The sequence below is a fragment of the Triticum urartu genome, chromosome 2A, assembly GCF_056163025.1.
Source record: "Triticum urartu cultivar PI428250 chromosome 2A, HENAU_Tu73, whole genome shotgun sequence".
Taxonomy (NCBI): domain Eukaryota; kingdom Viridiplantae; phylum Streptophyta; class Magnoliopsida; order Poales; family Poaceae; genus Triticum; species Triticum urartu.
Window position 1 is genome coordinate 89,414,913 of NC_141874.1, and position 72,089 is coordinate 89,487,001.

Consider the following 72,089-nt stretch of genomic DNA (forward strand, 5'->3'; position numbering starts at 1 on the left):
TATTCTTCGCTCTTCTCATCATCTTTTTCATCCAATGAGCTCACAGTTTCATCATTTTCTTCTTCCATAGACTCCTGCAAAATATTAGTCTCTTCTTGGACAACGGAGAAGTCCTCAATATATGGTTTAACATAGGCATTAGAAGCATAATTATCATAAAAATATTTAAGTATGGAAAAAATTTCAGATTTGCAAAGAGTAGCATCATACTTTTCAATCAAAGAAGCAATTTCATAAGCACCCTTAAAAGCAAAAAATTCTTCAATTTGTTGAACATCATAGTAATTATAAACACCCTTAGCATATGAAGATACGATTCCATTATCACTAAACTCACATTGGTAGGGAAGGTGTTTCTTAGGGTTTTCAGAACAACAACATCATATATTTCACATAAATTCCAAGCATAGCAATGCAAACAATGAATTTGATTCAATAAAAGTTCTCCTTTTTGAGATAAGCGGTGTCGCACATAACAAGCATGTTCATCTAAAGATTTGCCCTCAACTAAGCTAGTTGAGGTTTCAGCATGAGCACATAGGGATCGAAGATGATCCAAGTAAAAGCTTCAGGAGTGTGATAGATTTTGAGTGGTTCTTCAACCATTGGTGTAGTAGGTACAACTCATTTTTTTGGTATTTTGCGTTTCCTACCCATAACTAAAGATAGAAAACAAGAGCACAAAATAAAAACTACTTAGTTATAAAGCAAACAAGCACACACGAGAATATTCACCCCACGCTATAACTCCCCGGCAACGGCGCCAGAAAAAGGTCTTGATAACCCACAAGTATAGGGGATCAATTGTAGCCTCTTTCGATAAGTAAGAGTGTCGAACCCAACGAGGAGCTAAATGTAGAACAAATATTCCCTCAAGTTCTATCGACCACCGATACAACTCTACGCACGCTTGACGTTCGCTTTACCTAGAACAAGTATGAAACTAGAAGTACTTTGTAGGTGTTGTTGGATAGGTTTGCAAGATAATAAAGAGTGCGTAAATAAAAAGTAGGGGCTGTTTAGATGAAGACACAACTAAGTTAGTTTTAGTAGAGAGCTTGTTGTCACACAAGAAAGTTATTTGTCCCTAGGCAATCGATAACTAGACCGGTAATCGTTATTGCAATTTTATTTGAGGGAGAGGCATAAGCTAACATACTTTCTCTACTTGGATCATATGCACTTATGATTGGAACTCTAGCAAGCGTCCGCAACTACTAAAGATCATTAAGGTAAAACCCAACCATAGCATTAAAGTATCAAGTCCTCTTTACTCCCATATGCAAACAACCTACTTACTCGGGTATGTGCTTCTGTCACTCACGCCACCCACCATAAGCAAATCATGAACGTATTGCAACACCCTACATCGGGGATCCCTCACGTTTGCGCGACACGGAGAGTACCATAGGACAACACCAATAATAAAACATGCAACTCAAACCAATCACGATCATCAGTTAACCCATAGGACAAAACGGATCTACTCAAACATCATAGGATAGCCATACATTATTGAGAAATAATATATAGCGTTGAGCACCATGTTTAAGTAGAGATACAACGGGTAAAAGAGGGGTTACACTTCTGCATAAAAGGGGGAAGAGTTGGTGATGACGGCGGTGAAGTTGTTGGTGAAGATTGCGGTGACGATGATGGCCCCGGTGGCACTCCGGTGCCACCGGAAGCGAGGGGGAGAGAGCCCCCCTCCTTCTTCTTTTTCCTTGACCTTCTCCCTAGATGGGAGAAGGGTTTCCTCTCTGGTCCATGGTCTCCATGGCGTGGGAGGGGGGAGAGCCCCTCCGAGATTGGATCTGTCTCTCTGTCTCTCTCTGTTTTTGCGTTCCCAGATCTGACCTTTCACCGTTTCTTATATTCCCGGAGATCGGTAACTCTGATTGGGCTGAATTTTGGACACGATCTCTATCCGAATATTAGCTTTATTGCAGCGAAAGAAGGGCACCAACCGCCCTACGAGGTGGCCACGAGGGCCCAGGGCGCGCCTGACCCCCTAGGGCGCGCCCCCTGCCTCGTGGCCCCCTCGGGCATCGTCTCGCGTTGATTCTTCTTCCTAAAAATCACATATATTCCAAAAAAAATCTCCGTCAGTTTTTATCCCGTTTGGACTCCGTTTGATATGGATTTTCTGCAAAACAAAAAACATGCAACAAACAGGAACTGACACTGGGCACTGGATCAATATGTTAGTCCCAAAAATAGTATAAAAAGTTGCCAAAAGTATATGAAAGTTGTATAATATTGGCATGGAACAATAAAAAATTATAGATACGACGAAGACGTATCAATATTACCCTTAAAGAGGAAATAAAATACAATAATAAGCAAAACAAAATAGAAATAATGAAGTTTTGTAAGGAACAGCGAATTAGTGGCATTGATATTAACTTTAAGAAGAAAGAAAAGGTGAACTTATATTTAAAAAAACTTGCACATGACTTCGCAAAATTGCACTTTTCTGCAATTTTGGCATTTATGTTATTGTGTTTGTGTGTATACATTTGTAGTATGCAAAGAATGATTATAAAATATTGTAATTTTTGCATATATTTATAGTGTTTGTGTGTATACACTTATTCACCCACCTGACATTCAGATATATCCACACACAAAAAAAGAACCGACTAATAAAGAAAAATGATAAACAAAAGCAAAAACAGAAAAGAACAAAATGAGAGAAGGGACGGCTTGGTCACAAAGTAATGGGCTCCAGCCTGTTAACAAATTGACTGATCAAAATCTGTGGCGAGTCAAAAAAACTCAGCCCAATACAACTCACAAAACAAACTACAAAAAAAAGGAGCACGAACCAGAAAGCAGAAATCAACGGCTAAAAACACAGACTCACCCAAAAATTAATTCCCAGGCGACTTACATATTGTTAAAGTGATATATCTTTATTTTTATTTAATAATATAGCGCCCACTGCTTTTGGTCGTACGTCGTTGGTATTTTTGCAGAAACATCCCTTTGTTTTTTGATATTCAACCCATAGTCCTATTTTAAGTGCCAAAACGAAATGTTTTTAGGATTTTACACAAAACCCCTACACTTTCAGGTAATCAAGTGACAAATTGAATTATTTTTTGCATTTTTCAGAAACTACCATGTCTTGTATGCTAATTAACCCGCAGTCTACGTTGAACAAATGTTTTTTTTAATATCCATATTTTTTAAACCATAACTCCAATTTTAACATGTTATATATGAAATTTGATTAGAAAAAAGTGTAGAATCCGAATATGATATTTTTTTTACCTCTTAACCATTTTAGGAATGCTATTTAGAGTGCAACCTTAATCAATACCGCGCAAAAAAATTGGAGACGAAATAAATGTAGCAAGAGAAAAACCTCATCTTATGCTACGAGAGAGACGGTTTACAATTGACCACATTCAAGGGCATTGTGATTCTATAAGCACTATGATCATTGTATGTGAGAATGCGACGAGGGACAAATGGCAACAAGATGGGTGTCATGTTAAAATAAAGAACATGAATCTATTGGTTTCTTGATTCATGATTATTTGCGTTACGGGCATTTTGTATCTTTTTCTCCCATTGCAATGCATTGGCTCTTTTGCTAGTTAAATCCAAATACCTAAGAATATTGACGTTAGTGGTTAACTGTATGAGTTTTTGTAATCACGGGGAGACAGTGAGGGTCGTTCCCTCACTAGTGGAACACACCAAAGCTAACCATGCCCACGTCCAAATCACGTGGTAATTAATTGGCTAATTGGGAGCTCGCCTAACCAATTACATTAGGGATATAGTACTTTTGTGTGTGAACCATTAGGGATATAGTTAGTAATAGCTGGAGCAGCGGTCAGGTTCAACAACCACGGCCAAAGTATGTTCAACTCGTTTCCGCTAACGACACCCCGTTTGATCTTTTTGTTGCACATATGTCAACACTTCTAGATGACAATGATCGGCCATTAGGATTTCTTTGAGGTTAACTAATTAAGAGTCGTCCATATACTGTTTTCAAGTCATCGCAGCCACCTTGTATTGCAACCAGATCCTTTGTCGAGAACGTGGAGGACAGCATGTTTCACAAAGCACAAGCATTTCCTGTATTCGAAAAAGAAAAAAGAAAAAAAACCACCAAAAAACCCTAGGCAGAAGCAACACTCCAGTAGACATCTTGGATCGTTCAGCATCCTGCCACCACTCACTTTAGTACCGGTTCGTGGCACGAACCGGTGCTAAAGGTTCGCCACGAACTGGTACTAATGAGAGCGGCCGGCTAGCCGTTGGAATCAGCACTAATGCACACATTAGTGCCGACTCAAAACCAAATCGGCACTAATGTGCTTCACATTTGACCATTTTTCTACTAGTGATACGGTCATCTAGTTGCTGAAATAAAAACAAATGATAGAAGACAGGGAGTTTATTTTTCAGAAAATTTGCCCTGAGCAAAATAGGGTAGCAATCGGTTGGTTATTTATAGTCGCACCGTGTGTTACTCAATTGTATGGCACATCGTTGTCCTTTTTGTATTGAGTCGTTTGTGCCACTTGACTATAAGTCTATCAAATGGCACTTCGGCCTCCTTTGCTTTGGAGGAATTTCATAGTAAAGCCCCTTTCGGAGCATATGTGTAGAAAACAAAGGAACAAAAACCTTTATAGGAAAAGAATCGAGGTGCTAGTACAAACCTATGGGACAGAGAAACAAGGGAAGTAGAAAATCAAGATGTTTGCTCCACAGGAAAGGGAAAATGGAACATGCAATTGTTTGGGAACCATCGATTGCAGTACATGAGGCCCTTTCCAATGCTCCACCTTGTATAGGTGCTAAGCATGCCATATAGACCAAAAATCTGATATGGCAATACAACTAAGAGGAGAGAGATTAGTTTGATGACCCCAGTAAAAATCAATGCCAAGCGCGCGAACCTAGACAAAATATGTAAATAAAGCAAGCTCACCAATACATGAAAGAGTTTAGTAGCTAAGTAATTAAATGAAGGAAGCTTAGCTACAACAAATTAAGCACATATACATTAAGGACTATAGTTGCTAAACTATTTAATGCGTTTAGCCCCTCATCTAAGCAACTATGCATTGAAAGAGGTCTCACTGAAGCATCGCATGTTGTGGGCCCCTACTAGTAGCTTTTCTTGTGTCTCGGCTCACGACTCCGCCAAAAAAAAAAGCTCCAGGCAGATGTTTTATTTCTTGCGATATCAGAGGCTATAGAAACTTTCCCCCGGGATTATAGCAGCTTGTTCCTGTGAATCGAACGCTACTTTCATAAAACTTTCCCTTGTTTCTTCTTCCTGTACTTTTCCTCCACAATTCCTTCAAACCAAACGTAGCTTAATTCTATAGAATAGGATTTTTATACGAATATTTTCTTTAGATCCTTCTAGTTCATAGGAATGGATTCTTATTCCTAAGTGAGATTAGTTTCTATCCTCCACATTTCAAAAAAAACATTATCCTAGATTTAATGGATTTTTTTTATGGTGTGAACCAAAGGACTTCTCTTTTTCTATGTATGTGGCTCGGCTTGGGCTTCCGGCTTTTGATGTTGGGCTTAGGTGAGTGGTCTGGGTAGTGGCCCAGCTAGCACCCCTTCATCATTTTGATGTTAGGCTTAGATGAGTGGTCTGGATAGTGGCCCAGCTAACACGCCTTCATCATTTGAATAGGAGTAGCGGCAAATGTTGCCAAGATGGCGGATTCAGGCATATTGTTGTAATACTTTGTAAGGTCCTCGAGAATAATCAATAAAGTGGCCGCATGCATCTCCCAGATGCAGAGGCCGGGGGTCATCCTCCTTTTCTAAAAAAAATTCATAGGATTTAAGATACATGTCATTTCATTTTCAACAAATTTCCTATTCCTATGATAATCATATCGTATGGACTAAATGAAGCCTTCGAATAGAAGATCTCCCTCTTGTTCTCGACTTTCGACGTTGGATCAAATCAAAATCCCACCGTCGGATGCCACTCACTTGCCAGCTTCCATCTGGACCGTTGCTTATCTTAATCCAGGACTGTCCCGTTTCTCCTTAACGATAGATGCAGAGCATTTAGGCCCTGACAGTGTGCCTAGTAGTGCCTAGTGAACTTTCGAAAGAGAAAAAGACAGTGTCACTACTACTGCCTAGTGGATAGCCCATCTATCTTGAAGGAAATTCTCCGACACCGAGCTTGGGTGTCGGGAAAATCCCCGCCCTATAAATACCACTACCAGACACGACTACACGAGCACCCAGCCGTCTCCGGTGTGCAGCCACCGGCCGATAGAACAGTGCCGGCAGAAGCTGAGAAACAGAGCACCATGAGGAGGGCCGTGCTGATGTTGGTTCTGGTGTTGGTGCAATGCCTCGCGCTGGGCTGCGGCACGGCAGCGGCGGCCAGGGCGCGGCAGGGCGACCTCCTGCGCCGGCTGCGCTGGTCGTCGTCGCTGGCGGCCGTGGAGGAGCCGACCAGGGCGACGGCCAGCAGAAGACCCAAGCCGGTGCCGGTGCCGGCGGCTGAGGTCGGGCGCAAGGAGGCCGACCGCGTGGATGCGCTCCCCGGGCAGCCGCGCGGCGTGGACTTTGCGCAGTACGCCGGGTACGTGACGGTGGACCCGGCGGCCGGGCGCGCGCTGTTCTACTACCTCGCCGAGGCCGTCGGCGGCAACGGCAACGACGACGGGTCGTCGTCCAAGGGCAAGCCCCTCCTCCTGTGGCTCAACGGGGGCCCCGGGTGCTCGTCGCTGGGGTACGGCGCCATGGAGGAGCTCGGCCCGTTCCGCGTCATGAGCGACGGCAAGACCCTCTACCGCAACCCCTACTCCTGGAACCACGGTACGCAGTCACCACGCTCTCGAGTTCACCGTGGCATGAGATGATACATTGGCGAGTGATCGGGTCATGATGCAGCGGCGAACGTGCTGTTCCTGGAGAGCCCGGCGGGGGTGGGGTACTCGTACTCGAACACGACGGCGGACTACGGCCGGGGCGGGGACAACCGGACGGCGGAGGACGCGTACCAGTTCCTGGCCAACTGGCTGGAGCGCTTCCCGGAGTACAAGGGCCGAGACTTCTACATCGCCGGCGAGAGCTACGCCGGCCACTTCGCGCCGCAGCTCGCCCACGCCGTCCTCCGCCACGCCTCCCCGGCCATCAACCTCAAAGGGGTCATGGTACTCGTCGTCAAGCTCTAGCTTACACATTAATGAATCATCGTCATCAGTTGTGTGTGCATGCATGCTAAGCGATGCGATGCGTGCCGTGTCTTAAGATTGGGAACGCGGTGATCAACGAGGGGACGGACAAGAAGGGCACGTTCGACTTCTACTGGACGCACGCGCTCATCTCCGACGAGACGGCCACCGGCGTCAACCAGAACTGCAACTTCACCAACGGCGCCCAGTCGAATGATCTCTGCGACCAAGCCAACGACGACGTCGTCGAGAACCTCCGGGACATCGACAACTACAACATCTACGCGCCGAACTGCCAGACGGAAGGGCTCGTCACGCCGCCTATCACCCCCTCGGTATGTCGCCGTCGTCGTCACAGCTCACCATATTGTGACGATGGACTAAGAAATGATACTCTACCATGCATGCTCGAAATATCCCGTGTATATATCTACTCCCTCCGTTCCTAGTATAAGTCTTTCTAAAGATTTCAATACGGGCTACATACGGATGTATATAGACACATTTTAAAGTTAGATTCACTCATTTTGCTTTATATGTAGTTCATATTATAGAATCTCTAAAAAAACTTATATTTAAAAACGGAAGAAGTACTATTCACCACTACTTCGTGATTCGTGTCATGTTTTATAGCCAGTGATGAAAATTGATTTATTTCATAGTATTACGTCATGTTTCATGGGCACGTTTCTCTCGTTCCAGCGTGTATCATATTGTTTCGTGGTGTATCAACAAATAAGAGTACACTTATTCCAGAGTGGATTTGTCGATACAGTATACACAACTGCACTTTGAAACAAGAAAAACCTAAGAAAACATCATGTAATACTTTGAAATAAGATATATATATATATATATATATCAGGAAACAAGGCACAGATCTTAAAGCAGTTGTTAACAGTGAATACACGCGTGGGATATCTCATGCGTAGTACATTAACCACTCTCACAACATGTTGCCCTTGATGCCTAGAGTGGGTATGAGCTTGACATCATGGTCGATGTGGTTGCTTGCCATTGTTTGAGTGGATTTACGTCGATTCCCACAACAAAATGTGTACAACAAAATAAAGGAGAAAATAAGTTTGTTTTTCTTGAGGTACTGAGTAGTGAAGTTGACTTGGGTTGTACTTTACGTGCCTCCAGATTGAGAGCTTTGATACGTGCACAAGTAATTATGTGGAGGCCTACCTCAACAAGCCAGATGTTCAAAAGGCGCTCCACGCAAACGTCACCCGCCTCAACCACCCTTGGTTAGCCTGCAGGTATCATCCACCGCTTACCCATTCTATGGTGTTATTTTAGAAGTGCCGTGTATTTAGCATATTGAGGTGAACAAAAGAGAAAGCTAAAAACAAAGTTTGTCTTCTCAGCAACAATATCTCTCATCAAATATTTAAGGATATCTAGTTAGTAAAGAAAAAACTAGAAAATAATCCATTGTACTCCCTTCGTTTTTATTTAGTCCTTATTTTAGCTTTAGTCAAAGTCAAGCTTTGTAAACTTTAACAAAGTTTATAAACAAAAATATTAACATATACAATAACAAATCAATATCATTAGATTCATTATTGAATATACTTTCACATCATATAGATTTGTTATGATAAATATTTATATTTTTTCTATAAACTTGGTCAAACTTTACGAAGTTTGACTTCAATATACTAAGTAAATAAAAACGGAGAGAGTACATTATATTTTACTGTCACCTCTAAATTGCATGGCAGGTTTAAGACAAGACCATCTTAGCAATCACTATACATGTCCTCATTTGTGCTAATGTTAGTCTCAGGTGTCCAAATTAGCTCAGTTCTACACTTTCTACTCATAGAAAAGCAGACAATATGGTTCGTCAAAATGAAGGCTAAACAAATCAAATTCCATTGACAACAAATCAAACGGTTTATGAAAGAATGAAAGGTCGATGTTCCACTCAAAGAACACTATTTTTCTTGCCCATTTTCAGCGAGGTCTTGACACGCTGGGTCGACAGCACCACAACTGTTTTGCCCATTATCAGGGAGCTGATGAAAAACAACATCAGAGTCTGGGTGTACAGGTACGCGTGCATCATACTAGATCGTAGCACTCTACAGATACTCATGCATGAAACTAAAATCAACGATCTTCGCAGCGGAGACACCGACGGGAACGTGCCGGTCACGGCCACCAGGTACTCCATCAACCAGCTCCAGCTCCCCGTGGCTGCGAAATGGAGGCGGTGGTTCAGCAGCACCAAGGTGCAACCTGAAATCCCCCGCCTTAATGGAACTGAAACCCTAACTGTTGAGCCCGACAAAAAATCTGCAGAATTTGTAAATGACATGTTCTTCGATCTTGTGAACGAACTCAGGGTGCTGGAGAGGTGGGCGGATACGTGGTGCAGTACAAGGGCGGCCTCAGCTTGGTGACGGTGAGAGGAGCTGGCCACGAGGTCCCCAGCTACCAGCCGCGGCGAGCGCTTCAGCTTGTCCAGGCCTTCCTCGCCGGCACAACGCTCCCTGACTGCAAAAAATGCTAAGAGGGAGTCAGGGAGATGGCAGATGGTAGTAGTACAGCAGCACCACCACCTTGAGTGCTTCACTGGTTATTACAGTAGATTTTACAGTACAAAATAGTGCTACTCCTACAAGAAATAAGTAGATTTTACAGTACAAAATAGTGCTACTCCTACAAGAAATAAGCAAAACCCTGGGATCAGGCATGATGACGTACCTTACTTTGTACACTATCTATGGTTACCGACGATTTAGTTCTTTTGCGGGGTGAAAGTAAGTTTTATTTCAAAATGATAGGGTTACAATCTCGAGACAGCTGCTCCTCACAACATGAAGGACTCGAGTTTGACCATACTGCAGTACAACACTCGGTACGGCTAGTGTGCCAAAAGATGTGCTACCCTATTCTGCTCTCGACCAATTTTACAAGGAACAAACTCCCTAGCAACCATGTGAGCTTTAATCTCTGCGTCAAGATGACCATAGGCTAATCTGGAAAGTGTGACGTCTCCAATTGGACGATCACCGGCATGTCTGAATGTTGAATGGCCAAAGCCATATCATGCATGATTGCATGAATTTCCGCTTCAAGGGCGTCATTACAATGAAAAATATATCTATATGCCGCAAAGATCGTAGTCCCATCCCTGTTCCGCAGTACCATTCCAGCAGAAGCACGTCCATCATGGCTTGAAAAAGAACCATCAACAGATAGGGCTACCCAGCTCTGATGATGGCCGAGGCCATGGAACAGGGGTTGGTGTACATTTTCTGCTCACAACACATCCATCCTCCGAGATTGGCATCTTTCCTTTTATTATCTCTTCCATACTAAATTTCCTTGCCAAATGAAGCGACTTGTAATAGCTGTCCAAGTAATCAACAGTAGCTTGAACCGGGGTCTCACCCTTTCCATGAGTAATATCATTACGTAGCTGCCATATGCGCCAAATGGTCTTTAGTTATAACAGCAAGTAATAAGCCAAGTGTTTCTCAAGAAGCAAGATCAATTTCATGATTGCTACATCAAGCACGCTACTATATTCGCACAAGATCCCATCAGCTGCCTCGCGTCACGCCAGATGATGAATCACCCAAGGGCAGCTTGTTCGTAGAGTCGACGGTAATGATGACTTGTTCTTCTCCAGTGGATTCTTCCATGCTGGGCTGCAAGGCTTCAGCAGAGAAGCTACCACCCGGCTGGTTCCTCTGCCCATTGGCCTCCGTGAACAGCTACTTCGAAGATGATAACTCTAGCTGCTTGTGCTTCCACCTGAAAGCTGTTTGCTGCGGAGCAACTGTCCATGTTGTTCATTTCTGTAGGTAAACAGGAAAACATCAATGTCAACATCAATCAGTAGATATAACTTAAAAACGTACGAGTAGGCCTATAGATTTCCATTTTTCATGATTCACTTCTTGATGGATGATGTGCAGAACCTGAAGACTGCAGACCAAGTAACTCCAGGTCCATGCTTGATGGCAGCAGCACTCCTGGAGGTACGATGTTATTTTGGTTCTCTGCCTTCAAAGTTCCTTCTAGTATGATGCCGATGTAATTATGCTCGAGTATGATGTCTTCACCCTTGGTGTACAAGTTCATAGTAGATCCTGTGCTGACGAGAAGCCGCATCTCTTGCATTGTCATTCTCTCGAACACAGGTGGGATCAAGAGCTTAGCAATGACTGCAGCACTTTCCTGCAATTTCCATGTGCCAGTGATTAAGGAGTGGCGGATTAGATTCTTTCAAAATGCGCCCCCCCCCCCCCCCCCCCCCCCCAAAGAAAAAGAGATATAGATAGATATACAGGAAACATTGTCACATCTTAAGTAACCAATTTGGGTGAACAGATGCATGAGTAGTTTCATAACAAAATGGGGACCGTGCTATAAACGAATTCTCGGCCACAAGAATGTTACAGAAAATACCTAAATCATTTGAGACAAGATGACACGACAAGGCATCTAGGGGCCATTTCCCTTAACTGTAATAATCAAGGGAAACCAGAAAAATCAAAGTACTATGTTGTACTCCCTCTGTCCCATAATATAAGAGTGGGATGGAGTAGTATCTAGTGTTTTTGTTTTTGGTTTGAGGGCAGAAACAGAAGAAATGCAACCTCGACATTTCTGTTTTTCTTGTGAACATGTTGAGGGGAAAATTAGCTCGGTTTCTCTTTTTAGAAATTTTGAACTCTTAAATTTGAGATTGGGTACAAACAAGAAATAATTCTACTCAAACTTGGTTCAAAAAGAAAAGAGGAAACGCCACTCATCTGCAAGGTTCTGGTTCTTCGACTGGTAGCCAGCAGTTTCGCTACGTGGTGAACTGGTGATATTAAGTAAAATCCAGAAAACATCTGCTTCTATGCCCTCGTAGAGTTCAGAAGAAAAAAAAACTAATTGCGCAGTTGCAGTAGATGTACAATAATCACTGAATTTAGTAAGCACACAAGCAAACAGTAAATTTAAAGCACACCTGCCACAAAAAAGCCTCAACAGAAGGATCTGACCGACGCAATTGATCTATCTTTTCAGCTTCAATGAAGAAACAGCGGACGAGAGAATCTGTAATCATGTCACAGAGACAAGACTTTCCTGTTAGCACCTCGTATAGACCCAAAGTGCTTCCATGTGAGAAAATTGGGTGCAAAGAATGCCTGCTGCTTAGCCTCTGACTTCTCCACTGTCGAAAAAAGGGGGTAACTCAGGGGGCGGTGAAATGGCTACCGAGAGCACATGCTCCCAGTGTGAACAGTTAATTCGTCAAAAATGTTGAAGGTATATACTCCAACAAAATACAGTACTGTTTAGAGCAGTCTTAAGCAGAAACATACCTTTACTGCTCCAATCGAAACAATCCATATACCAGTTGCTCTTAAGCCTTCCATATAAAGGGCTGCCCCATGCCCTTTTACTTTTTCTTTTGTATTGCTTAACAAAGGAGCACGCACAGCAGCAGGCAGCATGCTGACTAATGGATGGGCGCCTAAAAGATCGCTAACTCTTGGCATTTTCACTAATTGTGGATTCCTCTTAAGCTTCTTCAGATCTGTCTGACAAGTGATTAACTTACATGAATTGTGAACTGAAACCACTTTGGCAATTAATTTTCGAAGCAAAAGACAAGTCAAACACTCCACTACCTGCCAAGCATCATCCAGATGTGCCATTTCTTTTTCTTCCAGTAACCCAGTCTTCCATAGGTTTTGAACATTCTCACTCAAGTGTGTCAATACAGCATATGTTACTTGTCGACTCTTTAGCGCACAAAGAAGCTGAAAATGTGGAAACACCTTCAGAATCTAGGCAACAATGAACTCTCAGGTTCACCAATGGAGACTGCCTTGTTTATTCATATAGTGAGTTTTTTCATCACTACTGCAGAATTGTTGTATGACAATGAAATGAAGTATTCCAAAGTAATATAAAACTAGGGCCTGTCTCGAATGTAGAGAGTTCTGCAACAATTTCACATGAATTTTGCAGGAAACAAAATCTGAAAAACAAAACTAACAAAATCAATTCCAAACTCCGAAGCTAACCATTTCAACCACTCACCCTAGCGATGCCATACAAGCACATGGAAATTCTCTACAGATCAAACTAGAGTCCCAATTCAGTTGAGATGGTGCTTTCTCGAGTTTTGCAAAAGATAACTGGTTGTTGAGTGAACTGTCGAGCTATTGTGCTGGAGGCTGAAGGCTCCGTAATAGTCATTAAGTCAACAGATAAATGCACATTGTAAGCACAAACCTGAGGGAATGTACAGCGAACTTCTTCCAAGAACTTCCTAGCTTCCTCTCCCCCAGCATTACTTTCATCAATAACAATTTTTGCAATCTCACTATCACCTGACGAAAGAAGTATACGGAACACTGGTAAGTAACTAGGGTTATATGTGCAAGTTGAACTCCACATATCTTAAAAAATAGGGTCAGAGGAGAAAATAGAAGGATTTAAAACTGTTGAGGACGATGACTTTAGACAGGCCTTACATAGTTCAACCTTAATAAGCTAAATGGTTTGAGCCATGCGTCCATCTGCACCATACTACTTTCCACGTATCTTAAAAAATAGGGTCTGTAGCTGATTGATTCTACAGAAAGATAGACTGGCTCCGACAAGTAACAAAAATACTACTTTCTGTTCTGCTTATGGACTATAACGACGGACACCTACGCATAACATCTGGCATGTGCGCCACGTAGTGTGACTAATATTCATTTACTCACACCCATCCATGGATTGGATACTAAGTTCTGGAATTGGTAGCAAAGAAATGGTAAATAACAAGCACATAAAAGCATTCTAAAAGTTTTCCAAGATTTTACCAAGAAAATCTTGTAGTTGTCTCCTTGCAATTCTATGAGCACGAAGAAATGCAGCACAGATGTAACATCCTGACTCCAATCTTTGTACTGTGAAGTATGTGATAAAACTTTGTGGTAACATGCTTGCAGAAAGGAACCTATAGTAACTTGGGAAATGGACATTGGACTGCAAACTGTTCCAATCGCATAATGGTCGGCTAGAAACAAGATCCATAGCTTCATCAACTGATTGCATCAAAATATTGGCTGTAGCTTGAGTTATCCGTCCCTCGTCAAGCATTGCCCAGTAACTGGCTTGCACACCTGAAAACAATATTTACAAAAAGGAGAAATAATCTTTGTTAACTGATCGCATTTAATATGAAACTAAACATCTCCATAAAATACAGAGACAAGATAGAATTATGGACGTATCAAGCCAACTATTTAAGGGCAAAAAAGAAAAGCAAACAAAAGGCTGCCTACCATTCAAAAGACGCACTCGGCCATCCCTTAAATTCATGGTATGTATGTGATCATGATTGTCATCATGTGGATGTGCATGTTCATCTTCCAAGTTACTCAAGCCTGTGATGTATTTCTTAACTGTAACCCAGTCAGCAGGACCAAGCTCCTCATCATCTCTGAGATCACCAAAAGCTTCTAATGTCTTGTTTAGAATTTCATGTCTAGCATAATTCAACATGCGAAGCTGCAGCAGTAATCAGAATACAACTTTTATGCCAAACCATAAAGTACTGATATTTCTGGAAGCAACAAGGTATCAGTCACACAAAACCTACTCCTCGGAGTTGCTGGATGAAGAAGTTTAACTAAAAATAGTAGTAAGCAAGGCTCAGAACACCTTTGGGACTTACAAATAGGTTCAACTGAAAGAGAAATTAATCATTTTTATGCCATGGTTATATAAGATGCTAATCCACCAACCCTGAACTCATAGGCACAGAAATAAAATATGTGTAACAATCACACCATATAATCTTCCTATTTACTAATTAATCTAAGGGAAATGAAAGAGGAGATAGAGTTCAAAAGATTTCATAATAGCACACAGAAAAGTAAATTCTTCAACTCCAAGGTTAAAAAACCCACAGATGAAACCTGTAATTTGTAAAGCTAACCTTTGTTACTGACAGGTTGTCCATACCAAGTGCGTGCAACAAAAATTGTGTGGTAGAACCATTCAATATCAGTGTCAGAAACACGATGCCACCAGTGAAGAACACAAACTGCAAAAACATGGATAAAATAAGCCTTGCTCAAAATTAAATTTTCTGATTTTGTATTTTGTCAGGAAAAACTAACCTACCATTGTTCCGACTTCTGGTTTCAGAAAAGGTTGAGCTGTATCACTAGCATGCTGGTAGAAAGTAACCCAGTAACACCTCAAATTATTATCATAGACTAATTTTTTGAAGAACAAAAGTAGACTAATATAGTGATAATAAGAGACAAATGAGATGGTCAAGTGGTACATGAATATAACTTACTTTAACAGACAGTGCTAATGATAGGGAAACAGCACCTCGCAGCCCAGACCAAACAATGATTATGGCTTCTTTGAAGTCCAAACCATACCCAAAGTAGCGCAACAAAAGATATAGAGCACCGACAACTGCAGCCCGTGCCATTTGTACATAGAAATAGAGCAGAAGAAGAAACCCCCATGAAGTGCCTGAAAGAGCAAGAGATAAACGGAATTTATACACCATATGAGTAGGTTTACTGAATTCCCCGATGATTGTACAACATGCTACATATTGGAGGAAAAAAAGGGGGGTGGGAGGAGGGGGGGGGGGGGGCAGGATAGGCCCCAACCCCCAACCTAGAGACTAGGAGCAGTAGTTAGACATGTATGCATATTTCTGGTTCAACAGCATGAAGATGGATTAGAACAAGAAGTATCGTACACAGAAGTTGTTTTAAGCACTCGCAAATACGATCAAACTGCAATCTACTGACTAACATGATTCACTTTTTTAAAGGTCAAGAAAAGAAAAATGCAATGACAGCAAACACCAATTGTGCTGCCCCGAAGATAGGTGATTAAAACAACATATCTCAGCAGAACTATTGGCTAACTGAGATGCCAAGTGTTTATCCACATAATCAGTTGGCTGCAGTTGCGGCATTCATAATTGAGCTGATGATTCCCAGTAAATTGATAAGCATGACAAAGAAGTGTGTTATAAGAGGATTTAGTTCAGTAACTATGTCAACAACTCGTTACCATGATGTATAATAAAGCACTCACTGAACCAACACAGGCATGAAATGATGCTGCATGATGAAAACTACGAACAGCATGCTTTTATAATAAACCAAAGAAAGGTTCAGTTGGCAATGAACAAGGAGAATTTAAAATGAAGTAATGTTTTGCAGTTTTCATGAAAACAAACTGTAGACAAAGATAAATGAAGATATTACCGTGCCTCTCAAAATGGACATTATGTCTTAGCACACCATCTGCAATAATAACCCCACTGAGGGTAATACACACATGTAAGAAACATCGTAATGGTGTCAATATAAAGTGAACTATCAAACTAAATAAATGCAAGCACAGTCTGGTTTGGGCGTTTAGCTATGAAAAATAGAAGATCTGAAAAAAATCAAAAAATATGAAAGTTGGACAATATTGATACCTCAGTATGAAAATAATTGTGTTCGCAATGTAAGCAACTATTTCCCTGAATACAAATAAAACAGCAGTAAGATACAAATAGGCAATCTCAGAAAATATGAGAACATACATAAATTTTGAGTGTGTCATAACGTCTGCTCAGGGTGTCGTGAGCGCGCAAGAGAAAGCGTACTTACATAAGATGACCTGTTCGTACACAAGGCCTAAGGGATCTTCTACAAGACCGTACCCAATACCCATTGTACTAGGGAAGGACTTACCCTGAAGGATCCAGCGTTTAAGCCGACTAAGAATGGTGCCATCTGTGAGACCAACCCGGAGAGGATCAAGCCCTGACGAAAAGACGCATATATAGGAGGACAACTCAATTCAAACTCAAGCAACACAACCCTGTTCTTTTGAGGAGCCAAGCATGGAAATCGCCATCCGCCGAGGATAGACCCCATCCACTACACCTTCTTTGTTAAAATCCTCGAGATAATAGAGAAAAGTGGGACACTAGAGTATTGTCAAGTGTTATATAGTGCTGTGTATAGGCCTGTGTACTTTCTCCCTTATATAGGGGTTCATTTGCATATGTACCTTGTACTTCTCTGGCTGTTTGGCCCATAGCTATACAAGGGTTCAGTTCGTAACAAGTATTACCCATACAGGAGCCTGAACCTTGGGTAAGTCTGTGTCAACTGAGTCATCTATGGGGTGCCGGCGTGCATTGCTCGACACCCAAAGCGTATGAATACTACGATCGCAGGATCGAGAGCTCAGGGATGGAATATGACAAAACATTCCTACCACGTGCACATACTAGTTTGATAGTATAGTAAAATTTGGTGTAATCATTACTCTCACTTTGTTGCCAGTTACAAACTCTAAAATTCTACTAAGGCTACTTCAGGAATCAGGGCAATGATGACAATGATAATACATGGTCATTTAGAAGACAAAATATTAAATCGGGTGCGTTTGTGTTTTTGCGAGGGAAAAAATAGAAGTGGACAAGTAACTATATACTGGGCATGAACAAACTTGGCAACTGGTATCCTAATGCAAGGACATAAATTTATCAAAATCTCCTGAAAGTATAGGTTATGCTGACAGAAAAAAAGCATGACCAGGATTATGGAACTGACAGAATACATGAGGAACAGTGAACAAGTTAGCCTATGTGACCAGGAATACCATGATCACTGTTGAGAATCTTGATCTTGCTGATAATATAAAAATAATATGAAAGGACATATGTTGCTAGAACAATACCAGAAATCATGCAAACTTCGGCGATTGTCGCCCTTAAAAGTAGTTTTTGCAAAAGCTGCATAGAACCTGCCAGACATGGCAAAGTTAACACTGGAGGAACGAGATTAAAGGATATGCCAATCAGATGTGAAGACAAGTTTTACTAACATTCCCAAAGCTGTGACGGTCAAAATACCAGAGTACTTCAGTGCATCTTGCACCTGACATGAACAATATTAGCTAAAGAAAATAACCACCAAAATACTAAATAACCGGTGGCTTCTATATCAGAACTCATAGATGATTTTTTTTTTCCGGAGAAAACATGACAAAGAACCAGTAGAACCAAAAATCCGAACTGATGGAGAAGGTTGGGCAATCTTAAACATGGACAGAAAGAGGGCAAGCAAAATTTTAGTTTAAATTGGAAAGGCCGAGGCTTGAACCCAAGACCACTTGGTTCTGAATTCATATTAAGTTTAATGCACCCAACCAATAGAACCAAAAGTCCGAACTGATGAAGAAGGTTGGGCAATTCACATATACTTCAACATTATACATGCATATCTGGAACTTGCATTAGATTACCAGTAAAACAACATCAAGACTCATGAGCAATTTGCAAAATGAGCTAGCACAAAAGATAATTCTAGGGCTGGTACTAAGACTCACAACTCATTCAGTTTGTTGTGAACTATTTCAAAAAACTGAACAAATTATAGCCTTACAAAAAGAGTATGAGAGCTTGAATATCTTCTTTGTCATTGGGATGAAAACAGTTCACTCTCTTCAGATTCTAGATATCTAAATCAGGTAGCTACTTTGCCATATGCATATCAAGAAGTTACCTCAGATTACTAGTAAAATAGCATCAAAATCAATATTGCAAAAGGAGAAACATGATTCTAGGACTGATGCTAAGACTCCTTCCATTTGCTCTGAACTATTTCAATAAACTGAACCAATTGTACCCTTCAAAAGAAAAGGCAGGAGTACGAGAGCTTGAATATTTTCATTATCTTACAGTATAGAAAGCAATATAGCTGACAGCAAGAGTTAGCGTCATCTCCAAGATTGTATCGTTGAAAGTAAAGCCAAGCCATAGTAATGATATGATTGCAAATGCAAGGCCCAGAGCAACACTGGTCAAAGAAGATGCCAGTTAGTATTAGAAGCATGGTAGCCATATTTGGCAATTTGATTGAAAAAAAAAACATTCTACATACGCTCCAAGTGAAACTTCCGATAAGAACATCAATATAGACCCTGTATTGAAGCTTCTTCCAAGCACCATTTGTAAGAATAACTGATAGACAACAACAGAAACCCTGTAGAAAGTGTATGTCCATTTAGTGGGAATTGCGGTTCAAACACAAAAGTATTATATTGGTGCACAATGAAATTTTACGACATCGAAAAGTTATTTTCATTTATTTAAGCTTTCCCTACCCCACACTTTAGTTGATACAGAAGTATCTGCAGATACAGAGATCAGATGTCAGGCCATAGTTAAGTTAAGTAAATCCTGTTTTAACCTTCATAATCCCTTAGATTGGAAAAGGAAAACAGCCTTGGATTTAGTATTGTCATGCGTGAAGTCTTCCCTCATTCAGATTAACTTGTACACTATATTCTCCAGAGCCTTTGCCATAAACATGTGTGTCAGGTCTCAGGAACAACTGTACTGCTACAACTAATACTTTGAATTTTAGTTTTAAGTACAAGTACTAATGAGCATTTTTCCAACCGGAGAGTGGACCAGTCGAACATTCGAAGAAGAAAAAACTTGTAACATATCTATTTGAGTCACAGGTTGTATCTTTCTTCTCATAATCGGAGTTCCTCCAACAAAATTGGCATGAAAACAGAAAAGCATGTTTAGATTGAAAAAAGGCATACCCATCGTTCATCAAGGATTCTCCCTCAATAATCGTACTGAGCTTTTTACTTGTTCCAAGCTCTTTTAGAACTGCAACCACGGCCACAGGATCAGTGGCACTAAGCAGACCACCAAGCAACAATGATGTTTCCCAGTTCCAATCATATGGAGAAGTAAGCTACAGATAATGGACTAGCTAGTATCAAAGTATTAAAGTCAGTGGTATATGTCCATTTTAAACTTAGGTACACACCTTGAGAGCAGTGCCAAGCAAAAATGTTGACATTAGCACACCAGGGCCAGCAAGTAAGAGCATCTGCGCCATGCATTTCTACAAAATAAACATTTTAATATTTTAGTACACACAGAACAAAGACATATGCACCCGCAGTGCTAATATCACAACAGAAAACTGGCAGGGGAGTAGATCAACATAAGCACCAATACTAGAGAAACCAAATATGTGTGCTAACAGAGAACAATAGGAACTTCATGGTAAAAAAAACAGAGAACAATAGGAACTAAAGGTGGTTTGCATTGAGACCATGGTTGTATCAAACATGAGCTTATGTGACTAACTGGATGGAAAAATATTATGGATAATCAATGATATTAACTGAGCAGAGAATTAGTATGGCCTGTGAAGTTTTCTTGATGTCGGTTTGGTCATTTCCTCTGTTCTAAAGAGCTGCCTTTTGTACGAAGACTCGATGCTGCTCTCGCTCTGGGAAGGATCGAAAGAAATAAACTGCCATGTGTTCAACCACAGAGGAACTCATGTTATCTGTGCTCATGTCATCCGGAGTAAAACTTCAGTTTGGACCAAGGTATGAGCAGCAGGCCTGGGATGCCTATCCTCCGGCCCTGATGATGTATATGGCGTTCCTTAGTTTTATTCTCTAATCGCCATCTAGTTTCCTTTCTTTTTTACTAGTACTAGTAAATGCGTACGTGCAACGCACGTTAATATGTAGGCAATATATTAATTACACGTGGATATTAGGTATGCTATTATTTGTGTGTTAATCCTGTGATTAGTGCAATATTTGGTATGATATTAATTGCACGTTAAACACGTTTAACGCTTGCCATTGGAGCAGTCTAGATCATTGGATTGACTTAGTTCGATGGTTGAGATCAGTTGGATCTGCCCCTTTGGGTCTTTTTATATTGGTATAGATATAGATTTACTGCTTGGCAAGAAATAGTAATCATAACTGAATAAAGATCAATCAGCTTTAAATTAAGCCACTCAGATTTCAGCATAGATAGGCAGACTTGGAAAGATACCTTTATCTGGTGTGCTTCCATCGAGAAGGCGCTCTCAAACAAAAGGGCCGGAAGGAAAGCAGCCAGGAGAAGATCAGGATTTATGTTAGCCCCTGCAATTTTTGAAGCACAATCAGCAAGCAGTTAATTCAGAAGTTGAATAAACTAATTCTCAAGTACTGTGTTGTTCCAGTCTTCAAAATAATACGTCCATGGTGAACTCACTCACAGATACGCATGCCAGCTCCAAGTTTGCCTAGACCGTCTTTCATCCCGTACTCTGGATGTTGAACAGTATTTACAAACTGTCAGACTGAGTCCGTCGTGCAGCAAAGGAATGGAACCACTCCGACTTTCGCAGGGGGGGGGGGGGGGGGGGGGGATAAACAACATACCTAGTGACCCTAGGGCGACACCGAGGACAAGGAGGGCGATGGTGTAGGGAACGCGCGTGCCGCGGAAGAGGTGGCGGCAGGCGGCGCCCAGCACGAGGGACACGCCGGCGAAGAGCACGGCGTCGTCGGGCTCGACGGCGGTCGCCATCAGAAGGGAGGAACCAGACTCGAGATACTGTCGGTACTGCTTCCTGAAGAAGTGGCGTATTCCTGGGAGCACAATTGCTCTGTATGACTGCAAATTGGATAAAAGATAAAATGAACTTATTAAATGTGTAGGCGTGAGGTTAATTTAGAAATACTGGATTGGCAGCAATTCAAGTATAAAATCGCCTCCAAAAAACACATGTGACAATGGTACCAACTTTCTGAGCAATCGGCATCATATAATATTACAAATACTTATAGATACATCCATTTTATCCATTTCTAGGACAAGTATTTTCGGACGGAGGGCACAAAAAGGTAAATATTTACAGAAGTTCGTGAAAAAATCATCCTTACACAACCCAACCCCTGCATAATTCAATATGTAGACGGCTGAAGAAAGCTAGGACTGTTATAGTTTCTCCGGATTTGACCATCTATCTTCAAGTAGTAGTCCGAGAAATAGAAAGAGTGTCGCAATTCCGCATAACAAATTGGACAACTAGGTCACATCGGTATACACAAAATAACAAAAATATCCCAAGTGAACAATGATATGCACTGAAGGGCTACTCAAATATGTCCCAGTTAAGACTTCCTCAGAGATTCCAAACTTCGAAGCATGTCATAAATTTCAAATTATACCATTTTGTAATTATCTAACAAGATGGCATTTCAAAACATTGGTGTATAAATAATCTGATATGCTTGTTTCTTGTACATGGATGGATCTAATCTGATATGCCACTGCTTCAAGTATGATGGTGGGCTCTCCGTGGAAGTGCTAGGGTTACCATAGTCGGCATGATCACTCTGAGCGGCAGAGAGCATGAAACATAAAGGCGAGTCGAGCGGATCGGCTAAGGACCCGGCCGAAGAACTACTTGATTGGCTACATCTGCATGAAGAAGGTGTTGAGGAGTTCGTATGGGAAGATGAGATCACAGACCCGTCGAGAAAGCCAAGTGGATGGCAATTGCTAAGGTACATACTACGCGAGGGTTTAGCCCTAGCACGCTGTTCGCGGATATGAGATCGGCGTGGAACCCGACAAAGGAAGTGATCTGGAGACGTGTTCAGGAGAATTTATTCAGTCCAGTTTGATGCCTAGGCAATGATCATGGGACCATGGTTCTTCAGAAATCAGGCGTTCCTTATGGAAGAACTAGATCATTGATGGCGCGCATTGCCGCGCCCGTCTATATAGAATTTCTTAATCTTAAATATAGAAAGACATGAATCATGAACTTTAATTAAATTTGCATCTAGTAATCTATTTGTTAGCAATAGTAGAGACGTGAACTTCAGTTGGCTTGCAAAAAGGTATTGGGTTAGTGTGGCAGGACATGGTGTTTCTTCGGTCTAATGGGCTTCAATCGGTGCGAGAACACGTGATGGTGTAGATGGTTAAACTAAGCAAAGGAAAGTGTGCTCGATCATATTTGGGACTGTAGATCCATACACAGCGTATACTGATGTTTCTAGAAAAGGATAAGATAAAACTGCACTTTGTTTTCTTTGGTAAAAAGGGAGAACACATACTACAATGCAACGTTTTGATATTTTGCAATGGGAACTTCTAGAAATTTTTAGTGTGGGGAGAAAATACATGATGCACTAAATATATTTATCTGATATGTTGCTAACTAATCGATCTTATCTTAAATAAAGTTGCACACCATTATTTTTTCTGTGTGTTGGCCAGACATAACATGCACATTTTTAGTATTTTGCTTTCATGAATCAAAGAATTAAGAGAATGCACACATGGACATCCAAGAAGAAATCTGATTTGTGCATTTCATCGAACAAAGGACCGACCAAATCTGAAGCTAATAAAGGGGGCAAAGATAGTAGTATGAAGGAAAGGCACATACGATTGAAGATTTGTAGTGTCCTTTGAGCTACAGCAGTGATTCAGTGGTACACATGCACGGGAGTGAGAGGGCGCCCGTGACGCTGAGGATTAGCCAGATATTGCTTCTCACCACGCAAGCACCGGCCACCATGGCACCTGCCCTGTACCGCGTCCGCTCGAGTTGCAGAACAGCCAAAGCACTCCATGCCCCCGTTCATCCTAGAAACTGTGAGATGAGTGAAAAACAGTCCTACCTTCAGATTCTTTAATCATTCTGATATGTATAATGAATATGCGATGCAAATTTGAAAAAAGGGTAAAATAAAAATCATACATTAGGGTGCCCAAACCAATTTCATCTCCAACTTAAAATGAGCAATCAACATGCCCACTCACCGATTCCACACAGATCAAACTTCTAGAGTTCCTTTTCCATGGCCGGACCGCCATGGGGATGGACTGATTACACAGCAAGCAGACACGAACAAGTGACCTGATGACTTGAGTTCGCTTGTTTGTCCGGTGGTCTTGTAGCAAGCAGGTACGAACAACAGCTGTGATGTCCTGAAACTCTGAAGCTAGGTGTTATATAGAAGATTGTAAGCCCCAAGAATGTTACAGTATTGACAGACAGCGGCACTTTTGCGTTATCTGACTAATGTAGCGGCACGGATAATGTTTCTAACTGACTGCAACATGGCCAAAATGAGTGGTTGTCATTTTCATAAGAGAAAATATGGGCTTGTCCTGTTAGTGTAAGACCTACAGTTTGTATTGGCTAATAACCTGATTTGGAAAACAAATGTGTTAGGCAAAGAAGCATATGCAGGAGCATATTCTTCAGAGCAGCAGTTCGGTAACAGCCAAAGCACTCCGTGCTCCCGCTCGTCCCAGAAACTGCGAGATACTGAAAAACAGTCCTACATTCAGATTCTTATAATTATTTTGATATATATATAACGAATATGTGGTGCAAATTTGACAAAAGGGTAAAAAAATAAAAATCATAGATTAGGGTGCCCAAACCAATTTCATCTCAAACTCGGGATGACCGATCAGCATGCCCAAATAAAGGTGTACATGCAAAATCCTTGCCTAAGCGCCCACTCACCAACCCACGCAGATCAGACTTCTAGGGCTCCATACGAATCAAAGAGAGGGGGCGTGGTGAGTGCTTACGGAATGCACGAGGAGTACCTCTCCCTTGCGAGGGCAGCGCCGCGAGCGACCTGGGCGGAGGCGTGCGGCGACGGGGGCGGAGGCGTGCGGCGACTGGGGCGGCGGCGGGCGTGTCCAGTCCGGGTTCGAGCCGTCCACTGGACCTCCTCCTTGCATCGATACCGCACCTCTCGTCGATCCAAATCCAATAGAGGGAAAATCCTATTGCCCGCTCACTGCGGCAAACTGCCGGCGCTTCGCACAGGGGCGAGCGACCGAGCGATGCTTTGGGCCGGCCCACTTAGGTACATAGCTTACGAACTGCCAACTTCGGTTTTCTGAACCTTCTAGAAGGTTCTATGAACCGGTTTTTTTCCTTTTATTGGCTTTCCACTTTTGTGTTTCTTTATCTTTTCTCTTTTGTTTCTGTTTCTTTTTCATTTTTCGTTTTTTGTTTCCTTTTCTTTTTCAAGTTTATTTTCCTTTTTCAGAACATGTTTGCAGTTTTATTCATTTATGAACCTTCTAGAAGGGTTTTTTATTCATTTTTCTTTTCTTCTCTTTTTTCAGAAAATATCAAAAAAAATAAATTTTCCTCGTGTTTCCAAAAAATGTTCTCAAAATTCAAAAATTGTTCTCGTTACACAAAAAAGTTTAAAACTTTTGAAACTCAGAAAATGTACCAGATTTCAATTTTTCCTCACATATTCAAAAAATGTTCGCGCTTCCAAAAATATTCGGGATTTTTCAAAATTGTTCTGCGTTTCAAAATTTGTTCTCAAGACTCAAAAAATGTTCGTGCTTTAAAAAATTGTTCACGCTTCCAAATTTGTTCTGGATTTTTCAAAAGTGTTCTCTGTTTCAAAATTTGTTCTCAAGATTCAAAAAAACGTTTATGCTTTAAAAAGTAGTTCACACTTCCAAATTTGTTCTCAAGATTTAAAAATCATTCGTGCTTTAAAAAATTGTTCACAAATTCCAAAAATGTTCATGTTTTTGAAAAATGTTTGGGAAATACAAAATTTGTTCGTTTTCACAAAATTTGTTCACATATTCAAAAAAATCATGTTTCAAAATTTGTTCACAAAATAAAAAAAATTCCCGCATGTTTAATTTTTTCACTAATTAAAAATTTTTGTTCCTATTTCCGAAAATTGTTCACATATTCCAAAAAGTACTGCAGTTTTTTTTAAAATAATCATGATTTCGAAATTCATACCCAAATTCAAAAAATGCTCGATTTTTGTAAAAATAGTTTAATTTTGAAAAATATTCAGTTTTCCAATTTTGTTATTGTTTTCAAAATATGCTTTGCGTTTATGAAAAGTAGTTCATAATTTACATATATTCACGTATTCAATTTTTTGTTCCTGTTTGTTTTTAAAAATTTTGAGTCCCCTAATAATGTTTGTGTGTTCAAAAAGTGTTTCTTTTTAAAAAATTACGCTTCAAATTTTAAAATAAGTTTTAATGTGCAACAGGTTATAGTTCATATACTGCGGGTTGCCACTGTACTCACTAAATATTAGATAGTATAGTGTCTACTGACATGCTTCCCTGCCCGGAGGACTCGAGTTGGATCCCTCGCCCACAAGTTTTAATTTTATGGAATTGGGTGAATTGGTTTTTATTTTTTGCCGCCGCGACAGTTTATTTAATCTTCTGCTGCTATTCTTTCAAAGTAGCTAGCCTGGTGCAGTGCCTAGAGCATCGCGCACAACTATAGAAGGTCGTGGGTTTGAATCCTATTGGTGCAGCATGCTCTTTTTTTGCAAATTTGTCATTCTTGAAGGACAGCGAATGGGCCGGCCCAGTTGCACGACCCCCTGTTTGGCTGCAAAAAGCGGCATATAAGAGGTCCCCCAATAGAGCTCCTCACGTTGGGGGGACTGGATGAACTCTTCCGAACCGCACCACTGGACCCCCTTCACCGAAGCGCATGGGCCAGAATGAGCTGGGTGACGGCCCAGTGAACCAGAGGCCTCCGTTTTGGCCTCTGGAGCAGCAGGCCGTAGGACAGTTGGCCCACTGTTAATCAAATGCGGGACAGATGGTTTAACACAGAGATCTGATGGACAAAAATGTTGAGATCGCGAAAACGAATGGCCGAACACCCAAATCGTTGTGAGGGCAAGGATTAGGTGCATATTGTCCTTAAATACGATGGCTTCATTAACCTTAGAACGGTGGTTCTTGATAAGACGGCGGTCTAGGCACATGTGCCCAAATTGCCAGACAGCTTTTGAAGTGAGCCAATCATCAGAGGTACGTGTAACCCATGGGAGAAATCTTGGAAGTCTATATCAAATTGCCGATAGGATTTGTTGGTGAGTTTGTGCACATCAAATTACACACAAGGAGGGCGATGGTGTAGGGGACGCGCATGCCACGAAAGAGTTGGCGGCAAGCGGCACCCAGCACGAGGGACACGCCGGCGAAGAGCACGGCATCGTCGGGCTCGACGGTGGTCGCCATCGGAAGGGAGGAACCAGACTTGAGATATTGTCGGTACTGCTTCCTGAAGAAAGGCGTATTCCTGAGAGCACAATTGCTCTGTGTGACTGCAAATTGGACAAAAGATAAAATGAACTTTTTAAATGTGTAGGCGTGAGGTTAATTTAGAAGTACTGGATTGGCAGCAATTCAAGTACAAAATCGCCTCCAAAAAACACATGTGACGATGCTACCAACTTTCTGAGCAATCGGCATCATATAATATTACAAATACACAAAAGGCAAATATTTATAGAACTTCATGAAAAAATCATCCTTACACATGTTGAGGAACGCAGTAATTTCAAAAAAAATTCTTACACACACGCAAGATCATGGTGATGCATAGCAACGAGAGGGGAGAGTGTCATCCACGTACCCTCGTAGACCATAAACGGAAGCGTTATGAGAACGCGGTTGATGTAGTCGTACGTCTTCATGATCCGACCGATCCAAGTACCGAACGTACGACACCTCCGAGTGCAGCACACGTTCAGTTCAGTGACGTCCCACGAACTCCGATCCAACAGAGCTTCGAGGGAGAGTTCCGTCAGCACAACGGTGTGATGACGGTAATGATGATGCTACCAACGCAGGGCTTCGCCTAAGCACCGCTACGATATGACCGAGGTGGATTATGATGGAGGGGGGCACCGCACACGGCTAAAAGATTAACCGATCAACTTGTGTGTTCTAGGGTGCCCCCCTCCCCACATATATAAAGGAGGGAGGGGAGGCCAGCCGGCCTCTCTAGGCGCGCCAAGGGGAGAGGAATCCTCCTCCTAGTAGAAGTAGAATTCCTACTTTCCTAGTCCTACTAGGAGGGGGAGGAAGGAGAAGGGGAGGAGAAGGAAAGAGGGGGAGCAGCCCCTCCCCTAGTCCAATTCGGACTAGGCCCATGGGGGGCGCGCGGCCAGGCCTCGTGGCTTCTCCTCTTTTTCCCTTAAAGCCCACTAAGGCCCGTATATACTCTCGTATTCCCGTAACTCCCCGGGTACTCCGAAAAATACCGGGATCACTCGAAACCTTTCCGATGTCTGAATATAGTCTTTTAATATATCGACTTTTACGGCTCGATCATTTCGAGACTCCTCGTCATGTCCGTGATCTCATCCGGGACTCCGAACAACCTTCGGTACATCAAATCTTATAAACTCATAATACTAATCGTCACCGAACGTTAAGCGTGCGGACCCTACGGGTTCGAGAACTATGTAGACATGACTGAGACATGTCTCCGGTCAATAACCAATAGCGGAACCTGGATGCTCATATTGGCTCTTACATATTCTACGAAGATCTTTATCGGTCAAACCGCATAACAACATACGTTGTTCCCTTTGTCATCGGTATGTTATTTGCCCGAGATTCGATCGTCGGTATCTCAATACCTAGTTCAATCTCGTTACCGGCAAGTCTTTTTACTCGTTCTGTAATGCATCATCCCACAACTAACTCATTAGTCACAACGCTTGCAAGGCTTATAGTGATGTGCATTACCGAGAGGGCCCAGAGATACCTCTCCGTTACTCGGAGTGACAAATCCTAATCTCGATCTATGCCAACTCAACAAACACCATTGGAGACACCTATAGAGCACCTTTATAATCACCCAGTTACTTTGTGACGTTTGGTAGCACACAAAGTGTTCCTCCGGTATCCGGGAGTTGCATAATCTCATAGTCATAGGAACATGTATAAGTTATGAAGAAAGCAATAGCAACAAACTAAACGATCATCGTGCTAAGCTAACGGATGGGTCAAGTCAATCACATCATCCTCTAATGATGTGATCCCGTTCATCAAATGACAACTCTTGTCCATGGCTAGGAAACTTAACCATCTTTGATTAACGAGCTAGTCAAGTAGAGGCATACTAGTGACACTTAGTGTGTCTATGTGTTCACACATGTACTAAGTTTCTGGTTAATACAATTCTAGCATGAATAATAAACATTTATCATGATATAAGGAAATAAATAATAACTTTATTATTGCCTCTAGGGCATATTTCCTTCAGTCTCCCACTTGCACCAAAGTCAATAATCTAGTTCACATCGTCATGTGATTTAACATCAATAGTTCACATCTTTATGTGATCAGTTCATATCTCCATGTGACTAACACCCAAAGGTTTACTAGAATCAATAATCTAGTTCACATCGCTATGTGATTAACACCCAAAGAGTGATCATGTTTTGCTCGTGAGATAAATTTAGTCAACGGGTCTGCCACATTCAGAGTCATATGTATTTTGCAAATTTTCTATGTCTACAATGATTTGCTCGGAGCTACTCTAGCTAATTGCTCCCACTTTCAATATGTATCTAGATCGAGACTTAGAGTCTTCTAGATCGGTGTCAAAAGCTTGCATCAACGTAACTCTTTACGACGAACTCTTTTATCACCTCCATAACCGATAAACATTTCGTTAGTCCTCTAAGGATAATTTTGACCGCCGTCTAGTGATCTACTCCTAGATCACTGATACGTCCATTTTGCATCATGCTTTTATATCGATATTTATTGCATTATGGGTTGTTATTACACATTATGTCACAATACTTATTGTTGAGGCATATCTCTCTCGAGGTAGTTTTGGTGATTGATGACAACATGTTTGCGGACTAATCATGTGCTTTGAGTAGTTCACAGATTCATCCTTGGCACGAGATGTTTTCTTCCCTTCGGAGTGTCATTCAAGACGGTGTAGCTCTTTCATTTCTCTCTCGGTGGACTAGTTGCGTAGAGGGCACCGTACTATCAAGAGGGGGTCTGGTGGGGTATTGCATGGGGGGAATCAACACATACACATCAGCTTCTCACCCTCCGAGCTCTTCCACTTCATTGGAGAGATCTCTTCTCTTTTCTGTGTCCTGTCTGGGTTCCAGCGGTAGTACCGCGCAACCCAGCGGTAGTACCGCTGAGGAGTCACAAGCGGCAGTACCGCTCCGCAGCGGTAGTACCGCCTGTGACTTCACAGCAGTACTACCACTGGGCTGCCTGGCACCACCGCCTCGCCCTCAGCCTCGATGGAGAGATCTTCTCTCTCTCTCCTGTGTCCCAGCGGTAGTACCGCACTACCCGCGGTAGTACCGCCGAAGGGTCACAAGCGGCAGTACCGCTCCGTAGCGGTAGTACCGCCTGTGACCCCGCAGCTGTACTACCGCTGGGCTGTCTGGCTCCTACCGCCTCGACTCGAGGTCTCTTTTTCTTGTGTTGGGTTTTGCGGCACTAGTTGCGGTTGTAGTGGCGGTAGAGCGGTAGTACCGCCCTTACCACCGCGGTAGTACCGCGCTGGGTCCAGACCCCTGCTGGTCTTCTCTGCGCGGCAGTACCGCTGGCTGGAGCGGCAGTACCGCTAGCTCAGCGGTAGTACCGCCCCTTTTAGCGGTACTACCGCCCTGTGCGGGGCTGGTTGGTGGGGCAACGGTTGGATTGTTGCCCCCACTATAAAAAGGGGTCCCCTTCTTCTCCTTTGGCTTACCTCTTCCCCCTCAAGCTCCATTAATGCTCAAGCTCCATTAAATGCTCCAAGCTCCATTTTCGCCCGATCTCTCTCTCTAGCCAATCAAACTTGTTGATTTGCTCGGGAGTGGTTGAGAAGGCCCCGATCTACACTTCCACCAAGGGATTTTCGATTCCCCCACTCATCCCTAGCGGATCTTGTTACTCTTGGGTGTTTGAGCACCCTAGAAGGTTGAGGTCACCACGGAGCCACAGTCCATTGTGGTGAAGCTTCATGGTTTTGTTGGGAGCCTCCGATTAAGTTGTGGAGATTGCCCCAACCTTGTTTGTAAAGGTTCGGTTGCCGCCTTCAAGGGCACCAATAGTGGAATCACGGCATCTCGCATTGTGTGAGGGCGTGAGGAGAATACGGTGGCCCTAGTGGCTTCTTGGGGAGCATTGTGCCTCCACACCGCTCTAACGGAGACGTACTTCCCTTCAAGAAGGAACTTCGGTAACACATCCTCGTCTTCACCGGATCCACTCTTGGTTATCTCTTACCTTTACTTGTGCAAACTCTTTAGTGTTACTTCTCTTGCTTGCGTGTATGCTCGTGGTTATTGCATCATATAGGTTGCTCACCTAGTTGGACATCTAGACAACCTACTTTGATGCAAAGTTTAATTTGGTAAAGAAAATTTAAAAATTGGTAGTTGCCTATTCACCCTCCCCCTCTAGTCAACCATATCGATCCTTTCAATTGGTATCAGAGCCTCGTCTCTTTATTAAGGACTTTACCGTCCAAAGAGTATGGTTGATACCGTAGACGGTGTGGAGGAACACTCCGGTGTGAATCCGACCTCGTCTACGGGCGATGGGGGAACCTCGGTCTCTCGTGAGGAGTTCAATGTGGCCTTGGAGACATTGAAAACCTCCATGACGACCGAGGTTGAAAGCATGTTTACTAAATTTCTTGAGGGGCTTAAACTATCCACCGCACCGTTGAAAGTGGGTGACCCCACCGACAAGGTGACGGATGCTATCCCCGACAAGGGGGAAGCTAGTGGTGAAAAGGCTCCTTCTTCTAGTGGTAAAAATGGCACCGGCATCTTTGCTCATGTGGAACCACCACTTGTTTATGGTGGACCGGTTTCTTCTACTCATTTGAATCATGCCGGTCCTCCCCCTAAGATTGTGAAAAATGAGAACTTTGATTCTTGGGTTTACCGTTTTAAACGTCATTTAAATCATGTGAACACTAACCTTTGGAGAATCATTGAAGAAGGTTTCTATCCGCATGATTCAAGCAACTTCACTCCTCGAGAAAGCCGCGGATAATCAATTCAATGAGAATGCTCTCTTCATCATTCAAGATGCAATCCCACCCGAAGACCTACCTCATCTTCGGCCCTTCGCTTTGGCCAAAGACGCATGGATTTGTGTTGTCTCCCTCTACCGGGGAAGCGCAAGCATTCAACGCTCCAATTATGAAGTGGTGCAAGATGAGGCCGATGAGTTTGCAATGAAAGATGATGAAGAACCTCGTGAGCTTTATCAGAGGGTAACCAAACTCGCGGTCTCACTCCGAGATCACGGGAGCAAGGACACGGATGACAATTGGATCAAGCGCAAATTCCTCAAGGCTATGATGCCCTACCACAAGGCCATGTCCTTCGTCATTCGTCAAAGACCAGACTTTCACACTTTGACCTCAAGCGAAGTGTTGGATGAGTTTGTGGCCATGAACATTTTGGACAAGACCGCCGACAATGCGGTGCTTCGTTCTCAAAGGGCAAAGAAGCCCAACCTTGCATTGAAGGCCAAGCTCTCTGTTGAAGAAGAAGAAGAGGAAGAAGAGGAGAGCAACCCCAAGGATACGAAGTATGCTTATCATGAACACATGGCACTCGCTTCAAGGAAATTTTGGAGCAAGAAAAACTCGAGGCCAAACTTTAACAAGAACAACTCAAGTGGCACGAAGAGCAAGCAACGTGTAAGGACTTGCTACAATTGTGGCAACGTGAGTCATTTTGTTGCGGAGTGCCCGTATGAGAAGAGGGAAGACAATGGTGGCAAGCTCATCTAAAAGGACAAGGCCAAGTCGTTCCCCAACAAGAGCAACTTCACCAAGAAGACTCCTCCCAAGGCATTGGTGGTACAAGAAGAGTACAATGAGGATGACGACGATGATGAAGGTGATGAGTCGGTTGCCATGGCCTCCATTGCCATTGTGACGACTCCACAGGTGTCCCTCTTCGACTCACCCAATGAGAGCATCACCACCAAATGCCTCATGGCTAAAGCCACCAACAAGGTAACCCCCAACATCAAAACCACCATCATTAATCATCCTTCTCCGACGGATAGCATTATGAACTTGAGGGAGCGAATGTGGAGACTAATGAGTTTGAGGCCTTTATGGGCAAACTTAAGGGAAAATCCAAGAAGCACTTTGTTGCTCTCTTGGAACAACTTGGTGAAGCCAATGACATGATCGAGGCTCACGAAGACACCATCACTAAGATGGAAGAGCATAGTCGTGACTATGCCGATGAGATTTCAGATCTTTCCAATGCTCTTGAGGAAGAGTGTGGTCTTCGTTTGGCTCTTGAGGAGTCACACAACGTTGATCATGCTAAGTTAAAGAAAGATTATGATCATGTCCTCATTGTTTCTCATGTGCTAAACTCCGAGAAGGCCGAACTTGAGGTTGATCTTGCTAGACTCAAAGAGGAGTTTGATCTACTTGACAAGGCTCACAAGGTCTTGAAGGGTGCTCATGCTAGCCTCAAAGAGTCTCATGATCAACTTCAAGTAAAGCTAACCAAGGAAAAAGCCACTTTTCCTCGTATGATGTTAATTGATAATGCAAATGCTACTAACCCGTGTTGTGAGCATGTGCATCTCGTTGAGGAGAACGCTAAGCTAAAGGGGCAACTTGAGAGAGGTCTTGCGACTTGCATACAAGGCAAGAAGAACCTCAACGACCTCTTGATCAACTAAAAGGGAGTTGTGGCCAAGGAAGGGGTTGGGTACGTGCCCGACTCCAAGAACAAGAAGAAGAATGACAAGACCAAACGACCTCCTCCTCTCATGAAAACCTTTGTGAAGGATGGAGAGAGTGCCTCCGAGGAGAATAAGAAGAACAATGAGAAGGGTGGCATTGTCAAAAAGGGCAATGCCACTCCTCGCATCAAAGCCGGCGACTTTAATCCTTCATATGTGTTATGCCGTGCTAGTGATGGGCATGTCTATGCCAAATTCGTTGGCTCTCCTCATGAATACATTGAATGGTCTATTTGGGTTCCAAAGACCCTTGTTACTAACATCAAAGGACCCATTACAAAATGGGTACCTAAAAGCAAGCATTAATCTCTTGTAGGTGTTTGCTTCTGGTGGGTGATCATGGTTGCTCGATAGTGGAGCTACAAATCATATGACCGGAAGCAAGGACTTGGTGGTGGATGTGCACAAGATTTCATCTATGCCCACCAATGTCGAGTGGGGTGACGCTTCATCCTCTAAGGTATTGGGACTTGGCAAGGTGGTCATCTCTCATGATCTCACGATCGAGAAGGTCATGCTTGTTGAGTCCCTTGCATACAATTTACTTTCCGTTCGTCAACTTGCTATCATGGGCTTTGCCACTTTCTTTGATGTCGATACCGTGGCCCTCTTGTGGAGCAATACTCTTAAAGTAGCCTTTGTTGGGCATGTCGAGAACGGTCTATATGTGATTAACTTTTCGGAGCGACCCACTAAGACCGCGACATGCCTAATGGCTAAAGTTGATGTGGGATGGCTTTGGCATCGCCGTCTAGCCCATGTCAATATGAGATCTTTGCAAAGTATTCTCAAGGGGGACCATGTCCATGGACTAACGAATGTTAGTTTTGCTAAAGATCGTGCTTGCAGTGCTTGTATCGAAGGAAAGCTACATGAGAAGGCTCACCCTCCCACGACTATCATTTATTCAAAGAGGCCTTTGGAGCTCCTTCACATGGATCTCTTTGGGCCTCCATCCTTCGATAGTCTTGGTGGTAGGAAGTATTGCTTGGTGATTGTGGATGACTACTCAAGATACACGTGGGTGTATTTCTTCAAGAGGAAGAGCGAGACCCAACAAACCGTCATTGATTTTGCAAATGAAGCACAACGTCAACACAATGCAAAGATCTTGACAATAAGAAGTGACAACGGCACCGAGTTCAAGAACTACGCCTTGGATGAGTTTCTTAGTGATGAGGGGATCAAGCATCAATATTCCGCACCTTACACCCCTCAACAAAATGGTGTTGCGGAGAGGAAGAACCGGACGTTGATGGATGCGGCAAGGACCATGATGGCGGAGTTCAAGTCTCCGTACAACTTTTGGGACGAAGCCATCAACACCGCGTGTCATGCATCCAATCGGCTCTACCTCCGCAAGGGCTTGAACAAGACTCTATGAGATACTCACCGGTAACAAGCCCAACCTCAAGTACTTCCGGGTATTCGGGTGTAAGTGTTTCATTCTCAAGAAAGGTGTTCGGTTGTCTAAATTTGAGACTAGAGCTTATGAGGGCATATTTGTTGGTTATGCTACAAACTCTCATGCTTACCGTGTCCTCAATAAATCCAAGGGACTTATTGAGGAGACGTGTAACGTGGAGTTTGATGAGAATAACGGCTCCCAAGTGGAACAAAGTGGCACTTGTGATGTAGGTGATGAAATTCCTCCCCAAGCCATAAGAAGAATGGGTGTTGGCTTTATCCTACCCATTGAGGAACCCGTTGTGGCCGAAGGAGAAGGAAAAAGCTCCACTCATGTGGAGCCATCACCAACCCAAGGCCCACACGCTTCCGAAGAACAACATGAAGGCCCTCATCCTCAAGAACATGACCAAGGGCAAGATCACGCTCAAGATGATGTTGACACATTAAGTGATGCCCAAGGTCAAGTTCTCTCCTCCGAGCAAGTTCAAGAACAAGAACAAGGCCAAGACGACGCTCAAGATGATCAAGTGACTACTCCTCGTCTCACCCCCGAGGAGGAATTAGAGCGTCGCGCCGCCAAGGTTGCTTCCAAGCTCTCCACCAAGGATCATCTCATGATGAATGTGCTTGGAAGCTTAAGAAAGGGGGTAAGCACTCGTAGACAATTAGAAAATTATTGCGAGCATCACGCGTTTGTCTCTTGTGTGGAACCCCACAAGGTCTATGAGGCGCTAGAAGATCCGGATTGGCTCAATGCCATGCATGAAGAACTCAACAACTTCGAGCGCAACAAAGTGTGGAGATTGGTGCCAAGACCGACGGGGAATCACAATGTCATTGGAACCAAGTGTATATTTAAGAACAAGCAAGATGCCCATGGGATTATCATTCGAAACAAGGCTCGTTTGGTAGCATAAGGCTACTCCCAAGTCGAGGGTATCGACTACGGTGAAACCTTTGCTCCCGTTGCTCGTCTTGAATCCATTCGCATGTTGATTGCATATGCTTCTCATCATAACTTTAAGTTACAACAAATGGATGTGAAGAGTGCTTTTCTTAATGGTCCTATTAATGAATTGGTTTACGTCAAGCAACCCCCCGGGTTCGAGGATCCCTACTTTCCCGATCATGTGTATCAACTTGATAAGGCACTCTATGGCCTTAAACAAGCCCCACATGCGTGGTATGACCACCTTACCGAGTTGTTACAAGACTGTGGTTTTGAAGTTGGGCTAATCGACCCCACTCTTTTTACTAAGAAGGTCAAAGGGGAGTTGTTTGTGTGCCAATTATATGTTGATGATATTATCTTTGGTTCACCTAACAAAGCTTTCAATGAGGAATTTGCCGCTCTCATGACCTCAAAGTTCGAGATGTCCTCCATGGGAGTGTTGAAGTTCTTTCTAGGGTTCGAAGTGAAGCAAAGAAGAGAAGGAACCTTCATCAACCAATCCAAATACACTCAAGACATGCTCAAGAGATTCAAGCTAAGTGACGTCAAGCCGGCTTCCACTCCAATGCCCACCAAGTGCCAACTTGACTTAGATCCCAATGGTAAAGTGGTGGATCAAAAGGTATATCGCTCCATGATTGGATCCTTGCTTTACCTTTGTGCATCTAGACCGGATATCATGTTGAGTGTGGGAATTTGTGCACGGTTTCAAGCCGCACCTAAGGAAAGTCACTATGTGGCGGTCAAACGAATCTTTCGATATTTGGCTCATACCCCAAACTTTGGCTTATGGTACCCAAGAGGATCAAACTTCAAGCTTGTAGGGTACTCGGATTCCGATTGGGCGGGAGACAAAGTGGATAGGAAGTCCACTTCCGGAGGGTGCCGATTCCTTGGTTGCTCTTTGGTAAGTTGGTCTTCCAGAAAGCAAAGTTGTGTGTCTCTCTCGTCCACCGAGGCGGAGTATGTAGCAGCCGGTAGTTGTTGTGCACAACTCCTATGGATGAGGCAAACTTTAAAGGATTACGGTGTCACTTGTGACAAAGTGCCTCTTTGGTGTGACAATGAAAGTGCCATCAAGATCTCTCTCAATCCGGTGCAACACTTCAAGACGAAGCATATTGAGATTCGGTATCACTTCATCCGGGATCACATTAGGCGAGGAGAGGTCGAGCTCAAATATGTCAACACTCATGACAACCTTGCAGATATTTTCACGAAGCCCTTGGATGAAGCAAGATTTCGCGAGTTAAGGCATGAGCTAAATATCATTGATTCGAGCAATGTGGCTTGAACCCTTGCACACCCCACCACGCTCAATTTGTTGTCTAGTTTAGGTGTAGGCATGGACATAGGGGGAGTATTGTTCTCTAAATGAACTCTTCCTCCCCCATTATGCATAAATTGATCAAGTCTTTCACTTTAGCCATTGTTGATGGTAGTTGTGTTTCAAAGACGAGTTTTGGTCATGGGCCCAAGGTTAAAATCTTCGCGGCACCGTACCTCCTGACTCAAACATAGGTGGCCTCGGCCACCGCCCTCTCTTGAAGAGGCGTGTCTTGGCCGTTTGCTGGTGTGCTCTCTCTTCTTGCCTTTTTGTTTTCTTTTTTTGAGCTAGGCCTTGTTGTTTGGTTGCCATGGCGTGCTGGGCGGTACTACTGCTGCTGGCATGCGGTACTACCGCCCCCAGCGCGGTACTACCGCTGAGGGACGGGACCAGGGGGTTATATCGGGGCAGGGGGAAGTTTCTTCTCCCCATACCCTTTCACTTTGCCCCCTCGTTCATCTTCCTCTCTCTCCAGTCTCGCCACGCCGCGGGAGGGCTCCGGCGGATCTTCGTCTCCGGGGCATCCCTCTCTGTTTCCTTCGGTGGAGTCGATCCCCACCTCGTTCTCTTGCCATGGATGCTGGTATTGCCCCCGTTTCTTCTCTCCCTTTGTCTTGTTTTCAGATCTTGCTTCTTAGGGGGAATGGTGGTTGCATCTCTAGATTTTTGGCTAAATCTAGGCTTGAGTAGGTTGGAGAAGGCAACTAGACTTTCTGGATTAGAGTTTGGTAGGAATATTTTTGAATTTGGCAGGCCGGTAGTGCCGGATCTGACCACGGTAGTAGGAAACCGCTGTTTCCCCGCCTCGAGCGGTACTACCGCTCTCGTTGGAGCGGTACTACCACTTGACCTCAAGCAGTACTACCGCTCTCTTTGGAGCGGTACTACCTCTTGGGCGGTACTAGCGCGGGCATGTCACGGTACTACCGCTGCCTGCCAAGTTCCATCATATTCCTGCCTTACCTTGATCCTTTTTGTTGTGTTTGTTGGCTTATGCTCGTTCTTTCTGGTTGTTTTGCATGTTCTTGTGTTTGGCTCCAGGTGATGAACATCCTGAGCATCAAGCTCGCCGTATCAACCCCGGGCGTGCAACATCAAAACGCTACCGCACCTCTGAGCCAACAGGTGGTTCCTCTAGCACCCAACCGCCTGCAGCAGGTGCATCCGCAAGTGTTCCTCCACCTCCTCAGCGGTCGAACAGGTCCGCCACCAAGCCAAAAGGGAAGACTGTGACTGAGATGACCAACAAGGAGTTTTGGGAAAGGCGTCGCCGCAATCCCTATGAGGTGGACCAAGAACCCACTTTGGTCAACCGCCCGTTCTGGAACCGATTTTAGTTTGCCATCTATTTTGATGTGATCAAGGCCAAGAAGAATCTCTTTGTTGATGTTCGCTCCATTGACACTGATGCTATGGAGAAGGACCCTGAGTACTTTGGCGAAGCCCTTCAGATGTGCACTCAGCTGAACATTCTCAGGATCATGCAGTTCAACAAGGATTTCGATGCAGATTTGGTGGCTCAATTCTTTGCTACCGTTCATCTTGGAACGGATGCCGACAGGACTCTGACGTGGATGACCAATGGCAAGTTGCTTTCCGTCAAGTGGAAGGCCTTCATGGAGTTACTTGATGTGGAGGATCACGGGCTTGAGACTTCAGTCGGTTTCCGCCCTCACCGCAATGCTACGTCCACTCACAAGCAAGCCCTTTGGCCCTACTGCACTGTGAAAGTTCACCCAGTGACTGAGAAGAAAACCTGTGAGCTGTCTCCGTATCTGGACATTCTTCATCGTATCTTCCATGAGACTCTCTTCCCTCGCATCGGGAATCTGGATATGGTCCACTCTTATCTCGTGGACATGCTTCTTTTCTGTCAGCATGAGAAGGAAGCAAACACTGGAGAGAGCCTGGATATTTCTCATGTCATGTGGTCTGAACTTCTCTCTGCCGTGTCTGAGCACAAGTGCCTGATATATGGTCCATTCATCATGAGGCTCATTGAGAGGGCCTGGGCACAGATCTATCCCAGAGTGTTGCTGGAAACTGAAGACTTGGTTTCCCATGAGATCAAGCGTCTGAGGAAGAAGGACAATTGGGTCACCCCAGTGCCTCAAACTGGGGGTCCGTCTACTGCTGCTGCTACTGCCATGGAGACCGAGGGTGGGGCTGCCACTGATGATCACGAGGAGGACTTTAGGCCCTCTAGTGCAGAACCTTCATGGGCGAAGAAGCTTAAACACAAGTTGAAGAAGCTTTTCTGCATGGAGTCTCATGGTCAGTACATGACTCATGTGGCGGAGAAGCATGCCAGGGTGCGCCACAAGGAGCTCATGCGTCAGATGGGAGCGACAGTTGCCAGTGGTTCTGAGGGTCAGATCACTGAAGAGGAGGAATGGATTCATCAGCATTGCCCTTGGACCGACTCCGACGCCGAGCAGTTCTCGACCAACGACGGAGATGCAGACGATCACGCTGAGATGTGATGTTCGAGATCCTCAGCTTGCCATCACCTGAAGTCGTAGCGTCGCTCTTTGCCCTTATTGGTGTCTCACTGCCAAAGAGGGAGAGAGTGTAGGGATTTGTGTTGGTTGCCGTGCTTTGAGTGTGTCGTCTTGTGTTTTCTTGTGTGTTCTCTCGGTGTCTTTGTTTGGTTTGGTTTGGTGCCTGTGAGACCTAAGTTCCAGACGTATGGTGTGAGACATATGCTCCCTATCGCTACCTTATTACTTATGTCTATTCAGTACTGTAGTATATTATGAGTTGCATGCTTGTCTTGTTATATACTCTTCTCTCATATATCTTGTGCTTAGATTTGTTGGACTATAAAATATAGGGGGAGTGTTGATCCGGATGTGTGTGTCCTGCTTTCCTTTTGCTCCTCTTTCTAGGTGCACACATTCTGGGGGAGCCCGTCTATATTTTTTAGTTCTTAGTTTTCTTACGTTTATATCTTTCCCTTGTGCAAATCCCTAGTTGTCATCAATCCACCAAAAAGGGGGATATTGTTGAGGCATATCTCTCTCGAGGTAGTTTTGGTGATTGATGACAACATGTTTGCGGACTAATCATGTGCTTTGAGTAGTTCACAGATTCATCCTTGGCACGAGACATTTTCTTCCCTTCGGAGTGTCATTCAAGACGGTGTAGCTCTTTCGTTTCTCTCTCGATGGACTAGTTGCGTAGAGGGCACCGTACTATCAAGAGGGGGTTCGCTGGGGTATTGCATGGGTGGAATCAACACGTACACATCAGCTTCTCACCCTCCGAGCTCTTCCACTTCATTGGAGAGATCTCTTCTCTTTTCTGTGTCCTGTCTGGGTTCCAGCGGTAGTACCGCGCAACCCAGCGGTAGTACCGCTGAGGAGTCACAAGCGGCAGTACCGCTCCGTAGTGGTAGTACCACCTGTGACTCCCAGCAGTACTATCGCTGGGCTGCCTGGCACCACCGCCTCTCCCTCAGCCTCGATGGAGAGATCTTCTCTCTCTCTCCTGTGTCCCAGCGGTAGTACCGCTGAAGGGTCACAAGCGGCAGTACCGCTCCGCAGCGGTAGTACCTCCCGTGACCCCGCAGCTGTACTACCGCTGGGTTGTCTGGCTCCTACCGCCTCGACTCGAGGGCTCTTTTTATCGTGTCGGGTTTTGCGGCGCTAGTTGCGGTTGTAGTGGCGGTAGTACTGTTTCAGGAGCGGTAGTACCGCCCTTACCACCGCGGTAGTACCGCGCTGGGTCCAGACCCCTGCTGGTCTTCTCTGCGCGGCAGTACCGCTGGCTGGAGCGGCAGTACCGCTAGCTCAGCGGTAGTACCACCCCTTTTAGCGGTACTACCGCCCTGTGCGGGGCTGGTTGGTGGGGCAACAGTTGGATTGTTGCCCCCACTATAAAAGGGGCCCCCTTCTTCTCCTTTGACTTAACTCTTCCCCCTCAAGCTCCATTAATGCTCAGGCTCCATTAAATGCTCCAAGCTCCATTTTCGCCCGATCTATCTCTCTAGCCAATCAAACTTGTTGATTTGCTCGGGAGTGGTTGAGAAGGCCCCGATCTACACTTCCACCAAGGGATTTTTGATTCCCCCACTCATCCCTAGCGGATCTTGTTACTCTTGGGTGTTTGAGCACCCTAGACGGTTGAGGTCACCACGGAGCCACAGTCCATTGTGGTGAAGCTTCATGGTTTTGTTGGGAGCCTCCGATTAAGTTGTGGAGATTGCCCCAACCTTGTTTGTAAAGGTTCGGTTGCCGCCTTCAAGGGCACCAATAGTGGAATCACGGCATCTTGCATTGTGTGAGGGCGTGAGGAGAATACGGTGGCCCTAGTGGCTTCTTGGGGAGCATTGTGCCTCCACACCGCTCTAACGGAGACGTACTTCCCTTCAAAAGGAAGGAACTTCGGTAACACATCCTCGTCTTCACTGGATCCACTCTTGGTTATCTCTTACCTTTACTTGTGCAAGCTCTTTAGTGTTACTTCTCTTGCTTGCTTGTATGCTCGTGGTTATTGCATCATATAGGTTGCTCACCTAGTTGCACATCTAGACAACCTACTTTGATGCAAAGTTTAATTTGGTAAAGAAAAGTTAAAAATTGGTAGTTGCCTATTCACCCCCCCTCTAGTCAACCATATCGATCCTTTCACTTATCCTATTCTCTCTTATTTTACAAGGTTTACATGAAGAGGGGGAATGCCGGCAGTTAGAATTCTGGGCTGGAAAAGGAGCAAATATTAGAGACCTATTCTGCACATCTCCAAAAGTCCTGAAACTCCATGGAGCACTTTTCAGAATATATAAAAAATATTGGGCGCAAGAAGTACCAGAGGGGGGCCACCCACCAACCACGAGGGTGGGGGCGCGCCCTACCCCCTGGGCGCGCCCCCTGCCTCGTGGGCCCCCTGGTGGCCCTCCGATGCCCATCTTTGGCTATATGGAGTCTTTCGTCCGAGAAAAAAAATCATAAGCAAGCTCACGGGACAAAACTCCGCCGCCACGAGGCGGAACCTTGGCGGAACCAATCTAGGGCTCCGGCAGAGCTGTTCTGCCAGGGAAACCTCCCTCTGGGAGGGGGAAATCATCACCAACGACCCTCTCATCGGGAGGGGGTCAATCTCCATCAACATCTTCACCAGCACCATCTCATCTCAAACCCTAGTTCATCTCTTGTATCCAATCTTTGTATCCAAACCTCAGATTGGTACCTGTGGGTTGCTAGTAGTGTTGATTACCCCTTGTAGTTGATGCTAGTTGGTTTACTTGGTGGAAGATCATATGTTCAGATCCATTATGCATAGTAATACCCCTCTGGTTATGAACATGAATATTCTTTGTGAGTAGTTACGTTTGTTCCTGAGGACATGGGAGAAGTCTTTCTATTAGTAGTCATGTGAATTTGGTATTCGTTCGATATTTTGGTGGGATGTATGTTGTCATCCCTCTAGTGGTGTCATGTGAACATCGACTACATGACACTTCACCATTGCTTGGGCCTAGAGGGAGGCATTGGGAAGTAATAAGTAGATGATGAGTTGCTAGAGTGACAGAAGCTTAAACCCTAGTTTATGCGTTGCTTCGTAAGGGGCTGATTTGGATCCATATGTTTCATGCTATGGTTAGGTTTACCTTAATACTTCTGTTGTAGTTGCAGATGCTTGCAATGGGGGTTAATCATAAGTGGGATGCTTGTCCAAGTAAGGACAGTACCCAAGCACCAGTCCACCCACATATCAAATTATCAAAGTACCGAACGCGAATCATATGAACATGATGAAAACTAGCTTGACGGTAATTCCCATGTGTCCTCGGGAGCGCTTTCCTTCATATAAGAGTTTGTCCAGGCTTGTCCTTTGCTACAAAAAGGATTGGGCCATCTTGCTGCACCTTATTTACTTTTATTACTTGCTACTCGTTACAAATTACCTTATCACAAAACTATCTGTTACCGATAATTTCAGTGCTTGCGGAGAATACCTTACTGAAAACTGCTTATCATTTCCTTCTGCTCCTCGTTGGGTTCGACACTCTTACTTATCGAAAAGCTACGATAGATCCCCAACACTTGTGGGTCATCAAGACTCTTTTCTAGCACCGTTGCCGGGGAGTGAAGCGCCTTTGGTAGGTGGAATTTGGTAAGGAAAAATTTATGTAGTGTGCTAAAATTTACTGTCACTTGTTACTATGGAACATAATCCTTTGAGGGGCTTGTTCGGGGTATCTTCACCCCGACCAGTAGAAGAAAGAGCTGCTCCTCAACCTACTGAACCTACTGAAAATGTTTACTTTGAAATTCCTTTCGGGTATGATAGAGAAACTGCTAGCTAATCCTTTTGCAGGAGATGGAACATTGCATCCCGATTTACACTTAATCTATGTGGATGAAGTTTGTGGATTATTTAAGCTTGCAGGTATGCCCGAGGATGTTATCAAGAAGAAGGTCTTCCCTTTATCTTTGAAGGGAGATGCATTTACATGGTATAGGCTATGTGATGATATGGGATCATGGGACTACAAGCGATTGAAATTGGAATTTCATCAGAAGTTTTATCCTATGCATCTTGTTCATCATGATTGTAATTATATATATAATTTTTGGCCTCGCGAAGGAGAAAGCATCGCTCAATCTTGGGGGAGGCTTAAGTCAATGTTATATTCATGCACCAATCATGAGCTCTCAAGAGAAATGATTATTCAAAAAATTTATGCTCGGCTTTCTCTCAGTAATCGCTCCATGCTCGATACTTCTTGTACTGGATCTTTTATGATGAAGACTATTGAATTCAAATGGGATTTATTGGAAAGAATTAAACGCAACTCTGAAGATTGGGACCTCAACGAAGGTAAGGAGTCAGGTATAACACCTAAGTTTGATTGTGTTAAATCTTTTATGGATACCGATGCTTTCCGTGAATTTAGCACTAAATATGGACTTGACTCTGAGATAGTAGCTTCTTTTTGTGAATCCTTTGCTAGTCATGTTGATCTCCCTAAGAAGGAGTGGTTTAAATATAATCCTCCCATTGAAGTAAAAGCAGTTGCACCTATTAAAGTTGAAGAAAATACTATCACTTATAATGACCCTGTTGTTCCTACTGCTTATGTTGAGAAACCACCGTTCCCTGTTAGAATAAAGGATCATGCTAAAGTTTCAACTATAGTCAACAAAAGTAATATTAGGACACACAAACCCCCTGAGCAAGTTAAAGTTGAACCTAATATTGCTATGGTTAAAGATCTCTTGGCCGATAATATTGATGGGCATGTTATTTACTTCTGTGATGAGACTGCTAGAGTTGCTAGACCTGATACTAAAAATAAACATAGACCTGTTGTAGGCATGCCTGTTATTTCTGTTAAAATAGGAGATCATTGCTATAATGTCTTATGTGATATGGGTGCTAGTGCAAGTGCAATACCTCATTCCTTATACAAAGAAATTATGCATGATATTGCACCTGCTGAGATAGAAGATATCGATGTTACCATTAAGCTTGCCAATAGAGATACTATTTCACCAATTGGGATTGTTAGAGATGTTGAAGTCTTGTGTGGGAAGGTTAAATATCCTGCTGACTTTCTTGTTCTTGGTTCCCCACAAGATAGCTTTTGTCCCATTATATTTGGTAGACCCTTCTTGAATACTGTTAATGCTAAGATAGACTGCAATAAGGGTTTCTGTTGGTTTAGGGGATGTGTCTCATGAGTTTAATTTTGCTAAGTTTCGTAGACAACCCCGTGTTGAGGAATTGCCTAGTAAAGATGAAATTATTGGTCTTGCTTCTATTGTCGTGCCTCCTACTGATCCTTTAGAACAATATTTGCTAGACCATGAAAATGATATGTTCATGAATGAAAGAAGGGAAATAGATGAAGTATTCTTTAAACAGGGACCTATTCTGAAACACAACTTGCCTGTTGAAATCCTAGGGGATCCTCCTCCACCCAAGGGTGATCCCGTGTTTGAGCTTAAACCATTACCTCATACTCTTAAATATGCTTATCTTGATGAAAAGAAGATATATCTTGTTATTATTAGTGCTAACCTTTCAGAGAAGGAGGAAGAAAAATTATTGAAAACTCTGAAGAAGCATCACACTGCTATTGGATATACTCTTGATGATCTTAAAGGCATTAGTCCCACTCTATGTCAACACAAAATAAATTTGGAGAAAGACGCCAAACCAGTTATTGATCACCAATGATGGCTAAATCCTAAGATGAATGAAGTGGTAAGAAAGGAAATATTAAAGCTCCTTGAGGCAGGTATAATTTATCTCGTTGATGATAGTCAGTGGGTAAGTCCTGTCCATTGTGTCCCTAAGAAGGGAGGTATTACTGTCGTTCCTAATGATAAAGATGAATTGATTCCACAAAGAATTATTACAGGTTATAGGATGGTAATTGATTTTCACAAATTAAATAAACCTACTAAAAATATCATTACCCTTTGCCTTTCATTGATCAAATGCTAGAAAGATTATCCAAACATACACATTTTTGCTTTCTAGATGGGTACTCTGGCTTCTCTCAAATACCTGCGTCAGCTGATAATCAAGCAAAGACCACTTTTACTTGCCCTTTCGGTACTTTTGCTTATAGACGTATGCCTTTTGGTTTATGTAATGCACCTACTACCTTTCAAAGATGCATGATGGCTATATTCTCTGACTTTTGTGAAAAGATTTGTGAGGTTTTCATGGATGATTTCTCCGTTTATGGATCCTCTTTTGATGATTGCTTGAGCAACCTTGATCGAGTTTTGCAGAGATGTGAAGAAACTAATCTTGTCTTGAACTGGGAGAAGTGCCACTTTATGGTTAATGAAGGTATTGTCTTGGGGCATAAAATTTCTGAAAGAGGTATTGAAGTTGATAAAGCTAAAGTTGATGCTATTGAAAAGATGTCGTGTCCCAAGGACATCAAAGGTATAAGAAGTTTCCTTGGTCATGCCGGTTTTTATAGGAGGTTCATTAAGGACTTCTCAAAAATTTCTCGGCCTCTAACTAACCTATTACAAAAAGATATTCCTTTTATCTTTGATGATGATTGTGTAAATGCATTTGAAATACTTAAGAAAGCTTTGATTTCTGCACCTATTGTTCAGCCACCTGATTGGAATTTACCCTTTGAAATTATGTGTGATGCTAGTGATTATGCTGTAGGGGCTGTTCTAGGACAAAGAGTTGATAAGAAGCTGAATGTTATCCAATATGCTAGTAAAACTCTAGATAGTCCCCAGAGAAATTATGCTACTACTGAAAAAGAATTTTTAGCAGTTGTATTTGCTTGTGATAAGTTCAGACCTTATATTGTTGATTCTAAAGTAACTATTCACACTAATCATGCCGCTATTAAATATCTTATGGAAAAGAAAGATGCTAATCCTAGACTTATTAGATGGGTTCTCCTACTACAAGAATTTGATTTGCATATTATTGATAGAAAGGGAGCTGAGAACCCCGTTGGAGACAACTTGTCTAGGTTAGAGAATGTTCTTGATGACCCACTACCTATTGATGATAGCTTTCTTGATGAACAATTAAATGTCATAAATGCTTCTTGCACTGCTCCATGGTATGCTGATTATGCTAATTACATTGTTGCTAAATTTATACCACCTAGTTTCACATACCAGCAAAAGAAAAAGTTTTCCTATGATTGAGACATTACTTTTGGGATGACCCACATCTTTATAAAGAAGGAGTAGATGGTATTATTAGACATTGTGTACCTGAGCATGAACAGTAATAGATCCTACGCAAGTGTCACTCCGAGGCTTATGGAGGGCACCACGCTGGAGATAGAGCTGCGCATAAGGTATTGCAATCCGATTTTTATTGGCCTACTCTCTTCAAGGATGCCTGTAAGTTTGTCTTGTCCTGTGATGAATGTCAAAGAATCGGTAATATTAGTAGACATCAAGAAATGCCTATGAATTATTCACTTGTTATTGAACCATTTGATGTTTGGGGCTTTGATTATATGGGACCTTTTCCTTCCTCTAATGGGTATACACATATTTTAGTTGCTGTTGATTACGTTACTAAGTGGGTAGAAGCTATTCCAACTAGTAGTGCTGATCATAACACCTCCATTAAGATGCTTAAAGAAGTTATTTTTCCGAGGTTTGGAGTCCCTAGATATTTAATGACTGATGGTGGTTCACATTTTGTTCATGGTGCCTTTCGTAAAATGCTTGCTAAGTATGATGTTAATCATAGAATTGCATCTCCTTATCACCCGCAGTCTAGTGGTCAAGTAGAATTGAGTAACAGAGAGCTCAAATTAATTTTGCAAAAGACTGTTAATAGATCTAGAAAGAATTGGTCCAAGAAACTTGATGATGCATTATGGGCCTATAGAACTGCATATAAAAACCCTATGGGTATGTCTCCGTATAAAATGGTTTATGGAAAAGCATGTCACTTACCTCTCGAACTAGAACATAAGGCATATTGGGGCATTAAAGAGCTCAGTTATGATTTCAAACTTGCCGGTGAGAAGAGGTTATTTGACATTAGCTCACTTGATGAATGGAGAACCCAAGCCTATGAAAATGCCAAATTGTTTAAAGAAAAAGTTAAAAGATGGCATGACAAAAGGATACAAAAGCGTGAGTTTAATATAGGTGATTATGTGTTGCTATACAACTCTCATTTAAGATTTTTTGCAGGCAAACTTCTCTCTAAATGGGAAGGTCCTTACGTCATCGAGGAGGTCGATCGTTCCGGTGCTATAAAAATCAACAACTTCGTAGGCACAAATCCGAAGGTGGTGAACGGTCAAAGAATCAAACATTATATCTCAGGTAATCCCATAAATGTTGAAACTAATATTATTGAAACCGTAACCCCGGAGGAATACATAAGGGACACTTTCCGGAACGTTTCAGACTCCGAAAAGGAATAGGTACGTGGTACGGTAAGTAAACCGACTCCAAAACAGTTCTAATGGCAATTTTTCTCCGTTTTGGAATATTTAAGAAAATAGGAAAATAAGAAGCAGACCGGAAAGGACACGATGGTGGAGGGCGCGCCCCCTGCCTCGTGGGCACCTCGTGCGCTCTCCGGACTCCGTTTTCTTGCACGATACTTCTTTTAGTCGGTAAAAAATCATTATATAATCTCCCGAAGGGTTTGACCTCCATATCACGCAATTATCCTCTGTTCTTGTTTCGAGCTGTTTCTGCCGCAGATTAGCGCAAGATGTCTTCTCAAGAGTCAGTCGGGGAGAGTCGGGTGTCTCATCTGACACCAGGTCCAGGGGCAAACAACGATGCCTGATACGTCTCCAATGTATCTATAATTTTTTATTGCTCCATGCTATATTATCTACTGTTTTGGACTATATTGGGCTTTATTTTCCACTTTTATATTATTTTTGGGACTAACCTATTAACCGGAGGCCCAGCCCAGAATTGATGTTTTTTTGCCTATTTTAGTGTTTCGAAGAAACGGAATATCAAACGGAGTCCAAACGGAATGAAACCTTCAGGAACGTGATTTTCTCACCGAACGTGATCCAGGAGACTTGGACCCTACGCCAAGGCATCAGAGAGGCGGTCACGAGGGTGGGGGGAGCCCCCCCAGGGCGCGCCCCCTGCCTCGTGGGCCCCTCAGATCTCCACCGATGTACTTCTTCCTCCTATATATACCTACGTACCCCCAAACGATCAGAAGAGGAGCCAAAAACCTAATTCCACCGCCGCAACTTTCTGTATCCACGAGATCCCATCTTGGGGCCGTCATCACGGAGGGCTTCTACATCATCATAGCCCCTCCGATGAAGTGTGAGTAGTTTACCTCAGACCTTCGGGTCCATAGTTAGTAGCTAGATGGCTTCTTCTCTCTTTTTGGATCTCAATACAAAGTTCTCCCCCTCTCTTGTGGAGATCTATTCGATGTAATCTTCTTTTTGCGGTGTGTTTGTTGAGACCGATGAATTGTGGGTTTATGATCAAGTCTATCTATGAATAATATTTGAATCTTCTTTGAATTCTTTTATGTATGATTGGTTATCTTTGCAAGTCTCTTCGAATTATCCGTTTGGTTTGGCCAACTAGATTGGTAGTTCTTGCCATGGGAGAAGTGGTTAGCTTTGGGTTCGATCTTGTGGTGTCCTTTCCCAGTGATAGAAGGGGCAGCAAGGCACGTATTGCATCGTTGCCATCGAGGATAACAAGATGGATTTTATTTCATATTGCATGAATTTATCTCTCTACATCATGTCATCTTGCTTAAGGCGTTACTCTGTTTTTAACTTAATACTCTAGATGCATGCTGGATAGCGGTCGATGAGTGGAGTAATAGTAGTAGATGCAGAATCGTTTCGGTCTACTTGTCACGGACGTGATGCCTATATACATGATCATGCCTAGATATTCTCATAACTATGCTCAATTCTGTCAATTGCTCAACAGTAATTTGTTCACCCACCATAGAATACTTATGCTCTTGAGAGAAGCCACTAGTGAAACCTATGGCCCCCGGGTCTATTCTCATTATATTAATCTCCATCACTTTAATCTTTCTTTGCTATTTACTTTGCCTTTTACTTTTTACTTTGCATCTTTATACCAAAAATATTATATCTATCAGATCTCACTCTCGTAACTGACCGTGAAGGGATTGACAACCTCTAATCGCGTTGGTTGCGAGTAGCTATCGTTTTGTGCAGGTACGAGGGACTTGAGCGTGGCCTCCTACTAGATTTATACCTTGGTTCTCAAACACTGAGGGAAATACTTACGCTACTCTGCTGCATCATCCCTTCCTCTTCGGGGAAATCCAACGCAAGCTCAAGAGGTAGCAATGCCTATCACTTTGGGCCCTCAACGGAGGAAGAGATGGAAGCTGACTTGAAAAGGATAGATGCCATGGAGGAGGACCAATAAGTTACTTCTCATTTCCGAGGATTCACGATGGGGGAACTACAGAGCTCAACTATTCCAAACTCGGTCATCCCTGCTACCTCTTGAGCATTTGCATTGGTTTTCCCTTGAAGAGGAAAGGGTGGTGCAGCTAAGTAGCATAAGTATTTCCCTCAGTTTTTGAGAACCAAGGTATCAATCCAGTAGGAGGCTACGCGCGAGTCCCTCGCACCTACACAAAACAAATAAATCCTCGCAACCAACACGGTAAGGGGTTGTCAATCCCTACACGGTCACTTACGAGAGTGAGATCTGATAGATATGATAAGATAATATTTTTGGTATTTTTATGATAAATATGCAAAGTTAAATAAAAGCTATGAAAATAACTAAGTATTGGAAGATTAATATGATGAAGATAGCCCCGGGGGCCATAGGTTTCACTAGTGGCTTCTCTCAAGAGCATAGGTATTTTACGGTGGGTGAACAAATTACTGTTGAGCAATTGACAGAATTGAGCATAGTTATGAGAATATCTAGGTATGATCATGTATATAGGCATCACGTCCAAGACAAGTAGACCGACTCCTGCCTGCATCTACTACTATTACTCCACACATCGACCGCTATCCAGCATGCATCTAGAGTATTAAGTTCATAAGAACAGAGTAACGCCTTAAGCAAGATGACATGATGTAGAGGGATAAATTCATGCAATATGATAAAAAAACCATCTTGTTATCCTTGATGGCAACAATACAATACGTGCCTTGCTGCCCCTACTGTCACTGGGAAAGGACACCACAAGATTGAACCCAAAGCTAAGCACTTCTCCCATTGCAAGAAAGATCAATCTAGTAGGCCAAACCAAACTGATAATTCGAAGAGACTTGCAAAGATAACCAATCATACATAAAAGAATTCAGAGAAGATTCAAATATTGTTCATAGATAAACTTGATCATAAACCCACAATTCATCGGTCTCAACAAACACACTGCAAAAGAAGATTACATCGAATAGATCTCCACAAGAGAGGGGGAGAACTTTGTATTGAGATCCAAAAAGAGAGAAGAAGCCATCTAGCTAATAACTATGGACCCGTAGGTCTGAGGTAAACTACCCACACTTCATCGGAGAGGCTATGGTGTTGATGTAGAAGCCCTCCGTGATCGATGCCCCCTCCGGTGGAGCTCCGGAACAGGCCCCAACATGGGATCTCGTGGATATAGAAAGTTACGGTGGTGGAGTCAGGGTTTTGGCTCCGTATCTAATCGTCTGGGGGGTACGTAGGTATATATAGGAGGAAGAAGTACATCGGTGGAGCAACAGGGGGCCCATGAGGGTGGAGGGCGCGCCTGGGGGGGTAGGGGCGCCCTCTACCTCGTGGCCTCCCTGTTGGTTGCTTGACATAGGGTCCAAGTCTCGTTGATCATGTTCGGTGAGAAAACCATGTTACCGAAGGTTTCATTCCGTTTGGACTCCGTTTGATATTCCTTTTCTTTGAAACCCTAAAATAGGCAAAAAAACAACAATTCTGGGTTGGGCCTCCGGTTAGTAGGTTAGTTCCAAAAATAATATAGAAGTGTATAATAAAGCCCAATAATGTCCAAAACAGTAGATAATATAGCATGGAGCAATCAAAAATTATAGATACGTTGGAGATGTATCAATCCCTTCCAATGTTAGATTTCTTTCTTATGAAAATATGAAAGAGTGTTATTTGTTCTCCCGCACCTATGCAACATCCTTGGGTGAAAGGAGCTTTAGCCGTCACGGGCAAGCTCCATAAGGAATTAATGGGCCTCAAGCAGCAAGTCAATAAGCTCGAAGAAGAGAATCGTATCTTGAGGGGCATCATCGCCAAGAATATCACATCACCACCCCTGAAGAAGGAGACATAAACACATGGGTATGGGCACTCCCCTTCGCAACTGCCAAGCTTGGGGGAGTGCCCCGATATCGTATCACCATCACTTTTACCTTTACCGTTTTTCTTAGTTTGATCCTTTTGATAATATCTTGATCTAGTAGAGTAAAGTTTTAATATGATCTAGTTGTGAGTTTTGCTTTATGATCTTCCTATGTAATCGAGTCTGTGAGCTATATATAATAAAGATTAGTGTTTAGTCAAGGGCTTGATTATTTTGCTCTGATCTTGAGGGAATAAAATAAAAGAGAAGAAATAAAAAGAAATAAAGAGATCATATGGATCTTATGGAGAGTAATGAGCTCACATATAAGGAGTATGATGAATAAAAGTTGTTGAGAGTTGACAAACACAGTTTTGTTCATCGTTGCAATTAATAGGAAGTAATAAAGAAATAGAGGTTCACATATAAATATACTATCTCGGACATCCTTTATGATTGTGAGCACTCATTAAAGTATGACATGCTAAAGAGTTGACGTTGGACAAGGAAGACAACGTAATGGGTTATGTTTTCTTTCATCTGCGATAAGTTATATTGTCATGGATCATCCAACATGTTGAGCTTGCCTTTCCCTCTCATGCTAGCCAAGTTCTTTGCACCAAGTAGAAATACTACTTGTGCTTCTAAATATCCTTAAACACAATTTTTCCATGAGAGTCCACCATATTTACCTATGGATTGAGTAAGATCCTTCAAGTAAGTTGTCATCGGTGCATGCAATAAAAATTGCCTTCTAAATATGTATGGCTTATTAATATGGAGAAAATAAGCTTTATATGATCTTGTGATATGGAAGAAATAAAAGCGACGGACTGCATAATAAAGGTCCATATCACAAGTGGCAATATAAAGTGACGTTCTTTTGCATTAAGATTTCGTGCATCCAACCATAAAAGCGCATGACAACCTCTACTTCCCTCTTCGAAGGGCCTATATTTTATTTTTGTCTTATACTTCATGCAAAGAGTCATGGTGATATTCACCTTTCCTTTTTACATTTTATCCTTTGGCAAGCACAATGTTTTGGAAAGATCCTGATAAATATAGCTAATTGGATGTGAGTTTTCATGAACTATTATTGTTGACATTACCTTTGAGGTAAAACATTGGGAGGCAAAACTATAAGCCCCTATCTTTCTCTGTGTCGGATTAAAACTTCATAACCAAAAATATTGCGTGAGTGTTAGCAATTGTGAACGACTAAATGATAGTTGAGTATGTGGACTTGCTGAAAAGCTCTTATATTGACTCTTTCCTATGTTATGATAAATTGCAATTGCCTCAATGACTGAGATTAGAGTTTGCTAGTTTTCAATGAAGTTTATGATTCATACTTGAAATTGTGATTGAATTGTTACTTTAGCATAAGAGATCATATGACAATATATATATATATATTGCTGCTCTAAGAATAATCATGATGCCCTCATGTCCGTCTTTTATTTTTATCGACACCTCTATCTCTAAACATGTGGACATATTTTTCGATTTCGGCTTTCGCTTGAGGACAAGCGAGGTCTAAGCTTGGGGGAGTTGATACGTCCATTTTGCATCATGATTTTATATCGATATTTATTGCATTATGGGCTGTTATTACACATTACGTCACAATACTTATGCCTATTCTCTCTTATTTTACAAGGTTTACATGAAGAGGGGGAATGTCGGCAGCTGGAATTCTAGGCTAGAAAATGAGCAAATATTAGAGACCTATTCTGCACATCTCCAAAAGTCCTGAAACTCCATGGGAGCACTTTTCAGAATATATAAAAAAATATTGGGTGCAAGAAGTACCAGAGGGGGGCCACCCACCAGCCACGAGGGTGGGGGGCGCACTACAAAAAAAGACACATCCGTGACATTTTGGGCCGAACGAATTTTTTTTCTGTCATACATATGACACTTCTATGACGATAATTGTGACAAAACCCGGTATCATCATAGATGTGGTGGACTCCTACTTCTATGACAAAAAATCATGACAGAAAATGGGCTTTTCGTCCTGGGCGGGCCGGAGACGTAGCTGCATGACATTCTTTGGGCCGTCCATGATGGAAAAAACCGTGGTAGAAGCGAGGGCGAGGAAAATTTCGGGGAGTTCCCGGTTACGGTGGGAGGCCGGGGGCCGAGCGATGCGCGCTTCTCTCGTACACGTACACGCGTGTGTGCGAGGCGTTGGCTCTAACTGAACCCGAGCGAGGCGTTGGGCTCTAACTGAACCCGAGCGATTGCACTGCAGGCTACGCATTACTGAACCCGAGCGATCGATCGATGGCTGTTAACTAAACCTGATCGAGCGATTCCTTCGCTATTGCTGCTAACTGAAGCCGATCGATGGGATGAACAGTGAGCGTTGCGGGGGGGGGGGGGGGGGGAGGGGTTGGATGAACAGTGAGCGGTGGCGTTGCCTCTGGATGAACAGGACCTCGTGGTGTGGTGGAGGGTGCTACCTCTTGAGCTTGCGTTGGATTTCCTCAAAGAGGAAAGGATGATGCAGCAGAGTAGCGTAAGTATTTCCTCAGTTTTTGAGAACCAAGGTATCAATCCAGTAGGAGGCCACGCTCAAGTCCCTCGTACCTGCACAAAATGATAGCTACTCGCAACCAACGCGATTAGGGGTTGTCAATCCCTTCACGGTCACTTATGAGAGTGAGATCTGATAGATATAATATTTTTGGTATTTTTGGTATAGAGATGCAAAGTAAAAAGTAAAAGACAAAGTAAAAAGCAAAACATGATTAAAGTGATGGAGATTGATATGATGAGAATAGACCCAGGGGCCATAGGTTTCACTAGTGGCTTCTCTCAAGAGCATAAGTATTCTACGGTGGGTGAACAAATTACTGTTGAGCAATTGACAGAATTGAGCATAGTTATGAGAATATCTAGGAATGATCATGTATATAGGCATCACGTCCGTGACAAGTAGACCAAAACAATTCTGCATCTACTACTATTACTCCACTCATCGACCGCTATCCAGCATGCATCTAGAGTATTAAGTTAAAAACAGAGTAACGCTTTAAGCAAGATGACATGATGTAGAGAGATAAATTCATGCAATATGAAATAAACCCCATCTTGTTATCCTCGATGGCAACGATGCAATACGTGCCTTGCTGCCCCTTCTGTCACTGGGAAAGGACACTGCAAGATCGAACCCAAAGCTAAGCACTTCTCCCATGGCAAGAACTACCAATCTAGTTGGCCAAACCAAACGGATAATTCGAAGAGACTTGCAAAGATAACCAATCATACATAAAAGAATTCAGAGAAGATTCAAATATTATTCATAGATAGACTTGATCATAAACCCACAATTCATCGATCTCAACAAACACACCGCAAAAAGAAGATTACATCGAATAGATCTCCACAAGAGAGGGGGAGAACTTTGTATTGAGATCCAAAAAGAGAGAAGAAGCCATCTAGCTACTAACTATGGACCCGAAGGTCTAAGGTAAACTACTCACACTTCATCGGAGGGGCTATGGTGATGTAGAAGCCCTCCGTGATGACGGCCCTCTCCGGCGGAGCTCCGGAACAGGCCCCAAGATGGGATCTCGTGGATACAGAAAGTTGCGGCGGTGGAATTAGGTTTTGGCTCCCCCTTCTGATCGTTTGGGGGTATGTAGGTATATATAGGAGGAAGGAGTACGTCGGTGGAGCACCGAGGGGCCCACGAGGCAGGGGGCGCGCCCTAGGGGGGTGGGCGCGCCCCCACCCTCGTGACCGCCTCTTTGACTCCTTGGAGTAGGGTCCAAGTCTCCTGGATCACGTTCGGTGAGAAAATCATGTTCCCGAAGGTTTTATTCCGTTTGGACTCCGTTTGATATTCTGTTTCTCCGAAATACTGAAATAGGCAAAAAACAACAATTCTGGGCTGGGCTTCCGGTTAATAGGTTAGTCCCAAAAATAATATAAAAGTGGAAAATAAAGCCCAATATAGTCCAAAACAGTAGATAATATAGCATGGAGCAATAAAAAATTATAGATACATTGGAGACGTATCAGAGGGCTGGATGAACAATAGACGATGGAGGGGTGCCCGTGGAGGGGTGGATGAACAGGACGCCGTGGTGTGGAGGGCTGGATGAACAGTAGACGGTGGAGGGGTGGTTGAACATGACCCCGTGGTGTGGAGGGCTGGATGAACAGTAGACGGTGGAGGGGTGCCCGTGGAGGAGTGGTTGAACAAGACCCCGTGGTGTGGAGGGCTGGATGAACAGTAGACAGTGGAGGGGTGGTTGAACAGTAGCCGGTGGAGTAGCGCGCGATGGAGGCTGGATGAATAGGAGCCCGTGGAGGCTGGATGAACAGGAGCCCATGGAGGCTGGAGGAGGTCGACGGTGGAGATGAACAGTATCCCGTGGAGTCCCGTTTTGTGGTACGCCACACCCCTCCCGATGAACAGGACCCCCGTTTCGACCGTAGCGCTCCAACACAAGTCCGTTTTGTCCGTTTTGCAGTACGCCACACCCCCCGATCAACAGGACCCCCGTTTCGACCGTAGGAGGTCAGTTTCCTCCGTTTTGTGGTATGCCAGACCCCTCCCGATGAACAGGATCCCGTTTCGAACGTGGCCGGTCGAACACAAGGCCGTTTCTTCCGTTTTGCGGTACGCCAGGCCTCGTTTCCATTGCCTGTTCTGTCCAAGCCCTCCCGATGAACACGACCACGCATTCTGTTTCGACCCAGCCGGTTGGCTCCCACGCGTTCCGTTGCCTCCCCATGAACACGACACATTCCGTTGCCTCCCCATGAACATGACGCATTCCGTTGCCTCCCCATGAACACGATGACGACGCCGTTTCTCCGTTCCGACCCAGCCATGTACACGAGCCCTGACCGTACGTATGCGCGAGTAGGCGTTCGAGACCCCGCCCGTATGTACACATACGTGGCCGTATTTTCTTTCTTGCATCCTGGCCGCTGTACGTACGTGTACATGCTACGTGCGCGCCTCTACTACGACACGTGCGCGCCTCTACTACGACACGTGCGCGCCTCTACATCGACCAGTATGTACGTACACGTTCACGACCAGAATAACAACGCTACGTACGCTTCGACCAGGTGGGTCCCGACTGTCAGACACTTCCTTGCCTGCGAAGATGTAGCTGGTGGGTCCCAGCAGTCAGGGGACGAATCGTTTTTTTGCCCAGACGCACTTCCTTGCGTGCGAAGATGTAGCTGGTGGGTCCCAGCAGTCAGGGGGGCGAATCATTTTTTTTGGAGGCACTTCCTTGCGTGCGAAGATGTAGCTCGTGGGTCCCAGCAGTCAGGGGGCGAATCATTTTTTTCGCGAAATACGGTGGCCTATCCGATGGGTCCCCGCTGTCAGGTGGAGGAATAATTATTTTGCGCATAATAAGGAGGCACTTCCTTGCGGCTGTCGTGGACCCATCTGTCAGCCTCTCCACGTACAGTACTCTTCCGATGGAAGTTGGTCGTTGACCACGTTTACCACGCCGCGCCGAGAGCACCAGGGCGGTGGTCTGGACGACGGCGAGGCCTAGGAAGGGGACGATGCGGAGCCGGGGAAGACGCAACAGTGGAAGCCCGCGCGGAGAGGAGTACGAGGGTTCACTAGTTCGGCTGCGGTGTGAGGTTGCCGTCGCCGCAGAATAACAGGGGGTGTGGGTGAGTAGAGGGATGGCCTGGCCAGCGGTGGGAGTAGTACGGGGCGGTGAGGCCTCCGCGACATCACAGCCAACCACGGGAGGCAGGAGCACACGACACGACCGGCGCTGCTTTGGGCGGCTGGAGCAAGAAGACCAGAGGTTGAAGAAGTACTACGGCCGTTGGATGGACATCGTATGATCACTGCAGCTAGAATCGTTTATATTGACTAAGTTGACAAAGCCCTTGGTACGCGTTAACTTAGTAGGCCCACAGCTCGGATTTGGCAGAGAACATATAGTCCATTTGCGATTTGTAAGAATGTACAGCCCATTTTTTTAATTCTAATGAAATTTACTACAGCCCATTTACAGTTTGTTAAAAGTACATCCCAACTTCTAACTAGGACAACGATTAATAATTTCAAACAACCGCTCAAAACAGAATTCAAAAAAAATTCCCACATTTTGATGGAATCCGAAATATTTGTATCCGAAATTTCTAGTCAGGTTAAATATAATTTCAAAATAAAGTTGTATTACGTTAAAATCCAACGAAATATTGCGCGCGCAACAAGTAATGAAATTAAAATTTTCAAATTCCAAAAATAATATATTTTTCAAACTAATTACGTGTTTGGTGCATAGTAACTGTCTAGTTATTATAATTACATCCCATTTATTATTTCTTAAAGTCCATTTTCTTGTTAAGCCTAATGCATACCTCCTAGGAAAGTTTGCAGCCCAGCAGGGAGGAGAATAACAAGTTGACCCGGATATTGTGTACAATTGTCGGCCCAGTTGCATTGCTGATGTTGAAAAAAAACTATTTTTATACACACATTAAATTTTTTTATAGATAAGAAACATTTTTTATACACACATTTAACAATTTTAAATACATGATTAACACTTTTTAAAACATATTTTTTAGTCAACAGTGGGCCCACAACAAGCGGTGGAGGTCACAATACACATATTTTTTAAATACATGATTAACACTTTTGCAAAAACAATTAGCCCACAGTGAGCCAATTAGCTCCAGTCGGCCAACAATGGGCCGACAGGGGCCAATCGGCCTGTTGTGGGCCGACAGGGGCCAATCGGCCTGTTATGGGCCGACTAGGCCCAGTCGGCCTGCAACGGACGGACGGTGTATTATTTTTTTAAAAAAATTACCGAGCGTAATATTTATGAAAATTAATAAAAAATGAATTATTTAAGAAAAAATAGCGAAAAAGGCCTGTGTAGTACAGTACAACGTAACATGGTTACTCAGCCCACATTCAGCGACGTCGGAAAGGCCCAAACAAGGCTTTTGTACAACTTTTTGAAGTCACTGAGCTCAATTAATAACTTAAGAAAAAAGTTAGATTACGGTGGAACCTAATTAAAAGCTGTCACGAGCAAATAAATAATTCAACGGGTCCCACTTGTGCGTGTGTGTGCGCGCGCGCGCGTGTGTGTGTGTGAGAGAGAGAGAGGGAGAGAGAGAGACCCATCGGCCGATGCTCGTAAATACATCTTTCAGCCATATGCATTGCTGATGCTCAGTAAAAACTTATATAGTTGACACAATCATATAGAACATCATAGCACACTGAACTTGCATACAAAAATTTCACGTAGACGACACAATCAGGATGGAAGCAGTGGATCGCTACGGGAAGGGCTATGTTGAAACCAACGTAGTCGTACATAACGGTTCATCGTCTTTATCAATGACGGGGAAATATCTTGAATGTTGTGCAAAGAAAACAGACAGACAACACAATAAGTTCTCCTAGCACATTAAGTTGACGTACAACCCTTTCTAAAAAAAGTTCAGGTACAAAATTAGAACAGGTCACAATCAAATGTACTGGCATATCAGTGCTTCACACCCATAGCTCGGATTTAACTAGTATCTGTCAAGATTCAGTTGCTACCTCAAATTAGAGCACATCCAGGCAGCCAGCCCTGCCTCTTCTCCCAAAGAAGCAGTGGCCTCCGCCGCGCGATAGAGTAGGCCCTGTGCCATCCATCATTCCGAGCAACACGGGGAAAGTCTGATGTTGACTCCTGTAATGGACGTCATCGACGGACCCTGGCACCAGCGGCGGCGGTGGCAGGACTTCGATTGATGGATTGACCACTTCTTCGACATGCACGAACACTAGATACAGGTACATCCCTAACGTGGTCCGCGGCGGCCTTGGTTGCGATGAATAGTACAACCCCGGTTCCTGCACCGGTATCTCAACACCAATCACCTTCGGTATGGTGGACGGCTTCTTCCATGCCATAACCGTCAGAGCCCAGCTGTCTGGAGGAACAAACATACGTACGAGATCACCTCCAAGGTCGTTGATAAGCTCGTTCATGGACTCGCTGTTCCAAGCACGTCGAGGCATGCCGTGGAAGGTAAGCTTTGTTAAAAACTCAAGCTCAGAGGGCACCGAGCCCCATCCTGGGTGCCACCAAACAGAGCTCACCAGCGCGCCATCATAGAACAAACGCCGGGAAGATTCTACACACGACCGCAGTCGAAAGTTGTCCGGAACCTGACGAAGAAATCAGCCGGTGGCGGACAGACTTCGACGAGCAAGTCACTTATTTGGATGCCGTGCGCAATGCCAAGAGCTTTGACAAGGTCATCCGGCGAGACGGGAGGCCGGTCGCCGTTGATGGTTACCATCAGCACTTTGCCGGCAAACTGGTCATCAAGCGCCGCCATGCCACTGTTGAGCGACAACACGCAGCGACCAAAGGCAGGACGGACCTCAGGATCTCCGGCTCAGAGATCCGCGTTGACCGACGACATGATAGTGCGCTTGAGTACAGGGAGTACAGGAGGGGGATTTGGGGGAACTGGAGTAGGAATCGAGATTCCAGAGGTGGGGGAGGGGCGGGAGACTGCGGATGAAAAGGTAGCATGAATTTCGAGCACGCGCCAATATGCTCTCAGCGCGCAAGCGCACGAAAACACCGGTGGCGCCCACATGTTGGCCTAAGAGTGCTTATTCATTCTTTTTTGGAGAGCCCGACCTTTTTTTCAAGATCTTTTGAGAGCCCTGATAACCCACAAGTATAGGGGATCGCAACAGCTTTCGAGGGTAGAGTATTCAACCCAAATTTATTGATTCGACACAAGGGGAGCCAAACAATATTCTCAAGTATTAGCAGCTAAGCTGTCAATTCAACCACACCTGGAAACTTAGTTAATATAAGTAACAGAAAATATAAAGAGGGTACAGAAGTTTGTGCTTCTAGTTTCATCCATCTCATGCTCATCAAAAAGAATCCACTAACAAGGTTGATCAAGTCTTGTTAACAAACTCATTCCGATAATCATGGAACCGGAGAAATTTCGAATAACACTAAGTTACCTCAACGGGGATATGCACATCCCCTATAATAAGTATATCATATTTCTTCTTGATAGTAGGAAGAGGAAATTCAAAACCTCCAAATATAATCGATGGAATTTTTCCAATGGAGTTGATACTATGAACTTGAGGTTGTTTCCTTGAAAAATGTACCGTATGCTCATTACGATTAACATGAAAAGTGACATTGCCTTTGTTGCAATCAATAACAGCGCCTGCAGTATTAAGAAAAGGTCTTCCAAGAATAATAGACATACTATCATCCTCGGGAATATCAAGAATAACAAAGTTTGTTAAAATAGTAATGTTTGCAACCACAACAGGCACATCCTCACAAATACCGACAGGTATAGCAGTTGATTTATCAGCCATTTGCAAAGATATTTCAGTAGGTGTCAACGTATTCAAGTCAAGTCTATGATATAAAGAGAGAGGCATAACACTAACACCGGCTCCAAGATCACATAAAGCAGTTTTAATATAATTTCTTTTAATGGAGCAAGGTATAGTAGGTACTCCGGGGTCTCCAAGTTTCTTTGGTATTCCACCCTTAAAAGTATAATTAGCAAGCATGATGGAAATCTCAGCTTCCGGTATCTTTCTTTTATTAGTAATGATATCTTTCATATATTTAGCATAAGGATTTGTTTTGAGCACATCAGTTAATCGCATACGCAAAAAGATAGGCCTAATCATTTCAGCAAAGCGCTCAAAATCCTCATCATCCTTTTTCTTGGATGGTTTTGGAGGAAAAGGCATGGGTTTCTGAACCCAAGGTTCCCTTTCTTTACCATGTTTCCTAGCAACAAAGTCTCTTTTATCATAACGTTGATTCTTTTATTGTGGGTTATCAAGATCAACAGCAGGTTCAATTTCTACATCATTGTCATTACTAGGTTGAGCATCATCATGAACATCATCATTAATATTTTTATTAGGTTCATGTTCATTACCAGATTGTGTTTCAGCATCAGACATAGAGATATCATTTGGATTATCAGGTGGTTCAGCAATAGGTTCACTAGAAGTTTGCACAGTTCTATCATTTTTCTTTTTCTTCTTTTTAGAAGAACTAGGAGCATCAATATTATTTCTCTGAGAATCTTGCTCGATTCTCTTAGGGTGGCCTTCAGGATACAAAGGTTCCCGAGTCATTCTACCAGTTCTAGTAGCCACTCTAACAGCATAATCATTTTTCTTACTATTAATTTCATCAAGCACTTCTTTTTGAGCTTTAAGTACTTGTTCTACTTGAGTGGTAACCATAGAAGCATGTTTGCTAATAAGTTTAAGTTCATCTTTAATATCAGCCATATAATCACCCAAGCGTCTAATCATATAAGCATTTTATTTTAATTTTCTATCAAAATAAGCATTGAAATCGTCTTGCTTATACATAAAGTTATCAAACTCATCCAAGCACTGACTAGCAATTTTAGTAGGAGGAACTTCAGCTTTATCATATCTATAGAGAGAATTTACCTTTACTACCTGTGTCGGGATATCGGGATCAGGAGGTTCTTCAACAAATAATTGAGATCATATGTTTCTCCAACAGGCGGTATATTAAGACCATGTATTTCTTCAATAGGAGGTAAATTCTTAACATCTTCAGTTTTAATACCTTTTTCTTTCATAGATTTCTTTGCCTCTTGCGTATCTTCGGGACTGAGAAATAGAACACCTCTCTTCTTGGAGTTGGTTTAGGAATAGGCTCAGTAATTGGAGCAGGAGCTGGCTTTGGATCTGGCTCAGGAGGTGGCTCAGGAGGTGCCCAATTATTTTCATTTGTCAACATATTATTAAATAGAATTTCAGCTTCATCCGGTGTTCTTTCCCTGAAAAGAGAACCAACACAACTATCCAGGTAATCTCTGGAAGCATCGGTTAGTCCATTATAAAAGATATCAAGTATTTTAGGTTTCTTAAGAGGATGATCAGGCAAAGCATTAAGTAACTTGAGAAGCCTCCCCCAAGCTTGTGGGAGACTCTCTTCTTTAATTTGCACAAAGTTGTATATTTCCCTCAAATCAGCTTGTTTCTTATGAGGAGGGAAATATTTAGCAGAGAAGTAATAAATCATATCCTGGGGACTACGCACACAACCAGGATCAAGAGAATTAAACCATATCTTAGCATCACCCTTTAATGAGAACGGAAATATTTTGAGTAAATAGTGGTAACGTGATCTCTCATTATTAGTGAACAGGGCAGCTATATCATTTAACTTAGTAAGATGTGCCACAACAGTTTCAGATTCATAGCCATAAAACGGATTAGATTCAACCAAAGTAATTATATCAGGATCAACAGAGAATTCATAATCTTTATCAGGAACACATATAGGTGAAGTAGCAAAAGCAGGATTGGGTCTCATTCTATCTCTAAGTGATTCCTTGTTCCATTTAATTAATAACCTCTTAAGCTCATATCTATCCTTGCAAGCGAAAATAGCGGCAGAAGATTCCTTATCAAAAAGATAACCTTTAGGAATAACAGGCATGTTTTCATCATCACTATCATTATCGTATTCAGATTCAATAATTTCTTTTTCTCTAGCCCTAGCAATTTGTTCATCAAGAAATTCACTAAGGGGCACAGTAGTATCAGACACAGAAGCAGTTTCATCATAAGTATCATGCATAGCAGAAGTGGCATCATCAATAACATGCGACATATCAGAACGAATAACAGAAGCATGTGTAGGTGTCGCTAACTTACTCATAACAGAAGGTGAATCAAGTGCAGAGCTAGATGGCAGTTCCTTACCTCCCCTCGTAGTTGAGGGATAGATCTTGGTTTTTGGATCTCTCAAGTTCTTCATAATGATAAGCAGATATAAATCCCAAGTGACTGAAAGAATAGAGCTATGCTCCCCGGCAACGGCGCCAGAAAAAGGTCTTGATAACCCACAAGTATAGGGGATCGCAACAACTTTCGAGGGTAGAGTATTCAACCCAAATTTATTGATTCGACACAAGGGGAGCCAAAGAATATTCTCAAGTATTAGTAGCTGAGCTGTCAATTCAACCACACCTGGAAACTTAGTATCTGCAGCAAAGTGTGTAGTAGTAGAGTAATATGATAGTGGTGGTAGCGGCAACAAAAGTAAAGACAAAAAAACTAATGTTTTTGGTATTTTATACTGATTGTAACAGTAGCAGCAGGAAAGTAAATAAGCATAAACCAGTATATGGGAAACTCGTAGGCATCGGATCAGAGATGGATAATTATGCCAGATGCGGTTCATCATGTAACAATCATAACATAGGGTGACACAGAACTAGCTCCAGTTCGTCAAGGTAATGTAGGCATGTATTCCGTATATAGTCATACGTGCTTATGGAAAAGAACTTGTATGACATCTTTTGTCCTACCCTCCCGTGGCAGCGGGGTCCTATTGGAAACTAAGAGATATTAAGGCCTCCTTTTAATAGAGAACCGGAACAAAGCATTAGCACATAGTGAATACATGAACTCCTCAAACTACGGTCATCACCGGTAAGTATCCCGATTATTGTCACTTCGGGGTTAACGGATCATAACACATAATAGGTGACTATAGACTTGCAAGATAGGATCTAGAACTCTCATATATTGATGAAAACATAATAGGTTCAGATCTGAAATCATGGCACTCGGGCCCTAGTGACAAGCATTAAGCATAGCATAGTCATAGCAACATCAATCTCAGAACATAGTGGATACTAGGGATCAAACCCTAACAAAACTAACTCGATTACATGATAAATCTCATCCAACCCATCACCGTCTAGCAAGCCTACGATGGAATTACTCACGCACGGCGGTGAACATCATGAAATTTGTGATGGAGGATGGTTGATGACGACGACGGCGACGAATCCCCCTCTCCGGAGCCCCGAACGGACTCCAGATCAGCCCTCCCGAGAGGTTTTAGGGCTTGGCGGCAGCTCCGTATCGTAAAACGCGATAATTTCTTCTCTCTGATTTTTTCTCTCTGAAAGAGAATATATAGAGTTGGAGCTGGCGTCGGAGGGTTTCCAGGGGGCCCACGAGATAGGGGGGCGCCCTGGGGGGGGGGGGGGCGGGGCGCCCCCACCCTCGTGGAAAGGGTGTGGGCCCCCTGGTCTTCATCTTTGGCGAGGAATTTTTATTATTTTTTCTAAGACCTCTCGTGGAGTTTCAGGTCATTCCGAGAATATTTGTTTTCTGCACATAAAACAACATCATGGTAATTCTGCTGAAAACAGCGTCAGTCCGGGTTAGTTCTATTCAAATCATACAAATTAGTGTCCAAAACAAGGGCAAAAGTGTTTGGAAAAGTAGATACGACGGAGACGTATCAAGCCCGGCCTGAGAGTCATGATTGACCTGTTTGGCATTGTGTTACTACTCGGCCCATATTCAACGACACCTCACTGGCCCAAACAAGTGTACATCATCGAAAAGACACTGAGCTCAAATTATATAACTTGAAAAAAGGAGATATACTGTGAACACTAGAGAATGGTGATGCCCTCATTTAGCCCACCAGTAGTTCGAGACAATAAATAGTTTGAAACAACGATATATACAACATTCAAATACTGACTAGTGACTACTACTGACATAAACATCAAGACATGATAGTTCATAAGAAGTCTTGCTACACCACCAAAACGCACCCATCTGCAGCGCTCAGACTCTCGTGATCCGGACGAGAATGACATTCTAAACAGAAGCAACTATTACATAGTAAGAGTGACATAGACGAGGATGACCAAATGACAAGGAATATGCATAACAATAGAAAGAACTACCCATCCAGAACCAGCAGCAAAGACAACAAAGTCATTCGAAGAGATGATCCAACACCATCATAATTTGCAGCCCCGCTTCAGCGACCAGTGATCCGGAGACACCAGTACTCCACCCTTTCGATGCAACAGCCCAATTACCTATCAACCTGAAGGCTCGAACCACATCACTGCCTGTCGTAATTGAGACATCCAAGGATCAAAGTTAATCCGGATGCCTTTGTCATTCTCACCTTCTTTTGGCTGCAGGCTGTATTGTTGACAATCAGGGGAGTTTATGTAACACCTCGAATATGATTTCCCCAATATGTAATCCAACTCTTGCCATTTCCGGCGTTAAGTTATTTTATTTTCTCGGGTTCGGGTTTTTGTCTCCGTGTGTTGTTATCGTTGTCATGCATCTCATATCATTTCATCATGTGCATTGCTTTTGCATACGTGTTCATCTCATGCATCCGAGCATTTTCCCCGTTGTCCGTTTTGCATTCCGGCGCTCCGTTCTCCTCCGGTGGTCATTTCTACCTTTCTTTCGTGTGTAGGGATTAAACATTTCCGGATGGGACCGAGACTTGCCAAGCAGCCTTGGTTTACTACCAGTAGACCGCCTGTCAAGTTTCGTATCATGTGGACTTCGTTTGATGCTCCAACGGTTAACCGAGGGACCGAAAAGGCCTCGTGTGTGTTGCAGCCCAACACCCCTCCAATTTGGCCCAAAACCCACCAAAACCCTCTCCATCATCTAGAGCGTTCGATCACGATCGCGTGGCCAAAAACTGCACCTCATTTGGACTCTCCTAGCTCCTCCTATGCCTATTTAAGACCCCTCCGAAATTCTTCTTCTTCTTCCCCCCGAAACCCTAAAAACCCAGATCCGCCGCACCGGACGTGTCCGGCCTGCGCCGGACAACGTCCACCGCCACCGCCGCCCAACCAGGCCACGCCACCTGTCCTGGGGCGGGACCACTTCGCCGCCGACCGCGCCAGGCCCGCGAGGCCCGCGCGCGGCCCTCCCCGCCGCCGAGCCGGGCCTGAGGCGCCCGCCCGCGCCGCCTCATCCCCTTCCTCGCCTCCGCCGCCAGGGGCCATCCCCGCCGCCTCGCCGGCCGGAGTTCGCCGCCGGCCAGCCCCGTGGCTCCCCGCGCCTCCGGAGCCGTCGCCAAGGGCCGCCCGCCGCCGCCCGCCGTCAGATCCGGCCGGGGAGAGGCCGGCCTCGCCTCTCCTTCACCTCCCCGCCGATGTGCTGACCTCGCCGGAGCAAGATGACCTCGTCGGAGTGACCTCGGTTAGCGTGCCTGCGAGGAACCCTAGATCCGGAGGGTATAATTTCTTCTAAGTCTCTGGTTTTCCAGATTCAAATGCCCTTGTTCATCGTGCCGTAACTTTGCATCTGTAGCTCCGTTTTGGGCATATATCATATCAAATTGTTCGTCTCAGAGAGCACATCATTTCATCTCATTGCATCATTTTCATTTGAGTTTATCTTGATGCCCGAAATGCTGTTGGAAGAGTGCTATTTGAGATAATTGTCAGATCTGCTGCTCCAATTAGACTTTTGTCATTTTTGCCATGTTTATTGTGTGCATGATATGCCCCTGAGCTCTTCATGAATTTTGTTATATGCTTTGCCATCTTTCCAGAGATGTAACCCATGTATTTTTGTGATGTGTGTGGTGACTAGCACAATCTTGCAAAGTGGTGCATTCGTTAATGCTGATTTCAGGGACTTGGCAATTCCACTAAGTCCTTGATCTCTTTATCTCAATATGCCATATGTTCATGTTGTTTCCTAGTGATCCGTGCCTCTTTTGAGGATGATCAGTAAGGATGTTTTGTTAACATTGTAGTGCTCTATCCATCCATGTCTTTGTTTTCAATTATGGAGCACCCTAGCTTGAGTCAATCGAGCTCTACTTTTGCTATTTCGTGAATCTGGGCAAATTGTCTACTTGTTAGCGATTTTGCCGAGGATGTTGTAGTTGATCTGTGCATGCTATGCTATTGTTCTTGCCATGTCTAGCTTGTATAATGTGTATTCTTGATGGGTGTATGCTTAGATTGTCATGACATGCTCTGTAGTGAGTGCATCGAGCTCGTAAACATGCCTACTTGATACCTGTTTTGCATGCTTCAGTTTTTCACCAAGTCTGTGATCTGTTTATGTTTTTGCCAGGTTCACATGCTTGCAATTGTATTTTCTGATCCCTTTTGGCTCAAGGTCACTAAGGGACTTTTGTTAAGATCTTTGAGTAGCTCCATGCCATGCTTTATTGTGCCATGTTCAGGTCCTGTAGCATATAGTTTTCATGCTCCAAAATGTGCTACCTGATCTGAAATTCCAAACAAGTGTTAATTTCACAAGTCTGAGATCTGTTTACCAAATGCATATTTGCCATGCTTGTTTGAACCTGTTAATGGATGAATTGGCCGTAGCTCAGTGTTCCTCTTTTGTTAAGCATCATGAATTGATCCCTGCCATGTATTTTGATGCCATGTTTGGGTGCTGTAGCATGTTCATCTTTTTGCATTTAGAAGGCTACTTGCTGTAAATCGCAAAACGTGGTCATATTTGAATTGCTTGCCATTTCCAAACCGTAACTCCGATTCCGGTGATCTTTATATCGTTTTCAAGCGATTTCATCTCACCTTTCCAGTGGCACACTTGGATTTCCAAGTTGAGGCCAGGTTCATTCATTCCTTGTCAATCTTGCATATGCATCACATATCGCATCCCGCATAACATACCATGTTTGCATCATATCATTTGAGCTTTGCACGTGGTTGATTGTGTCCCGTTTGCTTTTTTGTCTTGTTTGGGTAGAGCCGGGAGACGAGGTAGCTAACTAGGAGCCCGATGAGTTTGCTTTCGAGGATCCAGTCAACTCTGACAACTTTGCAGGCAAGATGATCATACCCTCGAAATCACTACTATCTTTGCTTTGCTAGATGCTCGCTCTTTTGCTATGCCTATGCCACGATGCCTACCAGTTGCTTATCATGCCTCCCAAATTTCCATGTCAAACCTCTAACCCACCATGTCCTAGCAAACCGTTGATTGGCTATGTTACCGCTCTGCTCAGCCCCTCTTATAGCGTTGCTAGTTGCAGGTGAAGATTGGAGACCGTTCCTTGTTGGAACATTATTCACTTGTTGGGATATCATTATATTGCCTTGTTATCTTAATGCATCTATATACTTGGTAAAGGATGGAAGGCTCGGCCTCTCGCCTAGTGTTTTGTTCCACTCTTGCCGCCCTAGTTTCCGTCATATCGGTGTTATGTTCCCGGATTTTGCGTTCCTTACGCGGTTGGGTTATAATGGGAACCCCTTTATAGTTCGCCTTGATTAAAGCTTTTCCAGCAATGCCCAACCTTGGTTTTACCATTTTCCACCTACCCTCTTTTTCCCTTGGGTTTCCGGAGCCCGAGGGTCATCTTTATTTAAACGCCCCCCCGGGCCAGTGCTCCTCTGAGTGTTGGTCCAAATAGAGCCACTTGCAGCGCCACCTCGGGCAACTCGAGGGTTGGTTTTAGTTGTACGTAGTGTTCGTCTGAGTGTGCCCTGAGAACGAGATATGTGCAGCTCCTATCGGGATTTGTCGGCACATTCGGGCGATGTTGCTGGATTTGTTTTAACTTGTTGAAGTGTCTTGTAGAACCGGGATACCGAGTCTGATCGGAACATCTCGGGAGGAGGTCTATTCCTTCGTTAACCGTGAGAGCTTGTCATGGGCTAAGTTGGGACTCCCCTGCAGGGATTTGAACTTTCGAAAGCCGTGCCCGCAGTTATGGGCAGATGGGAATTTGTTAATGTCCGGTTGTAGATAACTTGAACCTTAACTTAATTAAAATGAATCAACTGTGTGAGTTGCCGTGATGGTCTCTTCTCGGCGGAGTCCGGGAAGTGAACACGGCGTTGGAGTAATGCTTGCCGCAGGTTGCCCTCTAGTTACTCGTTCGCGCTTTGCCCTCTCTTCTCGCTCTCTTTTGCGAACAGGTTAGCCACCATATATGCTAGTCGCTTGCTGCAGCTCCACATATTTTTACCTTGCCTTACCTATAAGCTCAAATAGTTTTGATCGCGAGGGTGCGAGATTGCTGAGTCCCTGTGGCTCACAGATTACTTCCAAACCAGATGCAGGGCCTGATGACTCCGTTCCAGATGACACGCTTGAGCTCAAGTGGGAGTTCGACGAGGACTCACGCCGATACTATGTGTCTTTCCCTGATGATCAGTAGTGGTGCCCAGTTGGGGCGATCAGGACCGTGTCGCATGTTGGGTTGTTCTTTATTTTGGCACCGTAGTCGGGCCATGAGTGTTTGAATGTTGTTATGCTGTTTATGTACTTTGATTGACGTGGCGAGTGTAAGCCAACTATGTATCTCCCCTTTTATTATCTATATTACATGGGATGTTGTGAAGATGGCCTAACTTGCGACATTGCTTTCAATGCGGTTATGTCTCTAAGTTGTGCCTCGACACGTGGGAGCTATAGCCGCATCAAAGGCGTTACAAGTTGGTAATCAGAGCCTTCCCCGACCTTAGGAGCCCCCATTGCTTGATCATTTTTAGCAGTCACTGTTGAGTCTAGAAAAATGTTTTGAGTCATTTAGGAATTATATATCGGAGAGTTTAGGAATTCTTTTTACTCCCCAGTCCCTTCATCGCTCTGGTAAGGCATCCTGACGTAGAGTTTTGACTCTTCTCTCCTCAAATTTCACTAAATTTTTTTTAGGATCACGCGGGTATCTTGGAATCGTTCCGATGGTTTTGTGACGAGAACATTGTTCTTGGTGCCTCCTGTCTTTAGGGGTTGTGGCAGTGTCCCGGGGAGTTGAGCTCCGAGGTGTTGTCGTCACAATTTTATCATTGCAGTTCTGGAATACCCGAGTTTAGTACGCCGACATCGAAAATCTCTTTTATGCAGTTCGTTGGTGAGATAACCTCGACGCCACCCAGTACTGGGGCGGGAGTTCGGGAGTATTGCCATAACTTGTATAACGGATGCTTTTCGAAGGTTGAGGTAGATGGTTTCCGTAGTTTTCTCGGTTATGTGTTGAAGGATGGATACAGCTGGATGTAGGAATTGCTAGATTTGGGTGAGATATTATGCTTCCCCTGTATCCCCAAGACCTGATTGCATACCCGGAAAGGTTCGAGAGTTTCATAGGTGGGAATTCTTGTAGCTCTAGTTCTTCTTCCACGGATATTGGTTTGAGATTGGGATTTCTTACTGACTATTCGTTCTTGATCCGTACCTTGTTGATTTATTCCTCTACCTAAATTCTAAGTGGCTTCTCAATTTATGGATATGTGACCATTTCAAGTGGAATGCATTCGTTCTTATGTTCGGATGTGAAGACTTTATGTTGCAAATTTCATTCCGTTGGATTCAGCTTCATCTTATCTGTCATTGTGCTAACGGTTGTCACCCTCTTCAGGATGGCTCCCGCTAAGAGCACCAATCAAAATCAGAATCAGGATCCGCCACCACCTCCACCTCCTCCGGAGGCATGGCAAGCTATGATGGCCGCAAGCAATGCAAACATGCAGTTGATCATGCAAATTCTTCAAGAGCACAATCAAGTGAACCAAGGCAACCAAGGCAACAATTAGAATCACTTTGCTACACTCAACCAGTTCCTTGCTAACGGGCCAAAGACTTTCAGCAATTGTGTTGAGGCAACTGATGCTGACGATTGGCTCGTGGATCTGTGCAAGCATTTCGAGTGCAGTAACGTTAGGCCTAAGGACTTCGTCAAGTTTTCATCCTTCCAACTCAAAGACCAAGCTGCAGAATGGTTCCAGCAGTACAAGGATTCCAAAGGAGGACGTGTGATTACCTGGGATGAATTCTGTCAAGACTTCAAAGCTCATCATATTCCTCAAAGCGTGGTTGAAAGCAAGCGTGAGGAATTCCGCAACCTGAAGCAAGGCTCTTTGTCTGTCTATGACTACAACAAGTTGTTTCAGAAGCTCGCCTGCTTTGCTAAGCAGGATGTCCCTGATGAGAAGAGCATGATATATCAGTTCAGGGGTGGTCTCAGAGAAGAAATCCAGCTAGCTCTTGTTCTCTTTGAGCCCTTGAGGTACGACGAGTTCTACAACATGGCATTGAAGCAAGAGGCTGCTCAACTGAGGTGTGATGCTTCCAAGAAGCGATTCAGAGATGCTACTCCTTCTTCCTCTACTCAAGTGGCCAAGCAGCAGAAGTATTGGCTTCCTCCT

At 43.6% G+C, this 72,089-nt stretch overlaps 2 protein-coding genes across 4 annotated transcripts; one reads left to right on the top strand and one right to left on the bottom strand.

The window, feature by feature from the left end:
- The first annotated feature begins 6,267 nt into the window (after nt 1–6,267).
- Nucleotides 6,268–9,902, top strand: LOC125535896 (serine carboxypeptidase II-3-like). Its single transcript, XM_048698964.2, has 7 exons — nt 6,268–6,834; nt 6,910–7,172; nt 7,271–7,528; nt 8,340–8,458; nt 9,163–9,255; nt 9,331–9,436; nt 9,550–9,902. Exons 1-7 carry the CDS (start codon nt 6,321–6,323, stop codon nt 9,715–9,717), a joined length of 1,521 nt encoding a protein of 506 aa, XP_048554921.1. The 5' UTR covers nt 6,268–6,320; the 3' UTR covers nt 9,718–9,902.
- A 678-nt stretch (nt 9,903–10,580) lies between these two features.
- LOC125535895 (sodium/hydrogen exchanger 8-like) lies at nt 10,581–24,816 on the bottom strand. 3 transcript variants are annotated; one of them, XM_087543255.1, is made up of 25 exons: nt 24,637–24,812; nt 23,854–24,029; nt 23,477–23,683; nt 21,453–21,687; nt 21,287–21,337; nt 21,079–21,170; nt 20,042–20,119; nt 19,809–19,966; nt 19,136–19,237; nt 18,934–19,051; nt 18,078–18,130; nt 17,931–17,996; nt 16,675–16,719; nt 16,457–16,512; nt 15,520–15,704; nt 15,339–15,389; nt 15,151–15,258; nt 14,495–14,720; nt 14,030–14,332; nt 13,452–13,549; nt 12,842–12,973; nt 12,533–12,751; nt 12,175–12,381; nt 11,135–11,393; nt 10,581–11,011 (listed from the first exon to the last, which is right to left on the bottom strand). In XM_087543255.1, exons 4-25 carry the CDS (start codon nt 21,598–21,600, stop codon nt 10,884–10,886), a joined length of 2,883 nt encoding a protein of 960 aa, XP_087399381.1. In that variant the 5' UTR covers nt 21,601–21,687; nt 23,477–23,683; nt 23,854–24,029; nt 24,637–24,812; the 3' UTR covers nt 10,581–10,883. The 3 variants fall into 3 exon arrangements, with proteins under 3 accessions (XP_087399381.1, XP_087399382.1, XP_087399383.1); XM_087543256.1 differs by lacking the exons at nt 10,581–11,011; nt 11,135–11,393 and adding an exon at nt 11,470–12,061 and having other exon boundaries at nt 24,637–24,815; XM_087543257.1 differs by lacking the exons at nt 10,581–11,011; nt 11,135–11,393; nt 12,175–12,381 and having other exon boundaries at nt 12,608–12,747; nt 24,637–24,816.
- Nucleotides 24,817–72,089: the final 47,273 nt, after the last annotated feature.

Coding starts and splice junctions, on each gene's coding strand:
- LOC125535895 (XM_087543255.1), bottom strand. CDS start 21,600: ATGGCGACCGCCGTCGAGCCCGACGACGCCGTGCTCTTCGCCGGCGTG. Junction 16,513..16,674: donor ACAATTATTTTCATACTGAG/GTATCAATATTG, acceptor TATTACCCTCAG/TGGGGTTATTATTGCAGATG. Junction 11,012..11,134: donor ACTTGGTCTGCAGTCTTCAG/GTTCTGCACATC, acceptor GTTTACCTACAG/AAATGAACAACATGGACAGT.
- LOC125535896 (XM_048698964.2), top strand. CDS start 6,321: ATGAGGAGGGCCGTGCTGATGTTGGTTCTGGTGTTGGTGCAATGCCTC. Junction 6,835..6,909: donor CCCCTACTCCTGGAACCACG/GTACGCAGTCAC, acceptor GTCATGATGCAG/CGGCGAACGTGCTGTTCCTG. Junction 7,529..8,339: donor CGCCGCCTATCACCCCCTCG/GTATGTCGCCGT, acceptor ACGTGCCTCCAG/ATTGAGAGCTTTGATACGTG.